Source organism: Oculina patagonica, chromosome 9 (genome assembly GCF_052425735.1).
Source record: "Oculina patagonica isolate OP01 chromosome 9, crgOcupat, whole genome shotgun sequence".
NCBI classification, from domain to species: domain Eukaryota; kingdom Metazoa; phylum Cnidaria; class Anthozoa; order Scleractinia; family Oculinidae; genus Oculina; species Oculina patagonica.
Genome location: NC_135766.1, coordinates 2,215,401 through 2,287,489, shown reverse-complemented (window position 1 = coordinate 2,287,489; position 72,089 = coordinate 2,215,401). Strand labels below are relative to the sequence as shown.

Below are 72,089 nucleotides of genomic sequence, written 5' to 3'. Positions count from 1 at the left end.
AATTTTATGAAATGGATATAGTCTGTTTGTATATAAGAATGAGAGATATCAATTAAAAAGCGCACTAATTACCTTAATTCGAGAAATTCTTTTATTTTTTTTTAAATTAAATTGTTATATATTAATATTTGCCTGATGAGTGTGGACCTATTAATTTAGGTCCATACGAAACAGACCTGTCGCAATAAAACGATGTATACTGAAGCTTGACCTCTTTTCAAGTTAATATTATATAATTTTAAAATTAAATTTTATTTAACAATTATTCGCCACAACCTTAGGTATTATCCCCTCGATTTCATTTAACAATAACCACTAAGCATGAGGCGAGTTATTGTTTCAGTATGATCTTCAAAGTTGATTATCAGGAATTGAATAAAAACAAAAAAAAGGAGAAAAGTTCACACGCGCGGTACACATTCTGTAATTTACTACACTATAAGTCCACATCACACGGGCTTCGTGCCCTACTCTTTGCCAATAGAGTGTGGTGTCTTTAACGTCCCCTGCTATACGATTGAATGAATGAATGAATGAATGAATGAATGAATGAATGAATGAATGAATGAATGAATGAATGAATGACTTATAACGGTCTAAAGTGTTTAGCTGAGGGGAAAAGTCCCCTCAACTAATGTGGACACCTGACTAGACAACACATCCAACATATTAGTAGTAAGGCTAAAATACGGGTAAAGTATCATTAAGAGACTAATATGCTAGCTATACATAAAAAAACGGATAAAGAAGATGGGGACTCAGGTTTATCGTCCTTTTCCGAGAAGACTAGAATGTCTAACTATGTTCAAATTTAATTACAAAGACACCATATTCCCCTCACTTATTTTAGGACCCTGAATGTTCGTGCGCTCTGGGTTCGAGCTCTCAACTTCCCGAATCCCAGTCCGCCCCTGTATTGTTCTTTCTTAACCAAATTTATAAAAGGAAATATAGTCTGTTTGTAGATTAATTTATTCCGCAAAAAAGCATTTTTTTTAAATTAAACTCATTCTCTTCCCCATAGCCCTTATGCCCTTGGCACGAGAAATAAAGGGCTCCGGGGACATAGGAATTTTGAATTAATTCGATTTTTTTTTTATAAGCTGTTTGAAACAAAGAATTCTTAAATGGAAGTGAGAAACCGCAAAGGCTCTCTCATACATTCTTTAATCCCTTCGATTTCATTCAACAATAACCACTGAGCGTGAGGCGAGTTATTGTTTTAGTATAATGTTCAAAGGTGATTATCAGGAATTGAAAAATACCAATAGTAAACGAGAAAACATCAAACACAATTGCTACCTTGTATACGGTCCAAACTAAAATTTACACTTAAGAGTTTAGCAATTAAACGGAACAAAACAAACACCACGAGAAAGATGGATTCCGATTCCTTTGTTTAATTGTTTGTGGCTTTTGAGCAGTTTGCGTTCCTTCTTTTCATTTTCTATTTTAAATCATGGCTGCATTAGATCCCCGACATCCACACTGAGCGTGGGCGGTGTGTAGTATAAGTCAAGGAGATTATCAGGAAGAAAAAAACAATAGTAAACGAGAAAACATCAAACACAATTGCTACCTTGTATACGGTCCAAACTTAAATTTACACTTAAGAGTTTAGCAATTAAACGGAACAAAACAAACACCACGAGAAAGATGGATTCCGATACCTTTTGTTTAATTGTTTGTGGCTTTTGTGCAATTGTGCGATTCCTCTCGAAATGATTAGCTCGTCTCAGAAATGTACTGAATAGTTTTTGCTGAATATACTTGACTAAGTTTCCAATGGCCGCGTGCGATCTCAAAAACCAACGTGTTTACGACCAATTCTTATTCCTCGAGAACCATCTCTCTGAACTTTTTACGGACCAAAAGCCTAAGTAGTCAACTTGAAAAATTCCCAATGTTTTAAAAAATTCATAACCCGGCGTCGTTTCTTTCAAACGAAAGAAAAAAATCCATTCAGCAAACGCGGCCATGTCAAAGTTGGCAAGGCTAAGTAACAAAGCTTTTATCATTAGCCGAGTTTCTCGACCATTCAAGATGCCCCAATTATAAGAACACCTATGAAAACATACTACTAAGATAAATTAGAAAAAAACTCATTGATATTTTGGATTGTTGCAGATGTAGACGAGTGTGCGTATGAGCATGTCTGTCACGAAAATGCACAGTGCAAGAATACCGAGGGCTCATACTCCTGCACGTGTAGGACTGGGTATGCAGGAGATGGAAAAAATTGCAAAGGTAGGGAAACCTAGCAGTTACAAAAACGCACAAAAAAAACCTTTTATGGCGGAGCTCCCGATCGCGTCTAAGGCGCGGCAATCCAGGTATCCATAAGTAGGCAAAATCCATCGAGCAAAGGAAGAGGGGGACGCCTTCGCCCGTACGCACGGATTAGGCTTGGGGGGTGAGGTTGCCGCCCGTGGCTAAAGAAAATTAAGGATGTTACAATCGGCAAACGATGCTCGCGGGTCAAGACAAATGTAGACAACTGGTGAAATTACACAGTGCAGTACACACTGCAATAGTAAGCGAAGTTTACTACTGCATTCGTCAAGTCCGCTGATGAACGAGACAGGGCCCTGATGTAAGATAAGAACCTGTACCGAGTCGCTGAGCCTGATTTTATGAGAGAGAATGATTTTATTTCTGAACGCAGCTTTGAGAGGTTTCGTGTCGACTAGGGTTAGAACTTCCCGTAAATAATTCGCCGCTTTCAGTCGTTTAACTATGTAACATATTTATGCTTATAGATCATCTCATTATTTTTGTTGTTGTTGTTGTTGTCCCCTGAGTTGGTTTTATTTTGCTATGGATTTACTGATTGTCTTTTGTCATAGGTTGATTTTCTTTGGCCGTATTAAGATAATTTTTGATCACTTGCTGTAATATTCTGTCGGATGAGAGTTTTCTATTTATTGCTCTGAGTTTATTTCGACTTTTTAAAATTCGTGAATTTTCTCGACAGAAGAAATTCATAAAAAGTGACGTTTTTCGAATTGCTGATCAACGACAAGGCAGAACGCTCGAGCAAAATTGCTTTTAGTAAACTAAACTTGCTATGCAAGTCATGGTTATCCCATCTAACTCGAGCACGAGCTGTGAATACAAACTGACTCATATTTTTTATTGTTGCAGACATAGACGAGTGTAAGCCTGGCCAAGAGGAGCATGTCTGTCACCATAAGGCAGAGTGCAAGAATACCGAGGGCTCATTCTCCTGCACCTGTAAAACTGGGTACGACGGAGATGGAAAAAAATGCAAAGGTAAGGAAGGATGGCGGGTAGAAAAACGTATAAATATTAAAAACCTTTTCTTAACCGGAGTACCCGCGAGCGCCGAAGGCACGTTCAAGCGGAGGATCCATTAGTAAGCAAAACAGGCTTCTTACGATGTATTAAAATTCATATTGTTAGACCAAGAGGACGAAAACAAAAAGAATTTTGCAAGCATGTTTATTCATTTCTTTTTGTGTTCTCTAGACCTCGCTACCATGTTGAATTCTAAAATATCGAAAGAAGCCTATTAGTAATCCACCGAGCCTAGAAACTTGGGGGTCGCCTACGCCCGTATGCACGGATAAGGCCTAGGGACGAGGTTCTCCACCAGTGGTTTTATTTTGATGTGGATTTACTGATTACATTTTGCCATAAGATGATTTTCTTTGGCCGTATAAAGACAATTTCCGATCACTTCCGTCACATGATAGTTTTTATACTTATTGCTGTGAGTTTAATTATCCCGACTTTAAGTCGTGAATTTCCTCGGAAGATCTAGAAGAAATTTATGAAAGTGACGTTTTTCGAATTGCTGAACGACGACAGAGCAGAAAGCTCGAGCAAAATTGTTTTTTGTAAACTTAACTTGTTTAGAAGTCATGTTTGTCCCATCTAACTCGAGCACGAGCTGTGAATACATTTTGACTAATATTTTTTTTTTAATTACGGAAAAATACGAACAAAAATATTTAGACCTGGGTCACGTGAACGTCGTACAGAGTCATGGAAAGCGGGAGTATAGTCTCGGCAGTCTCAGCTCGACGGGTTTACCAAAATATCTTAGTCATGGTGTTTCGTTTTGGAGCTCAATTAGAATATGTGTTTATGTTTGAAAAAAGGCTTGATGCCCAAATTTGGCCAGAAAGTGTTTGCTCTCTGCAAACTGATAAACAAATATCGTGTATATATGATTAAATGTGGCAAGGTTCGACTGAGGTTGTTGAAAACACTGCACGAAAATTGTATCGAATTTTCAGCTGTTAAATTATTTTTGATGACATTTTGAAGTCAAAATTTTACTTATTGCTGGTTTGCACTGTCACACTATGAGAAACGTAAATTGGATACCCTTCCATAAAAGGAGCCAAGAAAAATGAAATGTTATAGTCTCTCCGGTCTCCCCGGTTCGCCGTTGTAATTATTTGCCGAAACGTTTTACGCAATTCTAAGCAGCTATCATGTATGGAGACGTCATATTGGTGTACAGATTTGGTGTCGTAAGCAAAGAGGACACTTTGATTATATTTTTCTCTACTTTTTGACTTTTACAGACCTGAATGAGTGTCAGACTGGCACAAATAACTGTGATATCAACGCACATTGCGCGAATACTGACGGCTCGTACACCTGTGCGTGTAGAGCTGGATACAAAGGGGATGGTAAAAGCTGCAAAGGTAGGAAGAAGCGGGCGCATGGGAATAAAGGAGGTTACGAAAATTATAAATTGATCGATTTATGGAAAGTAAACAATGAACCTTCACGGACGAGTTATTTGGTTGTCGACAGCTATTTGTTGTCTTAAACTAAATTTTTTCGAGAACTGATTCTGTTCGATGCAAGCATTTCGCACATTGGAGCACGTTTTTGTTGTTGGCAACTAAGACAGGTCAACGAGAGCTTGGTAACTAACATTCACAACCCATGCCCAAACCACTGGCCATTGACAACGCAGGTGCGATAGTCGACAGCAAAGGCCAAACACTCCCACAGACGGAAAAAAGATCAAAAACCTAGTTCTTGACAACTATTAGTTGTCGAGAAGTAAGTACTTTCCCTATTCGAAAAGAGAAACTGCCTTACTCTCGACCAAAACAAAAAGTTGTCGACCACAGAATGTTTTGTCTGTCGAGGCGCTTAGCCTGAGTTTAGATTAAAACCAGCAATAATAGAGAAACAATACAACAGCCATCAAAATAACAAAAAGTTGTGTGGAATAATCAACCCTTGATGTCTGGTCCCGAGTGAGGTAGCCAATTTTTTCCCGAAAATCTCGATCAGTATATTGTTATGTTGTTTTGTATTCACGTTGTAACATATATTTTAAGATGTGTTATAACCCATCCGAAGCACAAATGTTCATCAAGGAAACATAAATCGCAACTTTTTAAGCCAAATTTTTTTGAACATAGCGAACAATTTAGCAGGGCTGATTTGACGACTTCATTAAGTGCACATCATTACTCGATAGAGCAGGGTTGCAATAGTGGACATTTTTTTTTTCAGCCTTACTGAAGCTCGTTAGCATGGTGTCTCAAGTTTTGATGAAACCAGCTCAGATAGCTGACTCAAATACATTGTGGAATTAACCTGTGCATATATCCACTCAAATCACGCGTTGCCCATGTGTTTTGGGGAGAAAAAAAAACAAAGTGAGAAGGTATTTGGTTAAATGAACAATGGACAAACAAACGGCCGTATAAGCAAGTGGACAAACGGATGGACAGATATATTAATGGGATATTAATTTTTTTTAAAGCGCTCATTCTTCTTTTGATTGTCACAGACGTGGACGAGTGTCAAGTCAGCCCCGACAAATGTGACGTCAATGCAGCTTGTACGAATATCGCAGGCTCGTACAAATGCACGTGTAAAAATGGGTTTGAAGGAGACGGGAAAAATTGCAAAGGTAGGAAAGAGAAGGTTGTAGAAAACAACAAAAAAGGAAAATAACATGTTATTAGCGAATATATTGTTGGCTTGTTATGAACAGAACTTAGCTTTTACATTGCGACTAAAAGTATCAGTTCCGGTCCATTCCTTTTTTGGCCATCACAATAGACAAGTGACGTTATAAACTACATCAAACAGCCCAATACCTAAAAAAAAAAAAAAGCATTTTGCATTGGGGGGTTTAAATTGCTGCATTCATTGATTTTGCTATCTTAAAATTAGAAAAAAAAAGTTACAATCGATGCCGTTGTTTCTGGTTATAGCTTTCTTTTGTGGAAAACTGTTAAAAGCTAATAGATTTATAGCTGTTTCAAATGCAACCATAAATATTTCCTCTGGTGGAATGGAGCCCACCATATAATTTGGTCATTTCCTAAGCTAGAAACAAATACAAAATGCTGTTCTTTCTGAATACAAACATATCGACAATCTCGGACCATGTTGGTTGTCGGTTTATATTTACCTGTCGCTAACCGGTATTTTAATCCGTTTTGACGGTAGTCAGTTATATTTTGCGCCCTTTGTCGCTAGTCTTATGAGAATACAAAGCCCGCAGCTTACGAATGCTTTCGCCATCATCTGCAGTTTGTGCAGCTTGCAGATCATTTCAGATATCGCTTTTTTCGCGAACCAAAGAAGGAATTTCCTGGTTGAAATGGTGCAGCTCTACCATAGAGTTAATGATAAGAACTCGAGTGGTGTTTGACGTGTTTTTATTCACAATGAATTCTGACGCTTAAAAAATGAATTTATAAAACAAAACACTTTGTCGAGGTAGTCGTGTGCGATTCCGCGCGCGCAACAACAACAACAACAACAACAACAAAGTTTATTTGAACTGTAAAATTACAAAGAAATGTTTAAACAATAAATAAATTAAAAATACATACAGTTGCTGGTCACCCAAAATAAAAAAAAAAAGGGGGGGGGCCTATATTATAATAAAAAAAAAAAAAAAAAAAAAAAATATTTTTAAAAAAAAAAAAAAAAAAAAAAAAAAAAAAAAAACCTTTTTTTTTTTTTTTAAAAAAAAAAAAAAAAAAAAAAAAGAAAAAAACCTGGTGCGTGGCTCCCCTCCCCCTTTATTTTTTTTTTTTTTTCTTTCCTTGCTTTTTTTATATAAGAAAAAACAAGAACTTTTTTTTTTTTTAAAAAAATATTTTGCGTCTTACACAACACGTGTTATTAAAAAAAAAACTGACGAAAGTGCCCATCTTAATTTTTTTGGCCTGATTCTTTATTTTCATAGATATCGACGAATGTGTCAGCGGTGTACACGACTGTCACAGTTATGCTTCATGTACAAACACTAAAGGATCCTATAGCTGTTCGTGTGACCAGCCTTTCACTGGAGATGGAAAAATTTGCACGCATTCCGCGGAAGGTGAATATTCCACGTTGATCATGTTTTGCTTTAAATTTAACTATCTTTATATCCTGTGATTAAAGCATAAAAAGCGAGATTAATAGTAACTGCAATTATACTACATCGACTGTTCATTTCAGTATTTATCGTTTTTAATATTTTATACATTGCAAAATGAAAGCACCAAGTACAACAGAATCGTTATTCTTCAAACAATAAACGGTGCATTACTCACTAATGCTTTGGAATCTAAGACAGGAAGACAATGTGTTCTCGCAAATTAAGGTTTTGTGGCAAGAATCAAGGTTGTGGGATGTACTTTTTCCTTTGTGTATTAGAAATGCAACCCTACTGCTTTTGTTTTGATGCTGTTACCACGGCAGCTCGTGCGTATACATAAATATAACAACCAGTAATAATACACCTTGCATAGTGTGCTTTCCCGAGGGTTATTCGTAAACTATCACTCTGCGAGCATTTTAGTTCCAGTTCCACTGGCATTTTTTCAAATAACTTAGCCGTATGACGCACTTTTACAAAATAACAATAAACGTAGTGTCAACTACTCTATAAAAATCTTATTTTTCTTTTTTGATAAAATGAGTGAAGCCCAATATTCCTCAATGAAACCATTATTGTTTTTATTTTTTTCTGTTCTTTTATTCTTGGTTTTCACGTGACGTCATCAAAATTCTAAAACCCAGAATCGCAAGACACCTGAGTTTCTATCCTTCAATGGCAATAAGACGTGCATAATATATATCTTGTTGAAGGTTTTTAGCTCGATAGCATTCGCCGTCTTTAAGTTAGAGCATTTTAAATTTCGAAGTTTTACGCCACATGAGATAAAAGATGGCCGCCTAAAGAGTCGTAAAATCGGTGAAGATCTCAAGATGCGTGAACCAAAACCACCCTTAATAAATCAACAATGCGTTGTGTACAATTACCAATGTGATCTGTGCGATGCAGATTATGTCGGCTATACCAGCCGGCATTTACACCAACATATTGATGAACATGACGTCACTGGTTACCATATCAACAGATTAACCTAATAAAAGCACTCTTCATTTTCCCTTTAAGCACTTATATCTCAAAAACGAGTCTGGTAACCCACATTTTACTTTATTGAATAATGATCAGCATGTTAAGATACAACTTTTTTTGCAAAAATTTGTATCCTGACATGCTTATCATTATTCAATAATGAAAAAGAGGATTATTGTTACTATGGTTACCATTGATGTCAAGAAAATAATCTTATTCACGTGTATTTTGAGGCGCTTTGAGGCCGTTTTTTTGGTCAAATTTTTAACACTATTCGTTGTAACCCTTTTATTTTTCCTATTTGCCTTTTATATGACAACAGAGATCATGAAATAGTTAGCCCGAGAACAATAATTTTCATGAAAAGAGCTCTAGCCTTGCTTCTTTTCAATGGCCTGATCAATAAGCACACATGTAACTGCTAAATGAACTGTTACGGAGGCAACTAATATATTTCTGCAGGACTGTTTCTGTTTTTCGCTTCTTATAACAATTTCTTGATTGACCAAAAGAACAAAAGAAATAACATCAATTTTTCTCGTTGTTTACTGATACACTTATCATTGGACCGCTATTTAAAATAACAAACGTCAGCGTTAATTTGCTTTGGTGAAAAACAAAGTGTTATGTTCGAAGGGTGTTGCGTTTGCTTAACACATTTTCATCAACAAAACAAGTACAATCATAGAATAAAAGTGGCCTATTGCAAGTTCATAAAACTTTGACTCTGGTGTTGACTAAAATTTGCATCGACATCTTAATCGTCTTATTTTATTCATGCATACTTTTTTTATTAAATTATAAGTCAAAAGATGAGCTAATTAAAAAACCCTAATTGATTATTCTAAGCCGCATTTTATAGTCATAAGATCCTCCTCAACTGTAAATGTGATCCACCGATTAACATTCACTGTCACTGTTTTACATCCCTCCGTACTTTGCAGGTTGACGTAGCTTCGAGCTAATCGGAAAATTGTACTTTTTTGGGTCATACATATACTGATAATATTTACGAATAAAATTAGTAATATCACCATGAAAATCGAACTTTTATTTTGAACTAAAATACAAAACAAAAACAAACACAGCAGGTCACCCGGATTAATGTTATCTTTTCCTATTTAATTTGTTGTCTCACTTGAATTTCTAGACTTTATTGCCTCTCCTATGTTCTCTGTTCCTCAGAATGTCAAAACTACCAAAGTCTGACCAGTGCTAGCAGAAAGGAAACCTACGGCTCTGGGAGCGCATGTGACAATCGACTTGGTCCCGGTTGGTTCCGATTCCAAGGAGCAGCGGGCACTAGAATGACCACTTCGTGTCCACCTACAAGCAGGTGTGGCACATACGGAACTGGATGGTTAAAAGGTGGGCATCCTACAGTAGCTGATGGCAGTGTAACCAAGAAGGTCTGCTTTCACCTTCTGAGGGACTGTTGTTTCAAGAGCATCAACATTAAAGTCACGAACTGCGGCTCCTTTCACGTTTATTTCTTAAATGGTACACCGAATGCCTGTCAGCTCCGCTACTGTGGCACTGACTAAATCAAACATAAAGGTGCAATGTGTACTCTATAAACCTCAAATTTGATCGAAAAGAAAAATAAAGATTCTCTCGTTGTATATTAGACACTCACTTCGTCAACAAGATGGCTGTCGTTAACGTTTTCAATAGACTAAACCCAACCTGATTTTAAAAACCCGTCAAAAAAAGAATATTAATTCAGTTACAAGAAACTGATCGAACGACAAAAAGTAAAGCAAGAAGGGAAAAATTACCCTAACAAGCCTATATCGGAACAAAGCAATACCAATAAGTCTTCAACAGAAGTATTACATTACCTTTCATCCATGACACAGTCTGACACCGCTCCCAATTTGAAGGAACTGGTCAATAGGTAGAGGGAGTGAACCGGGGCAGAAAAGGGGTGCGTTAGGTAGTTTCGATCTACATATAGGGGGAAAGTACGTTTATTTATACATTAACTTTCACCTGTTATAGTTATAAGAAATTCCTCCGTGGAATAAATTAGTATATTTTTTTTTTAATTTCTCGATGTAAGCAAATTTAGATGTATCAAGTGATTTCAGAACGCCCAAATATAAACATTTGCCGGCGTAGCATTCCCCGGACCCCTTAAACGGCTTGTAATCATAAAATCAGTTTTACCCGTCTCCCCAGCCTGCATAGATTCGCCCTTAGCCATGTAGGCTTTCACTAGTGAACTCTTTTGTAGTCGTTGTCGATTTCTGTCAATATGAATTCTGCAATAATTATTAATGATTAACTATTACGTACTGCAGGGGGGGGGGGGGGGGGGGGGAGTCGGCGCTTTTCTTTGAAGACATAGCAGTGCCTGGAAACGGTGCGAGTCTATGAAACAAACAATTTTGCAAAAAACCCTACCAATCAAGCCGTTTCTAAGAAAGACGTCGAACCAAAGTTTTGTTTTCTCAGAAATATTTGAATATCAATAACTGCGTGCGTGTGAAATGCGAATAGTGGCGGTGTCTGCGTTTGATGTTTACGCCGCTGAGATGTTCTCGCATTTTCAGCCATATTTCTCAACTTTTGTTTCACGTCACTGATAATGTTTTGGCGGCGTGGAATAACAAGCGAAGAATTCGTCACGGTTGACATTTAACAAACAAAACATAGTGAATAACTTTAGAATCATTGGAGATGTTTTTAATAAGTATAATTCGCAAGCCTTACTTTTGTCAAACTGGTTACCGCTATTACTGTTTGTTGTTTTGATGTCCGGTAAACTTCAAAGGAGCAATCAAAATGCAATAGCTATTACGTTGTGTGCACGGTCAAGACCAAAACATGTAAAACAAACAATGAACTTTCTCAAACTATTCACTACGCCCTTAGCAACCATTCGATAGCTACTGCGCAGTCTGGGTTGCCCGGCACCGCTATGACCACTTTTTGAGACGTTTAGCAAGACGTTTCTCCCCCCCCCCCCCCCTTCCCACCCAACTGACGTACTGTTTCAAGATTGCATTTGTTTGTGTCTAAATTCTCCCACGATCTTTGCACATAAATATGTGGAAAATTTCTAGTCTTGCATAAGAAGTGACACATTCATCCTTTTGTTGTGTGTAAAGAAACAGTAGAAGGTGTGCATGGAAACGCAGTGTCCATTAGGGGCAATTAGAGTTGTGTATGATTGGAATCGCATAATACGCTGAAATCAAATAAAAAACTTCAAACCCGTTTCAGACGATGAACAAATGACTGGTTCATCCAAAGGGATGGTTCGTGTAATTTTTAATCCTCGATCAGGGATGGGTCAGTCAGTTTTGAGCTATAATAAGGGTCCGGGTAACACATTTTCCCATTTTCCAATTGCTTTCCCCCGGTACTTATTGACCAGTCTCTGAGTGTAAGCGTTCAGTTGAGGTTTACTGATGTACATATTGTTTTGCATGACATTTAAAGTTTACGAATAGCTACATGGGTCTCTAAGCAGAAACTAGTAGAGAAAAAAAGTGGGGTATGTAATTGGCATTATGTTACAATGGTTTTGCATATTAATCCAAATACGCCCTTCTCTTATCCTTCTTGGCATGATTTTAAAGCACATATTACATTAAATAATAATAATAAACTCGTATATTTGAACTATGGAATGAATAAATGAATGTAGAGAATATCGTCCCAGTTATTTACGACGCAACGTATGCAGTTGTGTAAAGAAAGCCTGACCTATGCGATACCGGTGCAGCGCTGTAACCAACTAAGCTAACAGGCCAGCTGGAAGTTGGTCATTGAACCGGTTCGTATAAGTAATATACCCGTAAAAGATTAATATGAAGTAATAAATAATGGTAACTCATACCTTAAGGTTACTATTTTTAGCGGCTACTTATTTTTAGCGATTTTTTCAGAGCAAGATTTAGCGACTATTTAACCCTCGGTTGTACAAGCAAAGTCATACCCCCACCATCGTACAGGGAGGAAGGGGGGGGGATGGAACCTCTCCCACAGAGTTTTCGTTCTATTAAGGCGCAGCGAAAAAGTTTTGCACTGAGTAGAAAGCCCGTTGAGTACTCTACAAGATGACATAATTTTTGTCGGCTGTGACGCCACATGACGTCACGTGACGTTATTATAACCGCCATCTTGGGTCCGCCATCTGGGATTTAACCATTTTTATTAAAAAGTCAGAAAAAAACGGAAATTGATGTAAAATCAAGCCAGAATGCTTATGAAATGCAAAAATATCTAAATCGTGAATTTCGTTTCAAAAAAACTGGAAAAAATTAAAAAAAATTAAAAATAAATAATGCACTTTCTACGTGCCAAATAAAATTAACACAAATACATATAAATTTCCGAAGGGAGTGAAACCACTGAAAGGTTAAGCATTTTATAGTAATCCTGTTGGTGGTGGCATTCATCCACCAGTGTGTAAAGTGTTGACGGGCCTGCACGACTCCTGCGGTTCGTAAAGAGAATAGTGTCTCTTTATAGTTAGCTTTGATGGCGTGTCTTTTAGGGATTTTCCTTTGCGATAAGATATTAGGGAGGCTCCTTGAAGATATTTCTAAAAAAGTATGTGGTTGGTTCTGTATAAGGTGCCATTTCCCCATGAGTATATTCTTAAGGTTGGGCAACGCCGGGTGGTATTGCGTTACAAAGGGCAGTATTTTCTTTCGTGCTGTTATGTTTTTCTGTTCCAGTGATGCTTTTCTTTCGCAGATTTTACCTCTGAGAGGTGTTTTTCTACAACGGCTGTTGGGTAGCCCCTGTTCTTTAGGCGTGTTGCGAAGTTTGTTTTCCTCATTTTGTGGTGAGGAATTTGTTCTAGAAGCCTTAACGCTTCTCCTTTGACAAAGCCTTTCGATACGCCTGGTGGATGACACGAATGGAAATTCGTGTACTGGAACGTCTCGGTGGTCGCACGTCGAGGATCACTTTTGTGAATTTCACTTTGTACATTCGTTCAAAAGTATTCTTTTTTGAGTTTCACCGTTGAGGGTGAAGCTGTTTGCCTCTAGGTCTTCTATTTTTCTCTCTAGTGTCCCACTTCGTCGTCGATTTTTCCAAAATCGGTTCTCTTCCGTCTTTTTGCCATGGTTTGCGAGGCTCGGCCTCGTGCCCTGGCTGTTCCATGGGTTTGGAGATATCTTTTCCTTTTGGAACGCGTTTTCTTGAGGATCGACTAAGCATTTCTCTTAAAAACCTGGTCGGAACGGGAGGGTTTCCTTGGTGAAATTCTTCGTATGCTCGCATACAGTGTTGGTACCCTCTTCCTGCGGTATGTTAGTGTAAAGACTAGTGACGTCCAAGGAGACGAGGATGGCTTTTTTAGGCAGTTTAGTCTTTTCGATAAAGTTTATAAAGTCTGTTGTATCTTTAGATACGAAGCTTGCTTTTGTGCTATAGGCTGAAGCAGGTGGTCGACAAAGCTGAGATACGTTCTGTGGGCCATCACCCCCGATATTATATCTCCCACAGGTGTCGGTTTGTGAATTTTAGTGAGCGTATAGAAAACTGGTGTACGAGGAGGGTCTGGTGTTAGGGAGAGCCATTTTGCTGTCATATCGTCAATGTGGCCTTCAAGAAGCAGTGATTTAATTAATCGCTGGTCTTTTTTGGCCGTATTTTCTACTATAGGTTTTTCTAAGGGTCGGTAGTTGTTTATATCTTCGAGTGAACTTGACCCTCTTGAAGTTTCCTGCTCTTTCATATGACAGTTGTGGATCCCTTATCGGCTTTCCTTAGTATAATGTTTTTGTCACGCGATAACTCTCCTGTGGATAAGTTGTCTTTTGACGTGGAAAGGGTGAGGTTCGCTTTCCTCTCCGTTAAGATGTACTGTAGGCGCATTCGTCTTGCGAATTGATCAAAATCACAGAAACTGGCGCCTGATGTGATTTTATTTTGTGACCGTAACAGGAATGAACTTAAGACCACGGGATAGTATGAAATCTGCTCATCTTCAGTTGTGTATTTGACAGGTTTTTGATTTGTTGTTTGCGTGACTCAATGGCGTTGCGAAAGCGTTTTTTCTCTCTATTTCTTCTCCTCTCTTTTCTTTTTATGCTTGTAGCCGGTTTTTTATCTTTTTTGGCTTGTAGCCGGTTTTTTATCTTTTTTGTTTGTATCTTCCCCCCTTATTTCTAAAGGCTCAGAAAAACACTTGTTGGCTCATTTTTTTTCTCTTTTTTTGAGTCTTTCACATGGTCGACTTCACTTATCTTATTTCTCTCGGCTAGTTCGGTACTTCTCTTTTGCCATTTCTTTTCTAGCCGGCGGTTGCGTTCAGTGACTGCTAATTTTCTTTCTTTCGCTTATTTGAGCATTCTACTTATCGTTATCTTCACGCGCCTGGTGTGAAATCTCACCACGCTCCTACAGGCATTCTCGCTTTCTTTCTTATCGAGCCGATATCGTTCTTAAAATCCTCATCGGGCGTGATATTAGCCCGTGCATTATAACGTAATGTCTTAGGGCATGTGCCCTTCTCGAGGTGCGTCTTGAGCAATCCGATGGAGTGTTCGAGCTTGCCATCTTTTCTTTGATAGCGTATTTTCGTCGTGGAAAAATCGTGGTCATCAATCTAAGTTAGTCATAGTTTTTAATATTTTATTGTATTAGTTTTATTTAGTTTTTAAATTTTTAACATCATTTTATTTTTAACGGTTGGTGTGATATCTTAAGATTTTTACCGACCTAATTATATGTAGATGTAGATGTAGATGTCTTGTTCTTGGCGGGATTTCTTCGCATCGGAGTTGGAGGATTTAGGGTCAGCTTCACGGCGCCGTTTTCTATCTCCGCCGTACCTCTGGTTTCTCTGTGGCTCTGTTAGCTCGCTGGTTTTAGGCTGTTTGGTGGCGGCCTTTTTACTTCGCTCGGCTGGTCGTTGAGCGCATGGAATCTCATCGTCCAAGAGTCCGTCTTCCTCGGGGTTTTTTTGAAGGAGAGCTTTTTCCTCCACGGCACTAAGATCGCCTGTATCCATTAACTCCTCATCAGGGTTGTTTAGTTCTGCAAAACCGTCTGCTGAAAGCTTTTGATCTGCCATATTTTATCAAAGTGACTGAGGCAAGATTGCAGTTTCGATTCTAATTGAATCTCATCAGTTGCCACTGAAGGTCTGAGAGCAGTATGAGCAAATTGTGTTGTTTGGAGTTTATATATCCCTAATGAGCGTTATTCGGATCGATCGCGCCTGTTTTTCTATTGGTTGTTGAATGAGCCAATGGTTACGTACTAGAATAAGCCAATGACGGCTACGGATTTTCGATCCATATGTATGTCTTAGGTCAGTGTCTTAGTAGTTTACATTTTCACGGAACATTTCAGATCTTGTCCTTCCAGGGCGAACATTTTGAGAGCCTAAAGCATATCTTGCAAATATAATTAACAAAAAAACTAACTAGCACAATTGGCAGAGTACATGTGGCAGAGTACAGATTTAGAGGTGTCATCCAACTCTACAAACGGAAACCACGCAGCGCGGACTATGACCTCTAGACACTTAAAAATAAAACGGCAAAGGTACGCTACAAATGTACGAACGTAGGAGTCGTGTAGGCCCGTCACCTTTATTTACCACCCCCTCTTGTACGTCCGAGGGATAATTTAGCGGTTTTCCGAAAAATTTAAAAAGTTAGTGATAACGGGTAAACAGTTTTTAATGAACATGTGGGTCTCATATGGCTAAGATGGAAATAACTTACTTAGTGTCTAATAGTATCTAAAAGTGTAATGACTATTTCACGGGTTAAGTACAATCATTCTGACTTAACCTGCGAACAGACTTCCTGGAGAGCGCTGGGCCGGCGGGGTAAAAATGGAGGGGAAAGCCTGCATGCATCTCTGAGAATCGCAAGTGCCACCCACGAGCACCTCGCAGATTGCTTGGCTTGTCAATTATAAAAACAATATATAATTATAATAAAAACCTTCCCAAAAAATCGTCAATGCCAAATAACTTGATCAGTTTGAAGTCAGTAGCAGTAGTACTTCGTATAGAAATAACTCTTACCATAAACTACTTTTTGTAGAAGCCGTAGGTTGATGACGCCATTAGTCACGTGACTTTGCTCAGAAGTTCGTTTTTGCTCACTGTGACGGAAATAGTTTATTACTAAAAAAGCAGTCATTGCAGCTTGGTGTGAGGCACTTCGGACTGCCCAGGTACCGAAAAAAAATATCAAAATTAAGGGAGCTATGCACATTTTCAAAAATGGGAGTCTGGGTACAAGTGCGTATCTGGCGTTGCATTAAATGCGAGGTAACAAGAAATTACATGTTGGTAGATACTTACGTCATCGGTCACGTGACAAACGGATCACATTTAAAATTCTCTAGAAAACTTTATAGACCTCTCTCTTAGGATCTTTTTGAGCAAAGTTGTAGTTTTTTAAATAGTGTTTATAAAAATGGCCATTATTACTTTTTCGTGAAAAAGTACGGCAGTAAAAAATACAATTGAAAAGTTTGTTGGCTTCCTACTCAACGACCATTTGCATTTGAAATAAAAGAAAGTTTGCCAGCTTGAGTGTTGCTCTTTATGATAGCGTGTCAGCTTTTCATTTTAATTGCTTTTGGCGAGGTTGGATGTAATTTCTTTCAGACAAAGGAGTGGCGCTTGGGGAGAGTTTAAGCTGTGCCCCCCCCCCCTGCTTGCGGATTCTCCGCGGTCCGTATTGCAGGCGCATTTTCAAAATGGCGTCGATCGATCTAGTGGAGTGATTTTGCAATTTCGAGTTCTATAGGATAGTTTTGTCAATGTTCTTTCTTCTTGACGCGATCACGAGTCCCGAAGGGTATTCGCCTTTATTTGTATTCCCGATACTGGAGAAGAATATGGAATGAGGAGAAACGGTGGAAGCTTTTCGCAAAATTTCTAACAGAAACTTAATGACCTGAGGTCACTTGAGGTAAGCGTTCCTCGTTGTACTATATTCTTTTGAAGACTGGCTTAAGCTCTGTCTTTGGCGTTTATGTGAAGATTTATAAAGTGCTAAAAATACTAACTTACTCACTGGCGGCTCGGCGATAGATCTTGTAGATTTTGAGGCGTAGTGTCATAGTGCTATTCGCGGGATGTAATGTATTATATTTGTCATCTATGTAAGCTACTTCATTTAGAATCGCATCCTTTCATTATTTATGCGTGAGGAAATGTCACCGGCCGCTAATAATAGAATAGTTTAAATTATTCATGTGTGTTTTTTGCAGATATTTACCTTTCTTTTGCATTTTTTGTAAAGTATTTGTGGGATGGTCTTAAGGTTAATCAAACTGAGAACTTTCTACTACTGGTGAGTAAACTATGGATTATAAAAGTTCAGGTAGTTATTGATCTCGCAATACTCCATCCTCCTTCTACAATTCATATAATTTTTTAAAATCTACTTTTTACAGAATTTGCCTACTTTATAAAATTTTACATTTTTTTAAGGCATGTATTTTCATTGTTGGATGGCCTTCAGTAGCATTTTAAACTACAGCTAGCAATGTAAAAAATTCAATGAAGACTTACATAAATTTTTTCTGCAAAATTATGATTAATGAAAGGAAGGGTGCAAAGAAAATTGATTTCTTCCTGGCCTGACCCAGGTAGACTGTGCAAGGTGAAACCATTATATGCTTACCCAAAGTCCCATGTTTCTCTGGAAAGATCAAAAAAAAAATAAAAATCATAAATTCATTTGGCTATCTAGCAAGTGGAAAAAAATATTGAATCCATTAGCCCAACAGAAAAGCAGTCATTTTTTTTTTCACACACTGAAAAAGGCCATTTAATATACAGTCTGCATGCTGGAAAAATAGAATTTCATCAAAATAAACAATTTTTGTTTGTTTTGTTTCTATTTACAGGTGACTTGAAGAGTGCAATGACATTCCTCTTAGTCAAAATAACTTAAAAATACATATTGCGTTAATATAATAAAATTGTCATATATTGTTCCACTTTGCATTTAAACCTATAACTTTATGACACTTATACTATTTATTATATGAAATCCCAAACCAATAAGGCTATTGAATACTTCACTTTATTACATTTAAGTTTTAAACCATTCGGGGTTCATATCATGACAAAACTATTTTGTTTTGGCATGATTGTAGTACCCCGCACTTCTTTGCTTATCTGCCATCCGATCTAAATTTAAATTTCATGCTGAACTGATTTTATGTCACCGATAAAATAAATTATCATTAAGGTTAAAAAACTATCTAGCTTATACTTACTATTTACATTTATTTTTCTTAGGACATTCTTAAATCTCTAAATAATTTTTTTTGTTGGCAGCAGTTTATTCCAGTCAGCCAAACACTGTTAAAGGATCTAAGAAGTCCCCAGTTGGTAGCAGATTTTGTAGTTCGAATGATGTCCTTGGAGCGGGTGTTATAGCTATGATAGTCTTGTCCTCGTACAATGATGTTATTTCTAGTACTTTGCTTCTGACTTCTTTCTGAGGGTACTGTTTTTATTTGGAGGCACAATGTATTGAATAAAGCCGTGAGATTGTGGCCAAGGAAGTGTCTAGAGGTCATTAGTCCGCGCTGCATGGTTTTCGTTTGTAGAGTTGAATGGCACCTTTAAATCTGTACTCTGCCACATGTTGTGCTAGTTCAGTTTGTTTTGGCTCAATTCTATTTGCAAGATATGCTTTAAGCTCTCAAAATGTTTGCCCTGGAAAGATAAGATCTGAAATGTTCCGTGAAAATGTAAACTACTTGCATTTTATTGACGCCGGGCCCGGCATTTTAATTAATACTGTTGCAAGATGTATTTCCTTATCACGGATTATCTTGGTCCGGCTTCGCCAGAGACTGTTTCAGCTTTACTATGAAAAAAAGCTGAAAGTTGGTTTCAGAGAGACATTCTGTGTTGTTAAGTTTATAATTCTTGCATTATTTTGATCGAGCGCTCTGTCTTTAAAGCTCGATGTATAGGATTTTTTTACCTCCCTTGTTCGTTGCGTTGCATTGGCACCACATGTTTCAAATTTAGATTTGAAATGATTCAATTATAGATTTGAAATCTTTCACGCGTAAGTCTGTTGACTATTTTGCGTTTTGTATATGCCACTTTATAGTTTAGTTCAGGCAAGACCATGGTTTCGATCCTCCATGTGGATCTCTTCAGCTGTCGGTATTTGGTTTTTGTCTCGTGTCGTATGACGTTGTCATGACGACACGAGATAATTCTACAGGGGGAAAGGTGCATTCCATGCGTGTTTGCTTTCTGAGGCCGCCGAATTTTCCCGCCATGTCAACATTTGCTTTGTGAGGCCGCGGAATTTTCCCGCCATGTCAACATTTTTCCCGCCATGTCAACATTTCCTTATTGATCTGAGGCCGCCGGAATTTCATATCAAAGAACTAATGTTTCTTTACAAAGGTCGCAACTAACGCGCTGGTTTATCAAACAGTAGGTTAAGAGTATTTATTGTAAAGGGCTTATTATGTAAAAATACAAGCACGCTAAAAAGAAATGATGTTTTTTTCTGAACTTGCAGCAAACGAGCAAATTTTTAGTGGTCCAACAGGCAATAAAAATGGAAATAAGGCCCCTTTTAGCTGGCAACAGTGCCTATCCGCTAACGAACTGGCTAGTGAAACCCTACCCGGACAGAGGACGCCTGACTCAGGAGCAGAGAAAGTTTAAAACCTAAAGTTCGGTGCGCTACGATCTGTAGTGGAACGAGCATTTGGCATGTTGAAAGTTCGTTGGAGAATTGCGTTGAAAAAGGTTGAACAAAAAACGAGCATCCTAAAAAAAGACTATGATTGCTACGTGACTTTTGCACAACAATTTTGTATTGAAAGGGGTGACCTTTGTGGCACGAATAACAACAATTTGATAACAGAAGATAAACGATTAAGATATGACTTCCAGAATCCAGAGTAATCTGGGTCAACTACTCGTTTTAACCAGCTTAGCCTTAACTCTAATCATTTTTTCATAATCTAGCCTTCTGAGGCCACCTTGGTCATAAGTAGCATATGTTGAAGTTCTAATAACCTTGTCGTTACCGTTCCACAAAAATCGGAAAACTAAACTGTTGAATTCCTTTATGACTTCGAAAGGAGCACATAATACCGAACTAGGATAGATCATTATTGGGAATAAAAGTGTTTTAATAATATTTACTTTGCCGTGAATTGATAATCCTCTTGACTTCCATAAATTTATTGTATTCTTAATTTTTTTTTAACCTCTGCTTAAAATTTTTCTCTACTAATATTTGTACATCATATGTAATATATATTCCTAAAAATTTGACATATGTTTTCCACGTAACCCCTAGTGGTTCATTTTCACAATTATAAAGTGACCCAACCACATTGCCTCTGTTTTAGTTACATTTAGTTTAAGTCCAGAAGCTTTCTCAAAACGTGCAAGTAATCCAAACAGAGCTCGCGCTAAATCCAAATCCGATAGGACAGCAGTTGTGTCATCAGCAAATTTCTAGTAATTTAGTTTCTAAACCGTCTATAGTTATTCCTTTAATATCTTCTTGATTCCTTATAGTTAGCGCCAGCGTTTTAACTGCTTGCTCCTGGTGGTATCTCATTATTATCATGCCTGTCATGCCTTTCATCGTTAGGCCAGCGATTTTCATGCAATGAAATTGCAAATCAGAAAAACATAATTTGAAAAGTTAATCGAGCTCACTCTTTACCAATCCTCCCCCTCCCCCACGACGAGCGACCAAAAACTGCGTATGAGGCTACTTTTTTCAATAATGTGTTACATCTGTTATTGCCCTTATCGGACCCTCAGTTATTCATCTAATAACGAAACATTAATGTATTCTGATATGACTTGTCTCTATCCTGACTAGCTATGCTTGGGATATTTCCTTGTTGGCAGCTTGAAATCACTAGATAAAAAAATGCGCCTCATAAAGAAAATTGTCTACTCTATGACACTTAATTCCTTCCCAGTTCTTACCTGAAATTTGTTTTAATTTGCCTCAGTTGGAGGTATAGCTTGGATCTCTTTAAACTGAGCAGGGTGTGAAAAGTGGATATCACCATCAAAGAACCATTTTTCATAAAAACTGACAGCTCAGGTAAAAAGCAAACATGAAATATTTGGTTATACACCAAAAAGTCTTTTCAGGTGCCTTGCGTAATGCCGACAAGATAGATTCTTTAAAAACTGGGAAATATTTCCGATGATACAAAATTAGTTAGAACGCATGTTCACATGACGCGATTACTGAATTTAGAAGCCTGATGTTGTTTTTAATTTGACAAATGTCTATTAAAAAATTGTTAAGCCGTATAGCTGAATTGTAAAATTAGCAACTAGACACCAGTTTATATTTCCGTTAACATGGTGGAAGATGAGTGAAGATAAATTGGCACTTATCAACAGATAAACCAATGGGATAACAACTATAAAGGAAAAATATATAGCTTCGCAAAGAGATTTCTTGTGCGTCTTGATACGTTTCACACGTCATAAAAAAAAACATGATACGCCGGCTTCTGACTGGAAGTAACATTTTTTGACACGTGAAGAATTTAATGCGCGCCATACGATTTGCTTACACCGGTTTTCGAATGATTGCTTACTTCGCGGCTTTTCATTAAGGGCCTGATTACATGGTGAGTTTCAGCCCGAGCTGAAATTTCAGCCCAATTTGGCGGGTTGAGATTTCAGCCCGGCTTCCAAAACAATTCTTCTTAAAAGCACGTCTGCGATTACATGAAGAAAGTTTCATCCTGGGCCGAATTACAGCCCGGGCTGAAATTTCCAGCCCGGTTTTTGAAATCTCAGCCCAGGCAAATGGGCTGAAAAAAACTCATGTAATCGCGTTTTCAATTTCAGGCCGGGCTGAAACTGAGCTTGCGGATGCGCAGAAGTCGTTTTCAACAAAAGAAAATGGCGGCCACGATAATTATTTAATTTTAAAAGTGTTCAGCCCGGGCTGAAATTCTACATGTAATAGCAACAAAATTCCAGCCCGGGCCGAAATTTGCCTTATAATCGGGCCCTAAGTAAATCTCAGTATGTATGTAAATAGTTTATATATTTAACGTCAACTTTGTAGCTGAATTAAACGTACACTTTAAAGTGTAATTCCAGTTATAAATATGAATGTTAAAAAAGTTCCTAAGAGACACAAAAAATATAGAGATATGTGATTAATAGTACCATAAAGCTTGTATTCATTGTTACACTATGGTTTGTTATCTTAAAATGTGTCTTTATTATAATCCTGGTCACGTTTATTTTTACATATTTATATTACATTTATATAATATTTAAGTTAAAGCAAGAATTTATTTATTAAAAAAGCAATCCATCTCGATATTTCAACCCACAATAGTGTTTTCCAATGGAACATCAAACCTTACATTTTTGATATTATATAATATATAAAAAACTTTTATATGTTTATTTTTAGTTGTTAGCGTTAGCCACAATCCCGTGCAACACATTTCTGACTGAAATGTAATCTAGAACGATTTTCTATGTATCTCGCTTGTATCAGGCAACAGTGATGATGGCAAACAGCCGAAAACGTATGGTTTTAACATTTCGTTTTACAATTTTTATTTTTTTAGCCTTGTAAATAGTATATATTTTATCGAGCGATCGATATGACAATAGTTAACACTTAATTAGGATCCTTAACGATGACAAGAAATTCGTGCAACACCTTGATGAATTAGTTGCAATCAGATGTTTCATTTGATATGTATCTGTGAAGCCCCACAATATCTTATTTTAAAGTTTAATAATACACATCTGTGTAAGGTCCTCTTATTTAAAGTAGGATGTCGTCCGTTCAAGAGCACACGATGAACTTCATCCTGATGTTTTTGATAGTTTTCGTGGCTTCTTACGCCACTGAAGGTACGTAATATGCTTCGCATGTTTTTTTTAGATTTATTCTTACTTGGTGACAATTTTTGATGTCAATACAATTAGGAGTTTAGAAATTGGAGGGAGGGCATATAGCATAGAGAATTGCGTCTAACAATCATTTTTACATTCCTCTAACCTCTGCCCTGGTAGGCAGACAATAAAATAAATGGAGTTGTATCAGAAAACGAAATTGTGAGCGCAGTGAACGAACAAGTGTTCGAATACGTCTTAACGACTTAGAAAATCGTTAAAAAAAATTCTATGGATATTTTTAATTTTGTTGGTAATGACAACTTTCCATACAATACATGCAAAAGTGAAACAACAACCTAGAAACGAAAGTTATTGAAGTAGAAACGGTAGGTAAAAAATGTATCAAAATAAAAAATATATATAATTAATAAAAAAAAGGTCTAAAAATAAAATTACACCTAATTGCAGTAACGCTGTCAGAGAAAAAAGAAAATAGAAAAAAGGCAAACAGGAATTAATAGCGTAGTTTCATAACTGGTACCATTTACAGAAAACTCACGAGTTTTTATCCACTTTTTATACTATAACAATATAAATTGATTTATTCGTTTTTTGAGGCATTTTGAGGCCATTTGTACAAAATTACTTTCATGCTTGGCCTTATTAATTCCTATTTGACTTTTTTCTTTTTCCTTTTTTCTACGACAACCTTATTGCAATAGGTGTAAATGAAAAATCAACCCCATGTTTTCAGTCTCGTCCGCTAAAAATTCATTCATTGTTAGGAAAGGATTCATGTTTATCGTATCAAAAGTCCCTGCCTGAATCATTTTAGTTTTTTGAATGCGCAACACGTCATAAACTTGTTGATTGGGGCCGAGATGTTTAACACTCATCTCTCTTGTTGGGAGACTGAATACTCGTGAAAAAATTTGATAGTAGTGTAGATATAAACAGATGTGATGACCTTAATTAGTAACTTTTATCTCATGTTTTAGCCTATCGCTATCGTACTCAAAGCTCTGCTATGAAACATCATTTTCTAATTGTATATACGCTTAATTACAACAGGGTGTCATAGAAAAGCATACAAATAGCCTCAAAATACCAATAAATCGATTTTTAGGTAAATCAAAACTCGAGAAATTTATATAAATGCTACAAGTTATGAAACTACGATAATTAATTCATTTTTACCGTTTTTTCCTTTCTTTTCTTTAACAATGTCATTGTAATCAGGTGTATTCATATCGAGAACAAAATTCCCAGGAAACTACATTACACTTCCTTGCTTTTCTTAGTAATCTAAAGGAATTCTACCCCTTGTTGAATTTTTTTAATGAGCTATTTTTGCTTTCTAGACAGGAATAAAATCGGATAAATTTGTTTTAATAAAACACAAAACGCACGATTTGAATGCAATGACTGTAGGCAGAACGCTGTTCAATCATTTAATACTGGGGGAGATAATAATAGGCGCATAATGTTTTTCACTAGTACAATCGGGGGAGTAAGTGCCAGTAGCCGAAAAATTTCATCTTGTCAAAAACTAGCGCTCGTACCTCCGACCGAGTAAAATTTATTCGTTCGCATCTTTTTTTAATTTACCAAGATCCAAAGCAGTACGATTTTTTATTCGCTAGCAAAGTACCAATGAGATAGTTATTTCTATAGAATACTTTCCATATTTCGTAGTTAATGTTGTTGTGCGAGACATTGCAACTGGAATCATACCCTAAAGCTCTCAGAATTGTCTACCTATACAAATAAATCAAAGAAGGGATAATTTGGACATAAAAGTCCTTGCTTAACACTTTTTATGTTAATTTATTTCACAGTGGTTGGTTTAAAGGCTGGAAAAGACAACATAGCTACCACCACTCCAGGGCTGTTTGCTTGTAAGGAAATATCCTTCCAAACTCCATTCTACGGCAGGAAGCAAGTTAACGTTTTCGCCTCGGTGGGATATACTGCGAGGAGTCAAACGACTCGAAACGGAGCTGCAGTCTGGGTTGAAGATGTTACAACAACCGGGTTCACAGTTTGCATTCTCAAATTTGGTGACCGGTCGAATAGGACTGCACAGATTAACTGGATAGCCGTTCAGTCTGCAAAGCCCGGCTCTCAAATTGGTACAACCTCCTTAAGTTCATGGACAGGTGGAAGGAAATGCAGTTGGATCGATTTCGGACAGGTAAGATGTTCCATCTGACCTACTTATTATGCTTTTGTGTCCCACAGGGATGGTGAACTTTTGTTACACAAATCTGATTTCACAATCTGGTATCTAGATAAACAATGACTGGTTTTGGGGTAGACATTTAAGCTTGTACACAATGGGATTACTGGTTAGAGCTGTTGTTGTCAGAGATTTGCTACGCAAGAAATTAATGCCGTCATAAACAATGAAAACAATTTTAGCTCCTCTCAAAAAATTCGTTTAGTCAATACACGTGCAAAGAAATTGTAAAATTACTTGCTCGTGATGTCAACCTTCTTTTATCTGAATGATTTATTACCACCCGCTAGCAGAATGTCATGTCAAGTTAAACTTATTTCAATTTAGTATAACAAACGCAAAAAAAAATAATTGCCTTTCGTCTTCATGAGCCATAAGGTTCTCTGACCAATTTTAGTTTAGATTATTTGTCCCTGTTATCACATTTTAAATCCTTTTTTTATTCCTAGTCATATATTTGCTCTCGTCTCTTAACCTCTTCTCCCTTAGGTCTTGTCTTCCTTTCTACCATTTCCCCATTTTCGTACACCCATTCCCCTCCTTTCTCACCTTCTGCATTTCTTCTCCCACGGTGCTTTACTCTTCTTATCACATCAATTACTTCTCACTCGCTCGCTGATGCGGTTCACTTTATTTCTTCCCCTTCCCTTTCGGAGTCCTTCACACGTTTATCCTTCTTTCGTACTGTATAATTTTTTTCGAGAATCCAGCCTCCGTTGTTTTTTCCTGATTCTTTTTTTTTCTCTTTTTGTTGCTGTAGCGTTTCTCGATTCCACCTTCGATACTTGTCACAGCAAATCACCAAATTCTCAAAAGACCTCAAGATGCCATGGCCGTGTGGGTAGATGAGATTCATGAAGACAATTTCAAAGTTTGCCTCCGCGATGCCAGGATTTTTGCTGGACCGCATAAAAACATAAAGATAGTAAGAAAATTGTATTTATCTTTTGTATTGAATATACCTAATTAAAACACCTATATACCAAGTGGATAGAAAATAACAAATGAATGTAGCATCATAATAAATAATAGTCATTTTCAACTATAATGAGATTTTTTAAGTTGACAGTGTTTTATCATTTCTTCTGCAGAATTGGATGGCGTTTAATGATATGAAGGTCTCCAATTTTACCCTGACAGACAGTCTTGTGTTTACTAACATAAATTCACAATCTCATCAGCAAAATCACGATTTCTGTCAGGTAAGGATTGAAAGAACAAAAATATTTTCCTACAATATTTTTTTTTACTTTTTCAGTGTTTACTATTTAGGGAGAAAAGCTTTACTGACGTAGTTGGAAACCACATTTTCTCAGGTATCCTGTATCTGAGGATTTTAAAGAAATTATTAGGCCCAACGGACCCCTAAACCTTTCGAGGTGACAGGAAACGAATTGGTATATTTTGCATTTTTGCTCAAAAGATTGTCTCTTTCTCTTCAACAAAAGCTATTTTAAAATTGTGTTTGACCATTGCAGAAGATTAATTTCACACAGCCATTTTTTGCTCCTCCTGTTGTAACGGTGACGCCAAAGTACAGTGTCAGAAACAACGACTCTCCTCGTTCAGGGTCAAGTTGTAACACTGTCACTGCTTGGGTTGAGGTAAGAAATAATCAGGGTAAGAAGTTGATTTTTATGTATCAAAATTTCATCATGTCGCATATTTTTCTTAATATATTTCAACTGTTATCAAATTAACTCAAAGTTGTTGTAATAACATTAAAAGAGAGACGCATGTCTTTGTGTTTCTTCTCAGTACACATCTACAACAGATACAGAAGTCTGTGTGAAAACATACAATAGTGATGCCAACAATAAAGATATCACAGCTGTCGACTACCTGATCACAGGAGGTAGGCGAGAGATTCCCTACGCATGTAACTTGCATACATGCAGCAAAAAAGTCAAGATAGATTTGAGGGTGTTGTTCTCGTCCTCATCCTCATTACTGCACTGAAGAAATAGATTTTCTCGCACGTGGGAATCGATTGTTACAGGCAATAGTGGCTTCCTCATCATATTATCGAACGCTGGTTTAGACTACAACAAAGAAAACGCTTCAAAATGCAAACAGTGGACTTGCTCACCTGTCGCAGGAGTTTTTGTTTTAAATTTGCAATCGTTTCGATGTTATTTAAAACGCTGCGAATTGATGCACCGTTTTGCAGCTCGCGAACGCCCACAACTAGCTAAGGTGCCCTTCGGTTATATCACGAATATTTTTTTTATTATTATTTTAAAACGCCCTAGGATATATAGCAACCAACTCTTCCCACAAAAAAAATGTCAAGAAGATTCATTTTTGAATGTTTGTTTCTAGATTTAGATCCTTGCATCAATGTCAAATGTTATCATCAATGTGTGTGTAAAGCCTTCGGACCACATGATGCTCGCTGCGTTGCTGTGGACAGCTGCCCGTCCTACGAGGATCCAATTTGTTCATCCAATGGCACAACATACGACAATAAGTGTTGGTTTCAACGGGATATGTGTATTAATCAACTGAACTTTTCAGTGCAACACCCTGGTAGTTGTGAAGGTTACAAAATGCATATCTTATTTATTTATTTATTTATTTATTTATTTATTTTTATTTATTCACCATCTGTAACAATAGCTATTGCAAAGGCGATTAGTGATTGATATTATTAGGTCTTGCTAAAGGAGACGATGATGATGATGATGATGATGATGATGATGATGATGATGATGATGATGATGATAAAGACAATAATAAGGGTGACAATCTTGATGTTGATATTCAAAAGGAAGAAAATGAACTAATTATGGAAACAAATTTATTCTTACTTAATACTTTTGTTTTTAGGATTTCCTTTCCAGCGGGGACGCCGTCACATGCAACAAGTGCCTACACTTAATTATTATCACTGTGAAAATATTCGTTTCAAGTCTTATGTGTTCTATCCTGACAAACCAGTTGAAGTTCAGGTCACCGTCAATCATATTGATACCAGTGACAGGTCATATGTGCACGATGCAGCTGTTTCGTGGGTTGAAAATGTTAACTTTGATCAATTTACTGCGTGTGTGATGGCAACAGGCTATAACGAGCGACAGTCGCATAATTCCGTGGCTGTTGATTGGATGGCGTTTCAGGGAGCTCCGGTGGATGGTGTTGCTGGTGAAGTTCGAATACCGCGATGGTTGACTGGAACGACTTGTAAAGCTGTTCTTTTCCCATCGGTAAGGCATGTTTTACGAATTTAGTTATGTTTTTTTACAAAGAGCGTAAACATAACAAATCTTGAATTTATTACATATCTAGAGTGACGCTTACGCTAACTAAAGCAAAACACGTTTCTTGTACAAACACCAAAAACACTAATGAACAACGATGATGACGAAGAAAACAACAACCACAACAACATGCTAAAAAGCAGTGTAAACATTGCAACCTTAATTATTTCCTTCAGTCTGTATGTGCGTGTGTTTTCCATGCAGGGGAAGTTTTCATTGGTACCGTCAGTTTTTGTAACTGCTGTCCATTATCATGCCGGACTAAAGCGTGACGCAGCGAGCGTGTGGATTGAAGACGTCAAGCAATCTTCTTTTAAAGTTTGTTTGAGGGAACTGCAGAACTACGCAGGATTACATAAAGATGTTCACGTTGTAAGTGTAGCTTTCTTTATTTATCTAAATCTGCCTGAGGTCATGTAACTACATAGAGCCATTCAATACCAGTTTTCCAATTAACGTTGTCCGGTTGAAGCTAAAAACCAAGACCGATATGCCCTGGGTATTTAATAAAAGTACTTCGTTTGTAGATGTCTGAAGGAAAGAAACTTACAAATTTAGCCGAGTTTACCATGTGTATATCTCTGTAGTAATTAGCAAGTGCATTCGTTCTCTTTGTTTTTTCATATTACCTTTTGGTCTTGTCCTTAAGGTTTGAACTGGCAACGATATTTGACATACTTTTACCTTTTACCATAATTTAGAGTCCATTAGTTGCTCGAGTACCAACTAATATATGAACAAAACTCTTCTTGCGTTTAGAAAATTGTTTCTAGGTCATTAAATATAGCTCTTATCTGCATCTGAGTTTACTATTTTCTCTTTCTTTTTCTTTTTCTTTTTCTTGTAGAAATGGCTGGCGGTTTCGTCTGCACATAAGCCTATCTTCTCTGAACTAAATTCAGTATATTTTGCTAACTTACAGCCACCTACTGCAGAAAACAACTATGCCTATTGTAAGGTGTGTGCCCTTATTTGGAAGTAATACTCAGGTAGATCAAACACGAGAGACAGTACAGTGTTCCGTTTGGAAATTCAAATCCCGATAAAAAAGTCAAAAATACGATAACATTCAGAGGACTATATTAACAATTAAGGTTACAAAGCTGTTTAAATATTACTGAACGTTTACGATCTATTTGATTATCATTAAAGTAAAGATTGTTGACGATGATTAAATACCTTAAAAACATTTAGGAATATTTTTAAAAGCTTTTTAGCCTCAAAATATATTTTATCAGCGAAATGAACATGCGCAGCAGAGTATTTTCGATGAAATCCCATGTTTTTGGATTTCCGATTAATAAACACTATTACGACAATCAAAGCAAAAACTTTGAAGTAAATGGAGAAATAATATCACAATCATCTATGCTTATTAATATTGGGTGTTAAAATTTCCTCCACGGCTATGATTTCTTTTGATTTAAGTTGATAAATTATGAGTAACTTTGAGAAGCAAAAATAAAAGTAAATTGCATTTCTATTCACAGTTTCAATTTAATACCTGGGTTGTAATTGCACGATAATTAGCAATTATTGGATGAGGCTGAGTATGATATGAAGAATTATGCAGCCGGATCGAGGAGGGTGTTATCCGCCGAAGCCGAAGGCTGAGGCGGATAACATCCTCCGAGATCTGCATAATTCTTCATATCATACGAAAGCTGAATTCAATAATTGTTTTATTATTCATTCAAAATATTTCCAGAGTTCCAAATGCACAAAATGAATTCAATAGGGTTTTGACAGTAGGCGAAGAACACAAATACACAACAACGTTCGCTTTTAAATTTGATTTTAACTTCAAAAGCTCGGTTACCTTCATTAAATTTCTTGACCTTTATAATGTAGATATTTAGCACTTGCTTGGTGCCTATTGAAGCTAAATCTGATGACACAAAGCGATGTTTTCGAGTACAGGTTTCCATCGTTCTTACTTACTTTGACGTAGAATTTTCGTAAAACCACTCCAAGTCCCCCGCTGTGGCTGGATCTTGGATTTTTTCCTCCTGAAGATGCGCTTTCAAAATCGATTGACTGCCCTTCGTTGTTTTTTTCCGTGTTTTGACTTTCCTTGTCTTCTAATAACTTAAATATTTTACATCTTCGAAATGCTCAAATCTAGCGGCCATTTTCGCGCTTTCTACCTGCTCGGCAGCAAAGCCGTTCAGTTGCGTGAAGTCAGCATTCCTTGGGATCGAGGTTGCAATCGGATAATCATCCTTGGGAACGAGGTTGCGATCCAATAATTTTTTATATTGGACGATTGACGTCATTTTAATGACCTCAATCGTTCAATAATTGGAATTTCTTCCAAATTTGGTCGGCGCTAGCCGGTTAGCTGGAATTAGCCGGGGATCGAAAGCCAATCAGAAACAGAGAAATATTTTGAATGAATAATAATGTGATATGTATTACAATCAAATCATCCCTGGGCTAAAAAAGTTTCATCCGGTGATTAATAATGTCACAGATAAATAGGAACCTAAATGTTTTTTGTTGTTGTTGCTCAGGATATCCAATTTACCAAAACTTACAACAGCGCTCCGAGCGTGTTTGTTTCGGCGAACCATTCAACAAGTGGTAAAAATCAACAACCAGTACACAACGGAATAGCATCGTGGGTAGAGGTACGTTAAGCTTTGTATAAGCTGCTTACATCATATGGAAATGGTCACAAAGAAAGTACTTCACAAAAGTTATTTACTTGTTGTTACTTCTTCTGTTGCTTTTATCAAATATGGTTTATTCTTTTGCAGTACATCAATGGGACGAGCGCTCGAGTTTGTTTGAAGGAATTGTACGAAACAAAGTATGAACCTCTGTCTGTATCTTACACTGTCCTTTCAGGTACGTAAAATTATCATGATCGAACTGTATGTTTTTCTTGTGTGTTTGGATTTCAGTGATTGTCAGAAGTAAGATTCTAGGGGCATATTTATAAAAATGCTTAACGAGGTAATATTAACAAGAGGTTTTCTAGATGATATATTTACAATCAATCACGAATCGAAATAATTTTAAACAAACTCCCCTTCTTTTGGTTGGTTTCTATATGTATACAGACGTATGTGAGCCTGGCTGGAATTACTTTGGCGGTTACTGCTACTACTCGAGCCGCACATGCGCCTCTTGGCCAACCGCCGAGGCTAACTGCTCTTCAATGAACTCTGATATGGTGACAGTACACAACCAGGAGGAAAATTTATATATCCAGCACCTTCATGGCGGTGATAAATCCTGGCTTGGGTTAAATGATCGCAGTAAGGAGGGATCATTTGTGTGGGCAAACAAAGAAAACAGCAGTTTTAGGTTTTGGGCTCCCAAGCAACCTAATGATGAATACGATGAGGACTGCGTGCATACTCTCGGTGCGAAGCTTGGCTACACCTGGGATGTTGTGCCTTGCAATAGCTGCTTCAATTTTACTTGCTATTCAGGTGAGTGAAAGATACTTCTTGTGAATGCAGTGAAGAATTCTGTCACTTAAAAATATATGTCTGTGCAAACTACAACTATTTGACGAGGATACGCAGAACCTAAGTCTTAGTGGTTGATTAACTGATATATTAAAGGTTTCATTGATAATTTGATTTTTTGATGGAATGATTGATCAATAATAATTTCCTGTAGATATTTCAGTCAAAAGTGGTACATATTATCATCCAATAGACCAGTTCCGAATAACCATATGCCTCTGATTTGAAAACGAGTCTATTTCAGAAATCAATTAAAATGAGTTTGATTTGCATGAAAATGTACCTGTGAGAGAAATTTATTGTTCATATGAATGGGTTCGCATGTAGATTCATTTTAAAAGTGAAGCAAAGGGTAACCCGGAAATGGCCTTTATTTTGCCTTGAATATTGCTCTTATATCAATTAATAAATACACTGACAGACTTGATTAACTGTTCTAGACTTGGACGAGTGTAAAACTCGCACTGACAACTGTGACGTCAATGCTGATTGTGAGAATACCGTGGGCTCATACACATGTACGTGCAAGTCCGGTTATGAAGGAGATGGAAAAACTTGCAAAGGTAGGAACGAGAAGACAAAATAAAATCATATTTACGAAATGTATTGGTTCTTGATGGATTTCTGGCGAGCTTTACAGTCTATCCTCCAAAGGCTAAGTGAATCTTGGCGAATACTGCACTCCTCGAGACTGAGCCTAGGGCGAATAATTTTCAGATGTGAATACCAAGAACTACAAAATTGAGCAACAAATCGTTAAAAAAGTCATTTCGTGTTAGGTAGCCTTGTACATTCTCTTCAAATATTAGGAGTTTAAACATTAATCAGGAAAAACATTATGTTTATTGTCCGCTTAGGACACTACACTTTTCAAAAAGAATAATTGAAAATAATTGAACTAATTGAAATAAAGATGGTAAATTTTGAGCTCGGGGATAAATAATAAAGATGGGGAGCTGGCTATTTACTAGGTTAATATGTGACACGCGTCCTGTATACTGCTAGGATCAGTAATGTTGAATTCATCAAGTGTGTAGTGAATAAAAAAGGTAGTACATTTTGTGCTCGGTGATAAATAATACATGGCCCAGCTCACCACAAGTCTCTCGTAGCTCAGCTGGTTACAGCGCCCAACCGGTAACTGGGAGGCCATGGTTCAATTCCCGTCTAGGTCTCAGAAGGACTTCGCTCGTGCCATTGTTGAAAAATACATCTTTATGTATTGTGCTTCGTCGCTTCTCGACATTGCCCGATACGGAATATTTTTTCTCGCAACTAGTCGTCATTATAACACGGCATTGCCGTCTCAAAATCGCAATTTTTTTTATAGTATCAATGGGAGTTGCTAACCATTGGTTTTTATTGATACAGATTTAGACGAGTGTAAAACTGCCACAGAATATTGTGACGTCAATGCGCAATGTAACAATATCGTGGGCTCATACAGTTGTGCATGTAAGGCGGGGTTCAAAGGCGATGGGAAAAATTGCGAAGGTAAGAAAGATATGCTATAAAAGAAAAAAAATAAAAGAATACCCACAATTTAGGTAGTTAATTGAACTTTACATTCATATACCGCAACCATGAAACTTACCGTATTTATTCGAATAAACCCCGCAGCGTTTATTACATTTTTCGCGATTCCAGTGGGGCGTTTATTCGAGGGCGGCGTTTATACGAGGGCGGCGTTTATTTAAAATTCGATTTATTTCGTGCAAACAACAGCATGGTAACTGAACATTTGAACTTTGAAAACAGGAACATGTTGTAGTACTTGTCTAAAAAGTCATTTTCAATATCTTAAAACATTGTATACCACGCAATGAAAATAATTATTTTAGGCTTCCTCAAACTTGATAATTACTGCATTTGCTTTTTGAGTCTATAATACGAATAAACGCTGCATCATGATGCGGCGTTTATTAATATTTCTGCTCTAAAATGCGGTGTTAATTCGAGGGCGGCGTTTAATCGAATAAATACGGTAATACACATAAACTAAGTTTCGTACACAATACGTCATAACGCAGGACGGCATCTATTGGTTATAAGAATGAATGACATTATCTGCTATACGTAACCCTTTAAGTGTGTTATTTTTAGTGGTCTTACAAAGTTAAAACAAAAAAGGATATTTATTTCACGCAGGAAAAATAAATGTTTTTATGTAGCTTGCGACGCATTAGTTCCCAGCTATCGGTGAGGGATTACATCATTGCTCCTAACATGAAAGTGAGGTAACCTGGGTACTAGTTCGATCTTTGTTGAAGAATTGCCACAACATGGCGAACTTAGTCAATTTTTCCCTCCCTCCGCTCCCTGTCTTATATCTTACCGAACGTGAGGCGGGTTTTCCCCCACCTTTGCTGGGATATTTCCTTGTTTGTCTTTCTAATGTCATCTTTAACTGATTGTTTTTGAAATAAAACGGCCACACCTGTGGCCAAAATATCCCAAATGGGAATGTCTGTTTTTGTCCCAGCAAACACAGCTCAGCCTAAGCAGCACAAATACTTTACAAATAAGTATGTTTTCATTACCTTATTTACTCGAATAAGCGCCGCCCCCGAATAACCGCCGCCCTCGAATAAGCGCCGCATTTGGGACAAAAAAGTTAATAAGCGCCGCCCCCGAATAAGCGCCGCAATCCCAATGCGGCGCTTATTTGAAGAATATCGTTTAACTTAAAACGGCACTACAAAGCAACTCTAAAACAAGCTTGAACATTTCTTTGCATCAAAAGCGACGTTTTGCAGTTATGAGTGATTGTTTTATCTCTCTCCCATTAGTTTTTCTATTCAACACTCTTACAATACGTAGTTCTGTAGATGTTGTGAAGACCGCAAACTTTGCCACGACAGCTAGCGCCACTTCTGTCTCAGCAAGAGACAAATACTGACGATCAAGAGACGCTCTTTTCAATAATTGTAGCGTCCAAATTTTAAATAAGCGCCGCCCTCAAATAAGCGCCGCCCTCGAATAAGCGCCGCACTTGAGGCGCGAAAAATTAATAAGCGCCGCGGCGCTTATTCGAGTAAATACGGTAATTAAGAAGGAGCAAGATACATAAACATATTTTTTTGTAATAGCGATCAAAAAGGATGACAGTCCTTGAATATAACGGGAAATTAGGGAGGTGGGAGTTCCCTTGGCCCACACCCATACGAGGACTTTGTAGTTACATGCATCAATAAGACCGATGATGGCTTCGATTTATTGTTACAGACATGGAAGAGTGTGAAACTCACACTGATGAGTGTGACATCAATGCAGATTGTCAGAATACCGCAGGCTCATACATTTGTACGTGTAAAGCTGGGTACAAAGGAGATGGAAAAAATTGCTATGGTGAGAAAGAGACTACTTTCCAGGATCAAAATTTTCCTTAAGCAGTTTGCATTTAACTATTACTCAATTCGTTGAGCTAAACATAAACATGAAATTTTCAGTTTGCATATGACGTACAATACAATACAATGCAATAAAATCAAATGCAATTCAATCCAATACGAAAGAAAAAATTAATAAAATGTAAAAAAATGAGTTTATATGTATTTTTGTAGGCTGCAGGTGGGCAGGTATGTTCCTGGAAGATTTTTCTGGAAGACATGAGTGCTTTTCATAGTAGTTGTGAACCCCTCGCACCCCCCTCCCCCCCCCCCCCCAAAAAAAAAAAAAAAAGAAAAAAAGAAATAAGCGCTAGATGAAAACTATTGGGCTATTTTTAAACGAGCGAGTAAAATTTAAATTTGGTATTTTTGTTGTAAGGCAACATTAAACATGTACACACGATATTCGCAAAGATGATGTTTCACAGTTTTAATCGATTCGTTGATATCACAATACAACTGCAAAGAACCAAAAAAACGGGCCGACAAACAGGCAGATAAATCGATGAAACATTAATACTAACCACTGTTGTCATTTCTTTATGTTAAAGACGTGGACGAGTGTAAGACCAATCAGGACACCTGTGACGTCAATGCAGATTGTAAGAACACAGTGGGCTCATACACTTGTACGTGTAAAGAAGGTTACACAGGAGATGGAAAGTCTTGCAGAGGTAAGGAAGACTAAATATATAAAATACAAACGCCATGATTCTGAAAAGATCGGAGCAAGACAAGAACCAATAACGATTCTCTTCTATTAGATAGCAAATAGAGTAATTACATTTTAGAATTTTGTTTTAAATCGCTGAGAGCCGTTTTTGCTGTCATAGATTTGGACGAGTGTAAAGACCACACCGACAACTGTGAGGCAAATGCAGTTTGTAGCAATACCGTGGGCTCATACTTCTGTATGTGTAAACTTGGGTACGAAGACGATGGAGAAAATTGCAAAGGTAGGAAAGAGAAGGAAAGGGTTTTGAATGATAGTGATAACGCCATTTATATAGCCATTTTTATCATATGTATACACCTAATTAAAGAAATGTTGACCCTGTGAAAAGCATAAGGCCTGAACGAAAAAACCAAATGGCATTCTAGCTGATCCCGTTAATGATTAACCGCGATGTTTTCTTCTTTCGGAGCCTAAAGAGTGTGATTTAACACCTGTCGTATCGCACAGACGGGAATTATTTTTTTTCGATTTCTAAGCAAACATTTGGGTCGCATCGTTCATGGTTTATGTTTCTCACGGGTCAACGTTTCTCCTATCGGGTATTTGTTCAAATGCGCTGTACGCATGCTGTAATTTACTACTTACGAAGACATTACAATTTATGTCTTGTGAGGATTGTATGTACGGGAGGCGCGGTGGCCTAATGGTTAGTGTGCCGGACGGATCGAGCGGTCCGAATTCTTGCCCTGGCCGGGGTCACTGTGTTGTGTTCTTGGGCAAGACACTTTACTCCCATAGTGCCTCTCCCTACCCAGGTGTATAAATGGAGTACCCTGCGATGGACTAGCATCCCATTTAGGGGAAGTAGAAATATTCCTAGTCACTTAATGCTACCGAAACCGGATGGCTCGAGGCTTTCCCTTTAAGTATTGTATGTAGTATATTTTAAAGCCGATGCTTTAACCGTGTTAAAAAATATTACGTACCTACAATACCACAAAAACTTCTTGCAAATAACTTGTGGGTTCTTTTACGTCCCCTGTTATCAGACGGAGGATATAGTAGACGGAAACTAAGGACTATCGTCTTATTCAGAGTAGACTAGAATGTCTAACCATTTTAAGATGTAATCGCAACGGCAGCACATTCTCCTTAGTTATTTTAAGACCCTGAATGTTGGTCCAGTCTGGGTTTCAACATCCATTCAGCAAAACCGGCCATGTTTATATTGCCTGGATGTCAAAGGTGGCGTGACGTAGTAGCCAAGCCTTCACATGCCATAATAATCTCTCGCCGAGTGATTATAGCCACATAAGCCGAGTTTCTCGACCAATCAGGAGGCCCCAATTGTTACAATCACCTCTGAAATATACTAAGATAAAAGAAAAAACTCTTTAATATATTTTTTATCGTTGCAGACATAGATGAGTGTGATTTCGGGGGCGATCAGCTTCTCTGTCACTATAAAGCAGAGTGCAAGAATACCGAGGGCTCATACTCCTGCACGTGCAAGACTGGGTACGCAGGAGATGGAAAAAGTTGCAAAGGTAGGGAAAGATGGCACGTAGGAGAACGTATAAATATTTAAAACCTTTTTTTAGTTAGCGCAGCTTCCACGCGAAGCATCCAGAAGTAAGCAAAATTGGTAATCCATCAAGCCGAGAAATTTGGGGGTTGCCTACGCCCGTACGCACGGATAGGGCCTGGATACAAGGTGGTTCGCACGTTGCCAAACGAAAGTAAGGAAATTACAATCAGCAAATAAAGATCACAGGGCAAGACAAAATATAGACAATGGGTAAAATTTCTCGCAAGACACAACACCGGAAAACTATCAGATGTTTATTATCCAACTGCTCTATTTTGTTTGTCTTTTTTCATGTGTGAGTGCATCGAAATCTCGATGAGCTTTTATACAAAAAAGTGACTCTCGTTCGATCGCTACACGGTTAAAATTTAATTTTATTGGTCCTTGGTCGCATTTCTGTGACCGTAAAACGAGCAATTGACCTTACTCCAGCGCAAATAGTGGACGCAAATGCATTGCAGAACTAACCTGTGCATATATCAACCCACATAACGCATTGCCCATGTGTTTTGGGGAGAAAGAAGCAAAGTGTAAAATGAAATGGTTAAATGAACAATGGACAGGCAAACGAACGTATGCGCGTGTGGACAAATGGCAGATAGATTTATTAAATGAATATTACTATCAATAAAAACATTCATTCCTGTTTTGATCGTCGCAGATGTGAACGAGTGTGAAGTCAACCCGGACAATTGTGCCGTCAATGCAGATTGTACGAATACCGCAGGCTCATACAAATGTACGTGTAAAGCTGGGTACGAAGGAGACGGGAAAAACTGCAAAGGTAGGAAAGAGAAACAATAAATAATGTTTAAAAAAATGGATTTTACATTGTGAGCCGGAAAACATCAGTATCGTTCTTATTTTCGTAATCACAATAGACAAATGACGTTGTGAACTACTTCAAACCGTGCAGTGAACAACATTTTCCATTTTTGGGTTTTTACATTGCTGTCTCTATTGATTTTGTGATCTTAAATTTGGAAACACAATTTTTAATCGATGGCGTTGTTTCTGGTGATAGCTTCTTGTCGATGAAGTATTGTTAAAAAGCTTTTAGATTGATAGTTGTCTCAAATACAAGCATAGAAACTTCTTCATCTCAGCAAAGAAAATAGCTTATTCCCCTATTTTCAACAGTCGAAAAACAAACAAGGCATAGAAGGCTAAGAATAATCCAAAACATGTTTCTAAAAAGAGAATCGCCATAACCTCATAATACTGTGGTTAAATGAACACAGCACTTACAGCGCAACCTTTCTTACTACAATACATATAGATTACTTCATAGAAAGTGCGCCGTACGGATTTATATTCACGAGTTGCAAAATTTTGGGAAACGAACGAGTGAGCGTAGCGAACGAGTGAGTTTTCCAAAGTTTTGCAACGAGTGAATAAAAATCCGTACAAAGCACTTTCTATGCTGTAATTTGTTTATTATATATATAACGAGAATTCAACCATTGAGCACTTTACGCCGATTTTTCCAGTTTATAACCTTTAGCATACAACAGTTAAACGGCGCGAGAAAACAAAGCTGCAAATGCACATAGCTTTACAAGTGACTCTCGTTCGATCGCTACACGGTTAAAATTTAATTTTATTGGTCCTTGGTCGCATTTCTGTGACCGTAAAACGAGCAATTGACCTTACTCCAGCGCAAATAGTGGACGCAAATGCATTGCAGAACTAACCTGTGCATATATCAACCCACATAACGCATTGCCCATGTGTTTTGGGGAGAAAGAAGCAAAGTGTAAAATGAATTGGTTAAATGAACAATGGACAGGCAAACGAACGTATGCGCGTGTGGACAAATGGCAGATAGATTTATTAAATGAATATTACTATCAATAAAAACATTCATTCCTGTATTGTTCGTCACAGACGTGGACGAGTGTGAAGTCAACCCGGACAATTGTGCCGTCAATGCAGATTGTACGAATACCGCAGGCTCATACAAATGTACGTGTAAAGCTGGGTACGAAGGAGACGGGAAAAACTGCAAAGGTAGGAAAGAGAAACAATAAATAATGTTTTAAAAAAATGGATTTTACATTGTGAGCCGGAAAACATCAGTATCGTTCTTATTTTCGTCATCACAATAGACAAATGACGTTGTGAACTACTTCAAACCGTGCAGTGAACAACATTTTCCATTTTTGGGTTTTTACATTGCTGTCTCTATTGATTTTGTGATCTTAAATTTGGAAACACAATTTTTAATCGATGGCGTTGTTTCTGGTGATAGCTTCTTGTCGATGAAGTATTGTTAAAAAGCTTTTAGATTGATAGTTGTCTCAAATACAAGCATAGAAACTTCTTCATCTCAGCAAAGAAAATAGCTTATTCCCCTATTTTCAACAGTCGAAAAACAAACAAGGCATAGAAGGCTAAGAATAATCCAAAACATGTTTCTAAAAAGAGAATCGCCATCACCTCATAATACTGTGGTTAAATGAACACAGCACTTACAGCGCAACCTTTCTTACTACAATACAATACAATACGCATATATTTTCTACGCATATATTTTTTTATTTGCTAAATAAGTAATTGTGAAAAACGGATAGAGGTGATATTCAAATGATTTCTTTTTACAGAGGTTAACCCTTGTGATGGCGGCCCTTGTCTAAACGGAGCATCGTGCATACCTGATTCATCCAACGCATATTATTGCATCTGTCTACAACATTATACGGGAACAAACTGTGAAGGCAAGTATCAATAATTTTACAAGTACACGCAAATGTATGATTGGTTGATAAACTGTTTGATTAATTGACTGATCGATTAAATGATTGATTGACTGATTGATTGATTGATTAATTGATTAACTGATTGATTGATTGATTGATTGATTGATGATTGATTGATTGATTGGTTGATTGATTGATTGATTGATTGATTGATTGATTGATTGATTGATTGATTGATTGATTGATTGATTGATTGATTGATTGATTGATTGATTGATTGATTGATTGATTGATTGATTGATTGATTGATTGATTGATTGATTGATTGATTGATTGATTGATTGATTGATTGATTGATTGATTGATTGATTGATTGATTGATTGATTGATTGATTGATTGGTTGATTGATTGATTGACTTAAGGTTTACTATTTTTTCATGATCTGCTAAATTGACAAAGCGAGGATCAGTTTGTGACACGATGGAATAAAGCTCCTCTCTAACATCATCATACCCTTTGCAATACTTTAAAAAAAATGTTGTTCGTCCTCTTTGCGGTTCAAGACGTCTGGAAACAGATAAATAAACTTAGCAAAAACCTCTCATCTCTTCAGAAGACTGGATACGGCATTTTCAGAAGTTACTATAACTATGGTAACCATGAATCCCGCGCAAATAATTACCCAACCAATGATGAAAAATCTCGCGAAGATAATAATCTCACGAATAACATGGAAGAATCAGAAGTTTTTTCAGCTGATGACATTTCAGGGATACCTATCACATCGAAGGAAATCCATGAACATATTACCACTTAAAATAATTAAAAGCAAGCGACGTGGATTCTATCTGAAAAGAAATGATTAAACACTCCGCCTCCCCCCTCCCCCTCCCCTTTACGCCTGTTACGCAGGCTACAAAAAGAAGGGCGATAAACGCTCACCAGCCAACTACAGGGTATTTACTCTAATAAGTTGTCTAGGAAAGTTCTTCACATCACTTTTATAATCAAGATTGAAAAAAAAGATATCGAAGCTCATAACATTCATAACCCAGAACAATTTAGATGTAGACCATATGCGAAAACAGCAGATAGTCTTTTCATTTTGCAACCATTTTATTCATAAGTACACCAAACAACATAAGCAGCTTAATGTTGGTTTTATTGACTATGAGAAAGCTTTTGATAGCGAATGGCAGTCTGCGTTAATTTATAAGTTGCAACGATACGGTATCAAAGCCAAATTTGTTTTTAATAGGTTATAGTGGAAACCGCTAGAGGCGGTACCGTAAATGATCTAATAAACGCCTCCCCTGACGTGTACAGTTTGTATTAGACGCCCCTAATGTCTCATAGACGCCTCCTTAGAATCGTCTAGAAAGCCAAGGAAACGCCCCATAAAGTAAAATCACGCAATTTATTTACTTTTTGCTTGACTCGGATATCGAAGAGGTCAACGGTGCCCACATGGTTGACTCCTTTGACGGTGAAGACATCGATGTCGAACTATGAACGAGGTCTCTAGGTTTTGCATTAGCGCAGATTAGTTAAGTCTCCCATTCGCACTCTGTTTTATATCTTATGCCGCGAGAAAACTACGCATCCTTTTTATTTTGTTGTCGTCGTTACAGTAAAATTGTAATAAACGCCTCTGTCTAATAAACGCTTCATATCTATTTAACGTCCCCCCAGGACCCCTAAAAATAAATAGACGCCCTGGGCGTTTATTGCATCATTTAAGGTATTTAAATGATTTATATTTTACAGAGGCTAACCCTTGTGGCAGCGGCCCTTGCCAAAACGGAGCAACGTGCAAACGTGAATCGTCAATTGCATATCGGTGCGTCTGTCCTCAACATTATACGGGAAGACACTGTGAATGTAAGTGTAAATGATTTTTTACAAATACACGCAAATGTATGATTGGTTAATTAATGATTGGTTGATTCATTGATTGTTTAATATTTTTGTTGACTGATTGACTGACTGATTGACTGATTAATAGACTTTAACTCAATTAATATGGCTGATTGATTTATTAATTGATGGATGTATTAATTCATTGATTGCTTGATTTATTAATTGATGGGTACAATGATTGATTAATTTTTATGATTGATTGATTGATTGATTGATTGATTGATTGATTGATTGATTGATTGATTGATTGATTGATTGATTGATTGATTGATTGATTGATTGATTGATTGATTGATTGATTGATTGATTGATTGATTGATTGATTGATTGATTGATTGATTGATTGATTGATTGATTGATTGATTGATTGACTTACTGGCTGACTGACTGACTAACAGTACCTGTTACAGTTACAGTTACAGTAACAGTATATCTTTATTGTGCCTTACACTCCAAAGGAGGGTATTGGTGAAGGTACATTAAACGTTATATTGCAACTACAATGAAAACTTATACGATTAAAATTTCTATTTTTTTAACATGAGATAAATATATTTAGCTATGATTCTGGAGGCAACATTATTATTTAATTTTAAAAGATTCATTATTATTTAATGATCAGCTAAATTAACAAAGCGAGGATCTGTTTGTGACACGATGGAATGAAGCTCCTTTCTAACATCATCATACTTTGGCAATGCATTAAAAAAATGTCGTTCGTCCTCTATGTGGTTTTCCTTACATACCAAACACTTTCGTTCTTCAACTGGTATGGATGCCCCTGCGTTTTCATATTTTCCAGTTTGTATGCGTAGGGTATGTACTCATAATCGTAGTTTAGTAATAGTTATTCGATGCGCTGGATTTAACTGTAATGCGATATTCTTCTAACTGATAGTCCTTTTCTACTTGTTTGTGTGTGAATTTTTTCTCTAGAGCTGACTTCCAAATTCCAATTCGACCTGGACAGAGGACCCGCATGAAAACCAGCTAGCGCTGATGTGGCTTCCTCTCTAAATATAGTAATTTAAATTTAGACTGAAATTCAATTTCGGACCTTCAACCAATTAGCCTATGTTTAGTTTTAGAACGAGTATTCGTTAAATGTTGTTGAGCTGACACGTCATCTGGCCGGAGTAAATTCCTGATACTTCTTCACTATTAAATGAACTAAAAAATTTACTTTGTTTATTGGCGTAAAGAAATGCTTCATTTATATAGGATTGGTTATTCTATGTTCTAATCTTTGCCAATAGCAAAAAGAGACTTCCTTTATGTCTATTGCTTAACGGTATCGACCTAGGCCTAGTCCCGCTCTACATGCTATGTTTTCTGCATACCATGGTACATTTAATGTTTGTTTGCAAAACTGGATGTGAACTTGCTCTATTGTAGTACCTTCATCGAAATGTGTTTATGATAAAAGTTCGGATCCCCATATTTCACAACCATATTAAAGTATGGGTTTAACAAGGGCATCAAAAATTTATCCCGTATCACAATTGTTGATAAATCAATATAACTTTGGTAGCCTTTATGCTGATTATATTTCTCTTGCATAGGTGTAACGACCAGAACATGTCATTTCTATGCCTAGTTGGATGGTTGATTGATTGCTTGGCTGACTGACTTATTGATAAATTGATAAATTGATGAATCGATCGATCGATCGATCGATTGATTGATTGATTGATCAGTATACTAACTAATTGATCGATTGATTAATCAATTGATTGATTAATCAATTGATTGATTAATTTTTGACTATCCGTCTGAGTGACTGACAAATTGTCTTGTTTGCTTTTTAATTTATTGATTATTAGAATAATTGATTGGTCAGTCAACAAACTGCCATTCTTTAAGAACTAAATGTTTTAGTGATATCAATGACAATTTAGCCTTAATATAGGACAAAACAGAGAGCGCGCGCAAAACCCAGCACTTTTTTTATTGGACACCTTGTCATTGGAAACTTTGCTATCGGACACTGTTAACTGACACTTTAACTGCGCGCGTATAAATTTGGCGAACAATAGAGCATGCGCAGAACTAATATTTAGAAAAAATAGACAGACGGGTGTATGGACGAAAGAACAAGTTGGCGGGCTGATTGATTAATGGACGGATTGACGGTCAGAAAAACGACCATACGCTACACGGGACAAGACCCATGGATTAATGGGCGGAATTTGGACAAACAGACAGTAAGGCGGACACATCGACAGGAGAACTTAGTAATTGATGTGCCTTGCATACAATGTTGCGGTTCAAGTTGAAAACATATTAGTGATATTATTGATCAGTTTTTAGGCGTTCATTTTATAAGTCCATCAAAAGACTCATTGCAGTATTTTGTTTTTACAGTAACAGACGAGTGTCTCCATGAATTGGATAACTGTGACGTCAATGCTGTTTGTAAGAATACCTACAGCTCATACACCTGTACCTGTAAAGCTGGTTACACGGGAGATGGCACCAGATGCCAAAAAATAGGTAAGAAAAAGGTTAAAAACAAGTTGAAAGTAATAATGAACTCGCCGTTCCGAGGTTACGCAGGAGATTAGGTCTAGTTAGGTACCGAATACCTTGATGGGGCTGTTTTGGGGGACGCCATTTGCTTGAATTCTTCGCTGCCTAGTTGTGCTTTGGTAGATGTAAAATGGGTAGGCATGAATAGATTGTGCTAGTAAATTCAGGAAAATTTGCTTCACAATATAACCAAAAGTTGCTCTAAAGTTGCTCAAATATCAAAAAGTTGCCACCAAAATTTAGAAAAGTTGCTTGCTCTAGAGTCGTTTTGTTTTAGATAAATACTCAAAACGTGTTTGTTTGTTTGTTGCCATTTAATTAAACATTTTCATAAAATATTCTTACAATCATTAAAACAGGCCAAAAAGCCATTGTTATATGAGAAATATAAATACTTTGTTGTAATCAATATACTCTTTAAACTCAACATAACTTCAATAATAGATAAAAATAAATAAAAAATTAAAAATTAAAAATTAAAAAAAAGATAAAAATCCTTTGAAATGAAACGACCTTTTATGGTTTGGATCGGTTTTATATCAATTTGTTGCTCAAAAGTTGCCTAGGAAGGCAAAAGTTGCCCTAGGTTGCTGGTACCACAAAAAGTTGCTCAAAAGTTGCCGAGCACAATCTATTAATGCCTAAAAATGGGTAAATTTAGCTGTAGTGTGCCAGGATGCATAAATAACTGGAGGAACTCGTCAGGAAAAAAAAATTCACACTTTGCCGAGTGATGCTAAAGTCAGGCGTTTGTATGAAAAAACTCATACGGAACTAGAATTTGAAGGTAAATGCACAACACACGAGGATTTGTGGAGATCACTTTCCTGCTGGAGAAACTGAATGTGAAGAACTCAACTTCCTTCGATATTTCCTTGGACTGCGACACCTTAAAAGCGACGAGTTATCGAGAAGCATGAAGTAGCTTCTACGACCCTCTATAGAAGAAAATGAAGCAGAAAGGGTTAGAAGATGAAGCTTTCGACGGCAGTTTGAAGTGAGTTGACCTCAGTTACAAATGTCACAATAGTTTACATTGCAAGACTCGTAATCTAACCTTTTGATCAAATCCTTCCGATTTCTGGACAATTTTGAACCTCTGCAGGACAGCCATTGTTTCAATATAGCCACAGTACAGAATTCTGCTGGTTTAGGCAACTCAGCAACTGGAATATCGCTTTCCTGAACTTTTGTGTTTTCGTCCGCCATTTTTGAAACTGCGGCCCCCAAAATAGCCCCATGACAATTTGCGACACCTAACTGGACCCAATCTCCCGCGCAACCTCCAAACGGCCATTCTATTTATTTTAATTAATAAAGAACTCTAACTCTATCTACTCATAAAATAAATTAAAGCTTCTGTAATTCGAGTCATTCGCAAAAAAATGAATTTGGATTACGTTTATCTTTTACAGCTTCTTTTGATGTAGTGTTATCCACTGGCAGCAAAAGCGATTATATAAGGCATGATGGTCTCCAAATATCCAGCGCATTTACAATATGCTTTGGTTTGAGAACAAGCGACAACACAGCAACCTATAGAACGGTGTTAAGTTACAGCACCGCAGCATCTGACAACGAAATTATCATAATGAGGATGAAGAACATGCGCCTATATATCAACGGTGCTTATGCGTAAGAGGAATCATTCTGTGTGTTTTCGTGATAACAATGACTTTCGAAATGCTCTATTGATTTGATAAGAAGTTAGTCCTACATAGAAAGATGCGAAATACAGTCGAAGCTCTCTTAACGGACACTCTCGTAAGCGGACAGCTGTACTTACGGCCGCCTTGTTTGAAACCCCGTTTCAACTCCCATGCAAACTCTGTATTTTAACATTCTCGTAAGCGGACATTCCCGTAGGCGGCTGCGCACACTTTCAGAGATTACTACTTATACTTTTTCTTTGTTTTTAAGCTCCCGTAAGCGGACACCCCAAAGAAAATTTTATTGACAACCTCTATATCTTGTTTTTATCAATTAACTTCACATCGCCTTTCGTCACAATGATTTGACAGTAATTACAGATCCATATATCAGTGTTTGTTTTGTCGTCATCTACGTGCGATTCCTTTTCAAAACACCACTTACATGCATACTAGAATTATGTTAGCTGGACAAGCTCCCGTAAACGGCCATTTATTCCCGATACCTCTAGTGGCCGCTTACCAGAACCATTCTCGTAAGCGCCCAGCCCCAGTTGCGGACACTTTTTTCGCGTCCCGAGGGTGTCCGCCTACGAGAGCTTCGACTGTACTATAGATTCCCTGTCCATTCAAAGCAATGCTAAAGGTCAGCTTCGAGCCAAAGTGGCGCATACTGCCGGAGCTTATCCCGGTTTCCTTAGCATTAAGCAGCTAGGAGTATTTCTACTCCCCCCTGGATGGGATGCTAGTCCATCGCAGGGAACCCCCCAGCATTATTTCGCCGGTACCCATTTATACACCTAGGTGGAGAGAGGCACTATGAGAGTAAAGTGTTTTGCCCAAGAACACAACACAGTGACCCCGGCCAGGGATCGAACCCGGAACGCCCGCTCCGGAGTCCGGCGCGCGAACCATTAGGCCACTGCGCCTCCAGAAAAAAAGGGATGCTAAAGGGATGAGAAACCCGATGTCTTAAAATCATTAAAGGGACTATGTCACGAGGATTTCGCAGACTTTTGGTCTAAACTGTTCTGCAATAAGTGGTAGGCAACTTTACGCATGAAAAACATTAAACATTGAATTTATTGAATATATTACCTTCATTTGGGGATATAAATCAAACTTTGGCTATAAATATCGATTTTTCTTTGAAGGAGCGCGGAAACAACTTGAAGACGTTGGCTATCATTTTTAAATAATCTTTTTCACGATTTGACTGGCAGATGTATTATTGCCATTGTAACTCCACATCATCACACTAGCCTCGGGTCTATGCCGCGGCTTCATGTGGACTATTTTGACAAAAGTAGCAACGTGCATCATATTATGTTTCCCTGTACGTTTTACTTCCTTGTCATTGGCAAGGAGCCTACCACGTGATATGTAGATAGCTACCTACAAATAATGGTCTGCTCATGCGAATAATCGTCTGACGGTGATTTTGCTGCAAATATTGTTCTGCTTATGCGTAGTTGTGTCCACATCCGAGAAAAGAAGCGGCTTGTTTTCCATGAGTGAGCGGTTAAATTTATCTACTAGACCAGAGGGATCAAAAAATACGAAACAAGGAAAGAGCGGAAATACCAAAAAAGGCAACGGAAATTTCGCTTATAATATTTTTAATATCTAAGAGAAAGAAGTCAAGATTAGAGCTCAAATTTTCGCGGACAAAGTTGTGCTCACCACTAAACCTCGCTAAACCTCGTCCAATCAAATAATGAATAATTTTTTTTCAGCGCTTTAGCTGGGAAGATGAACCAATTCCTGCAATCTCATTGGTTCCGAGAATACGAGGAGTTCAACGATCTTGGCCGCTGTTGACGGTAGAAGACCTAAATGTAATAAACTCCTAAATGTAATAACATTTGACCTTAAATGTAATAAACACCTAACAGTAAGTGTGACAACATTGAGGCTTAAATATAAAACGTTATACTAGCGTCATCAATAAAGTAATCAGCACGTCTTTACCCTTTACCCTATTCAGACCGGGCATTTTTGCTTTTATGGACCTTCTCTGACCGGGGGGAGGGGGTATTTTTAAAAGCAATCACAATGAAACATTTAGAATTATAGTTTGTCCAAACATCTTTCTCTTGGTTTATGTCACGTGGGTTAATGACGTAACATCACGTGACAATTACATCATGATGTCAAAACAGCCGCCATTTTGTATCCGCCATCATGGGTTTCAAAATTTTTCCAAAATGCCAGAAAACCACCCAAAATTACTGCAAAGTACACAAAATGAATAGAACTGTGCTTTTAAAACCGTAAAAAGGTAAAAATTAATTGCATTTAAGTTAATTTTCATTAATATGAACACGAAAATTACAAATTTGGGAAAACAAGCTAAATACGGTTTAACATAGAAATGACTTCGTAACACAAAGTGGTTTGTTGAGCTATCTGTCACACCATCGGACAAGTTGCTATATTCATCATGAATCAAACGTAACTAATGAAAAACATCAATCAAGTGACTTTACATTGAGGGTCTCGATGGGGTGGTGGCCTTTACGGTTAACGATTAAAATGAAGGCTTTTTTCAGGTAACGGTTAATTTTATTTCCATTAGGGTTAACAGAAGTTAAAAATGAATTTTCATTGTATTTAAAAGTTGAAAATTAATTTTCGTTATTGAAAAACATAGTTTAGGTCTCAGAGGGTCTGAAAAGGGTTCAGTTTTTTAAGTGTTTTTGTGTATTTGGCGTTCGTTTACGCTAACCATAAAGCATTAAGCATTAAAATTGAGTATAAAACATTCAACATAAAAATGTTATTTACACATAATTTTTTGTGTTTGGTGTTGAATTGGCCAATTTTTTAATGTTTACTGTTTCCGGAGAATACCCATAGTGAAACATCTATAGTCTTAAAGATTTTAGCATTGAAAATACTTATCTGCACTTTAAAATAGATAAAAAAAATCACTCAGGAACATTCAGCCCGTGCTATGTGTTCTCGTCGGAAATCTTCGTTATTCTTGGGACATCTTAGTCAAACGGAATAAAACGGTGCAGAAACCCTTAAAGGTAAAATTAATTGCATTCAAAATAATCTTCATTAATAGGAACACAAAAACTACAAATTTGGGGTAACATATCTGTCAAAATGCCGTTGCCGTGGTAACGTCAAGTTCCTCGACACAGCAGCCTATCCTACGAAATTATTCCCAGATAAATTTAAGATAAACTCGCAAAGTTTGTCAGCGTTTAATTGAATCTTGAAAAAAGTTCAAAGTCAGCACGTGCACTGCCCCCCCCCCCCCGGTCTGGATAGAGTTTATGAGGTGATGGTTACCTCATTGATGACGTTATTATAACGTTTTAAGTCTGGATGTTGTCAAACTTAGGAGTTTATTACATTTAAGGTCAAATGTTATTACATTTAGGACATTTAGCAGTATATTACATTTAGGGTCAGTTATTACATTTAGGTCTTCTACGCCTGTAAGACGGTACGACCGAATGAAGTTTCGCACGACAACAGATTTGCAGCGAAACAAGTGATAATAATGAAAGTTTTGTTCTTCAAAATATTGTCACTGCGATCAGTCGCAGCGACAAAATTCTGTCGTAGCAACAAAGTTTGTCGCAAAAATGCTGCATGTCACAAGCGCAAACATGTTGCCGCAACTTGCCCCGGCGACATGTTGCATCGACTTGTCGCCTGGTGTTTCCCGACCTTTATTGTGTGTGTACTTTGATGAATTTTTGGATGACTCAAACTGAATAGGCCATTTTACAGTTGTCTGCTTAGTGACCTGGCCTTTGAACGGAAGTGAGGCTGAAGGTGACCTTGTTTTGATACAGACATCACTGCTTTTGTTGTGTTAATTATGTTGTTCTGATGATAACTAGTTTGCATTTACATAATAAAGCAGAAAGGTTTGTATCAATGCAAGGTAACCTCCAGCCTCACTACCATTCAAAGGCCTGGTCACTTGGCAGGCAACTGTAAAATGGACTATTCTTATTTACTGCCGCGATTTTTTTTTTTTTCTAGAGTGACGTCAGTCACCGTTAATGATGGTTTGTGGCACCACATATGTATTTATTGGTCTACCAAATATGGCGTGTGGGGAATTTACAAAGATGGCGTTCTGGAAGGCTCTGGAGCCGGCTTAAAACATAATTACAATCTGAAAAGCGATGGAGTCCTGATTATCGGGCAAGAGCAAGATTCCCTTGGCGGTCGTTTTGACGCGAAGCAGAGCTTTATTGGAGAGCTCACTGACCTGAACATTTGGGACAAAGTGCTCGATTCAGAGGAGATGCAATTGTTCTCCAACTCATGTCATGAGGGAGAGGGTAGTGTTAAAAAATGGTCTGATTTTAAAACTGGAATTATAGGCGATGTGAAAATAGTTTCCCCATCGAATTGCGGGGAAAGCTAAATCATCTTTGTTCTTATTGTCGTGACGTTTACGTGTCTTACTGACTGATGTTGGTTTGCAATTAAGGAATTGTCAGTAAATGTCACGCTGCTCTAAAACAAATGAATAAAACTTGAAAGTAGCTCAAATTAGATTGTGATGTTTTGTTTTACTGCTGCTGCTGCTGTTGTTTTCTGTTTGTTTGCTTGCTTGTTTGAGATACATGGTGATAATCTCAAGCATTAAAAGCGTTTTTATTGCTGAAGAGCCATACTCACCTCATGCTTAACAGGTCATTTTTGTGGTCATTATGTTGGATCAGTTTTTTTTAAATTCATTAAAAGTTTTTCAAAGGAAGTAAAGTAAGAGCAGTCAAGAGAAAATTATTTTCCAGATTTTAGACCTAACACGCGAAATAGTCGTCACGAAGTACGCCCAAAATATTAAGAGCCTCCTACTTTGTATGCTTGGAAGTCACAACTTCCGTAGTGTTTGCATGGGCTTCATGTAAAGTGCACGAGTATGATATATATGCACGTGTGGAGAAGTATTCGAAATCGGACGAGCATAGTGTGTAAAGGAGGATGGTTATAAAGCCCAGCGAACTTCAAAAGTAACTTTGAAGAGCTTTTATAACTTTGTTATGGTTTTGTATAGACGGCTTCATGTGAAGTGCACGACTATAATATCTATGCCCGTGTGGAGAAGGAGTGTTCTCAAAACCGTATACTGTGATATTGCAATCCGCGAGTATAACGTTCAAAAGCAGATAAAACGATTTTGTGTCCAAGTTTCAGCTAGAATATCACACCAAATTGAATGACTATTATAACGGAGTGACAAACCATAACCTCTTTTGTGTTATGAAAGAAACAAAATTTTCGTATTCATAAACTAAGAAAGTAAAAATGTAAAATCTAAACTTTGAACTGTGCTTTCTTCTTGTTACAGCCCGCTACACCCGCAGGGGTAGACTTTGTAGGAAACCCGAAAAAATTGACTTGTAATTGTACCCCCGTGGGTACCCTACAGCGAGCGTCACGTGACTCGCATCGTGTTCGCTGTGCTCGAAGTTGTAAGTCCATGTACAGAATCGAAGCTGTGAAACAAAGATTGTTTGTACACCAGAAGCCGTGAATAAAGACGTTGAGTTTAACAAAACACTTCTTTCTTAAAAGGAAATTTCAAAAAAAGCTTCTGTCATATGGCACAATAGAGTATCAACTCAAGAAATTCTATACCGGCGGAGAAAACTTGGACATAAAGTTGCAGGTTTTGAGGGTTTCGAAGACCTTCCGAGTCAATTTTTACAACAACGTGTGATACATTTTAAGCGGTAAATCTTAACATAATAATACGTTCCAGCACACGAAACACAAAGCTGAGTACAATTAAGAATTGGTTCATGCTCAGCGTGCGTATATCGAGCTATGGATGCACGCGGGAAGTTTGGAGAGCACGCCTGAGCTAAAGCGTAAGAGTTGCTATCGAGGCGATAGCCCAGAGTGCTCTTCAAAACTTCCCGCGTGCATCCATAACTCAATATACTCACGCTGAGCATAAACCAATTCTTAACTCGATATAAGCACAGCTAAACTCATAAGCCGATTCTTTTATAACATAGCGACCACAAAGTTGGTTGAAAACAGAAAATTTGTCGAGCTTTCAGTGAAACACAAGAAATACAGCAATCCGCCTTACCTAAACCCATAAAAATGTTAAAGTTAACTCAACTACGCAAAACAAAAGCATTGATACCAAAGGTCTAATTGAGGATAGTTGTAAATTTTCAAAAAGATCGACTACATAAAGAAGAAAAGCAGCAAATAATCTAAGCCTACGCGATGTTTGGAAAACTGACAGCTAAATTTCATTCAGTGTACGACATAAAATTAGGCTCGACTTGCACAAGGCGTATATTTTCCAGAAAATATATTGCTTCGGATCTTCCCGTAAAACTTGATCGTTTTCACAATTTTCCAGGACGTATAGACGACTTTGGAGGAGATTGTTTGAGGAAATCTTCGAAAGAAAACTCTCGTGTTTGCTCTCCTCGCGGGTTCTTTCAACTTAAGAGGTGAAAACCCAGCCACACAATTTCACCTCGTTGAGGTGATTCCACGGAATTGCATTGCGCATCCTTGCTGTGCATATGTTTTCGCGTCATTTAGCGCGCGCACGAGCGCTCGCGCACACAGAACACTACGAGATTCCCTTCAGCCTACGCTCGGTAGGAAAAGGGATGGTCGTTTTCTCTTAAACGAGCACGATGACCCCCATTTCTTAGTGCATTAATTTAAATTTCATACGGTTGTCTACAATAAAACGCGATTTAAAGTAAAGTTTAAAATTCTACATTGAGATATTTTAATTTTAATGCCGTAAAAAACAGGTTTTAGGTAGTGCCGTTAACGTGCGCACAAAGCAAAATCTTTAATTTATTTTGATATCTTAATTCCTGTACAATACGAATAGTTTTTAATATAAGATCAAAGCCTATCTTGAAGAAATAGACTAATACTTTAATGCAAAAATGATTTTTTTTTTCTAGAAACAATAGTTCCCCATTCGAATTACTAGGGTTCCTAATATCTACCTCGCGGGTCGTATATTTACTATAATGCCCATCCATTTTACACAAAAACTAGCGCGGTGACCCCCATTTTTTATTTCATTTTTTTAATGCTCATAACATAATTGTAACCTGGACCAAGTTTCAGAAAATTTTTAATACTCCTTCTATTTCAGTGGAATCACCTTAAGGTCAAAATGAAATTTCCAGAAAATTTTTCCAGTCGCCCTTATTGAACACGAGAGGTTAAAGCCAACTCGGTATAGACCATGGGAACTCGCAGCTAAAAAACTCAACTAAGCTAAAAATGCAAATGCACACGTCATCTTATATACGCACGGCCGTGCGTGGATAAAGAAATACACCACGATCGCTCAATAGCAATTAGATAGAGCTTGCGCCCGCTATGTTATAATAACCTATAATAACTTACGTGTATACTCTTTAAACTAGTGGTAACCACAGGTTAGAAAGTGCGGGCCTCGATGCAGTTAAGAGAAGGTACTGGGAGGGAAGTGTTTTTTAATCACTGGACAAAAGAAAATTATTCCGAGTAAGGTCGGAGTAGCCTGCGTCGCAGACGAACAAAGCCCCGGTTGGTTTTGTTCGTCTGCAACGCAGGCTAGGTCGGAGTAACGCGTCACGTTTAAGACACGAATGTTTTTTATCGTTTCCTATTGGCGCGAACCAATCAGAGTCGTTTTTTTGATTGACAGTTTTGCGAAGTGTAGTCGAGCACGCGGTGTGAATTGAGATGTAATTTTCCTCCGTCGGCAAACTCGCTTTGTTGTCAGTGTTATAAGGAATTTCTCGAGAATAACCGTTGTTGGAATCATTCGCTTTGCCGTAGTTTATCTGTGATACAATCACAGCAGATATTCTCAAAAGCTCAAAAGCAACACCTTTAAAACAACGTCTGCAAAACGTAATGTCTGCAAGACAGAAGCCTTGATCTAATGTGACAAACTGTTGATTTTTCGCATTCTTATTGCTCTTGGAGACAAGATTTTTCTCTTCCGGTTTTACGACAAATGTCGTGATTGACATTTTTTGCATTCCGATCGTTCTTAGTGGAAGAACAAAATTTTCAACTTCCGGTTTGTAGATAGCCTTTATAAACGTGGCGCGCACGCGTAATACGCAATCCGCTGGTCACTGTCAAGATTAGGGTTGCGGGCCTCTATTGGGCCCGCAATAAATACATAAAAATGATTTCGAGGGTTCTGCGCGACCAAAGCTGTCTTGTAAGTCTCACACGTTCACCATTGTTTTATCTTATCAATCGGTTTCTTAAAGCATATTCTATTCATATTCTAGCCACAAACGGCTGCATAAACCCGAGCCAAAATTCCTCTTTAATTTGACTCCACTGACTTCGACAGCTGACATCTATCAGCAAAAACGTGACAGTTGATATTTGCCAAACAGCTGTAATATTGCGTTAAATTTGGGGCATACGTTTCATGTTATACTTGGAAGCACTCTTCATTTTGAACATCATTTATTTAACAATAATTTATTTTTTTTATGATGTCTGCTGCGCGTCGAACTCAAATGGCGATGTACTTGCGTCCGTTATACCAGGGTGGTAAAGGAGTTATGCGTGACGCGTGACAGGCAAAAATAAGCGCGTGACGCGTGACAGGCAAAAATAAGCGCGTGACGCGTGAAAACAGATCAAATCTGGCCATGATCAGGGAATTTACTGTCTATTGTGACGCGTGATCTGCTCGTTTTAAGGAGAGTGATTCACGTTCGTGAAAACCGAGTACTGTACTTAAAATCAATTTACGGGATCGAAGCACTATTGAAAACCGAAGACCGATTTGTACAAGAAAGCGTCCTTTCGGCGCAATTTATTCATTTATGCATCTTGTCTTACAAAAACATATATATTACGTGACGCGTGATTTGTAAGAAAATAGGCTCGTGATTCATGATTGTGACACCCCCCCCCCCCCCCCGGGCCCTTTACCACCCTGTTATACATTACCAGCGCTGGGGTCAAACATTTTCATTCGTTCAGTCGGCGAGTTTTGGCGCGACCTTGTCAGTATTATTGGAGCCAAGACGTGATTGGGGATTGACTAAAACGTTAAAATAGTGATTCGCGTTTGGGATTGGGGGTGGAAGCATTGCGTGACTAGCCAAAACAAAAGGCTGCGACGGAAACTGTATCGATAACAGTCACGCATGGTTTTGTGTGCGCGTGTATTCGATTATTTGTTTTTCTTCTTTTACATGCAATAGGTTAAAGTTCCCTTTCACTAGGCTGTGGGCCAACGCACGCACAATTATGTTTCTAATTTTACTAACACGTAGACTTATGTTTCAATTTTCCTTTGTCTGCTTTGTGGTTTGCGTTTTTAATCCGATGTTCCCTTATGTATTTTTTTTATTCAATCGAACGATTGGTATTCGATTGGGTTCGAACGTTCGACTGGATACGTCGAGATCTAATTTACCGTCAGACTGCCAGTAGCATAGTGAGCAGTAAGTAAGTTAGTTACCACCAGACAGGAAGAAGATTAAATATTGAAAAACGGGCACAAAGACTTAGGAAATTGTGTTAATAATTAGCATAGCCTACGTTTTTCTAGTGTGTACTGTTAGGCTGTTCCTATCGCACCACACTTTAAAGTCGTTTAATATTAAATTTAGAGAATCCACGATTTCTTCAATTACCCTCGCTATGTAATAAATAGTAGTATCATCAGCGAACAAGTGTATGAATCCAACTGAAGAGCAATCAGGAAGATCATTTACATAAATTTCAAAAAGTCGAGGGCCTAAGAGGGACCCTTGGGGGGACGCCAATTTCAACAGTTCGTAGCCTCGATTTTACTCCGTTTATGGTAACATATTGAGTTCTGTTGGAAAGGTAGCTTGAAACCCACTCGTTTCCTCACGGTGTTTGTCTAAGGAGTCACAAACAATGCCTTCTAGGATTTTACAATGCGCATGAGGACATCGCGGCGATGAAAATGTGTAATTCAGCCGACCCGAGTCAGGTCGGGTATTTAATATTCATGAGCCCCCACGTCCAATCACGAATCGTCTTGGGAGTCTCAAAGCCGGCTGTGAAAATGCGGTTCGAGTCCGAGTTTCTATTGATGTTAAAACCGGTTTTGAAACCAAAACATATTATTCTGATAGTAAAATGTTTATCGGTTCATGTTCAAAGCGAGTGCTCGCTTATCTAAGGAAAACTGATCGAATTCTAGTGTTCAAAGCGTGTGGGGTACGTTCGCTTGTTTTAGGGAAACCTGCTGAAGTTCGAAGCGTGATCTCGCCTGGTTGAATAAAACTTTTTAGGATTATATTTCCAAACGAGCCCGCCCTTATGAAGGTACATGATATCGTAGCTAATAAACATTTTAGGGTCATAGTAACGTATTTTTGGAGGTTCGAGATAGGTCAACGCGATCGGCGGCCAAAGCAAGGAGAATATAAATGTAGAACAGTCTGTTTCAGCCTGATGTAACACCTTTAACTCTGGTAACATTTAAGCTGGAAGTTACTTTTCTTGTTGGCATTAGCCTGCGTAGCTGGCGGTATTGTTGGGTTTTAAAGCGCCCACCAGCAAGCGGCGAAGCCGCGACAACGAGCGGCGCAGCCGCGAGTGGCTTGGGGAGGAGAAGCTGAAATACCGCCTGCCCGGATGGGCTGCTTTTCTGAGAAGCCCGTACGCTGGCGTACGGAGCATTCTGATTGGATGGGAATGCTTAGCACGTCAATCAAATGTCTCGGTAATCTCCCAAGGGAGCGCTCCAAAGGCCAGCAGTTCTTTGCCGCGAACAAAACAAATCAAGCAAATCAAACATGGCACATTAAGCGTTATCGTTGGCCTTATCGAGATTGAATATTTTACGCGAAGATGAAGAAATTGTTTGAAGCATGAACATGAAGCGGCCGCAAACGACTTCCACGATTTGTTTCGTGGAAAAGATGCGATGGCCATTTTGCTAATTACCGCATTGCAGTTTATTCAATTTGGTACAACTCCTCGCTAGATTTTTGCCGAATGAAGTGTCTGATTTGTAGTGTTTCGTCGACTGCCGTTATGAAACGGAGTTTATCGTGGACGTGACTGTCAAAATAGATCGTCTGGATAATTCTAAGCCGCAGAATCTGTCAACAGTTTGTCAAAATGCAAATAAGGGGGCAGAAGCCAAAAAAGTAGCCCATCCGGGCAGGCGGTATTTCAACTCCTCCTCCCCAAGCCACTCGCGGCTGCGCCGCTCGTTGTCGCGACTTCGCCGCTTGCTAGTGAGCACTTAAAAACCAAACAATACCGCCAGCTACGCAGGCTAGTTGGCATTATATATGACGAAAGGGGCAGTTGGTATGAGTTGCTATTTAACTCATAATGGCCTGGCCTTGCTAAAACGTACTTTACAAGTCCTGAAAATTGCAAAACGTTGTTTGGGTACAGACTAGTATGGAAGAAATGGCTTATAACTTAAAAACGTTGAACCGACGTTTTCAAGTTTGCAGTTTCACTTGGACGAAAATTTCTTAAAAACAATTTATTACATGTACGTATACGGTTTATTCGCCTCTTGGAGAATGATTTCATGACTTTCTTTTGTTAATCAAAGCTTATTTTGCTTAACAGTGAGTGTATCCTCGTCATTTTACAAGATTTCACAGGAAAAATTGGACGATTTCTTGTGTCACTGTCCCTTTACATCTTGTGCAGAGCAAAACCAACGTCTCTATACAAGCCTTAATTATGAAATCTCTGCGAAAATGACCGAGTCCATTAAAAGTGTTGCCTACCCTCTCCCCCGCCGCCATGAGATCAGGTCTACCCCCCAAGCTACCGCCCTGGGCTGATAATCTAAATAACCTATGGATAGTGACTCGAGTTTGCAACTAAAGCAAGTGATAAGAAGAAATTTTGCTCTACGCTGCAGAAGTGTCTTTATATAATATATAAGTTATGGGACGATACCGGCGACTGCCAGGGCAATTGCAACAACTTTAGTTTTTGGAAATACGTTAAAATATATTTTTTAGAGCTCTCAACAGTGAAGGCTGCAAAAGGCCTAATTTTGAGCTTGGCCAGAACGAGAAATTTCATAAGTTGACAAGCTCGCCGCTCAAAAACAACCAAACGCACCAAATTATTATTATTATTCCTAAGTTAAGTGGTTCTCTAAAGGTTGAAAACGCATGTTAATTTTGATATATTTTGATTTACGGGTCCGTGAAAATTTAAATATCAGCAACCCTTAGATCGCTTTTTGTAAACATGCAAAAGTATGGTGTCTTCGCCGGCCTTTATTTCACGAGTCCAGACCAAACCATTCTAAATTCCAACTGAATCCTACAAAACAGATGTTAGGAAGCATAGAAATATAAAAATACCTTGCACTTTTTATCTTCCTTTGCCACAGCGAAATTTCTCGTTCTGGTCAAGCTCAAAATTAGACCTTTTGCAGTCTTCACTGTTGAGTGCTCTAAAAAATATATTTTAACGTCTTTCCAAAAACTAATGTCGTTGCATTTACTTACAACCTAAGTTAGTTCACTGGGCAAAGTTTGAGGGAAAACTTTTTTTCCGACCCGAAATGCGATGGACCGCTTTAAGAGAAACTGCCACTTATGTGCGCTTGAAGAAAAAACTTAAACTGACAGACGTTAATTTGTATCGAAATGATTCTCACACAGCGTGCGTCAATTGTTTGCCCATAACAAGTCACGAAATAAAGACAATCAATGACCCAATATCACAACTGGCTTTTGTCAGCTACGGAAACCTGTTTGGTTTCTTGCGGGTTTCCGTTTACAGAGACTTGAACTGTATTTGTTTGAAATCAGCGAACGAAAATTATTTTTCAAACAGCCAATTTATTGTTATTAGTTAGATAGAACTCGGTTTGGTTGGATAAGCAATGTCGCTCGCCTAAGGTTGTTTCGTGACTTGTTATGGGCACAAAAATTGCGCGTGGCATAGGAGAATCATGTCGATACAAACTTACATCGCCGTTAGGTAAAGTAATTAAAAGAAAAATAGTAAACATACATATACAATTGGTGCCACATAAAAGCCATTTCGTTAAAAAGTTTTGCCTGTTAGTAACTTTTTGAAACGTCTTTTTTAGTTTGGCACTAACTTTTTTGTCATCAGTTTACGAAATGCTTTGAAATGGTCACGTTTTTTATTCTTGAAACTCAAATGTCAAAAAAACACATTCTTACTTTACCAGTTACATTCCCAGGAAACAATTGACAAGCCTCCTTCGTCATCACTATTTCGCAGTCTTTTGTTTTAAAAGTGCAAACTTTGAGCTTTAATGTCTTATACAGCATAGGCCTTAAACTTGAGCCCTGACTTGAGCTCAAAAAGGGAAGATTGCTTGTTGGTATTCACATTCTCTCTGGTTGAAGTTTACATGACGTGTAACAATTTGCCTTTGCCATTCACAATGACAATAATTTTAAGGAGTCCACCAAAGATGAATGTTACTGCGCATGCTCAGTTTGCAGTTCTGCAAACGAGTTGGAGTTAGCTCAGTCCCGCCGAATCACAAACATAACCTGCGATCAGGCGATCTTCGGACAAAACATGATGCACGTGTGTAATGTCACGCGTACGACTTGTTTGTGTTATGACGCTTTAGGACGCAAATATTAAACCTTAAAGTTCAATCTGTCATTTAGTTTTCTTTAGAAAAACACAGTTAGATGTGTATGAAAGAATCTAAATCGGATATTTGCGTGCGGCGTTGTGTTACATTTACATTTACGATGGAGTTTATTCGAAAGGTTTCAAATTACTTTTGACATATCCAAATTTTGCCAACTTTTAGACTCTTTTGGCTGCGCCGCTTTAAAAAAGCAAAATTTGTATAACTCCTCTAAAGCTGTAATTATAATTGACGCCATTATCTGTGTTATAAATGAAGACAAGTTTCATTCAAGAAAAATTTAGGTTTTAAGAATTTTATGCCAAATTCACAAAAAAAAATAAAACAAGTTCATTTCAAGATAGACGCGATGGCGCGACATAAGTCTGTCTTTCAATTTAATATTCACGGAAGGCTTTACGGCTCCGATGTTTTTCATGTGGAATGTTTCGTTTGCCGACTACAGAATTTTCACAAGTCAAAGTTAAGAACCGGTTTTATTTACGGAAACTCTTGTCTGAATTCCCGACGTTTCGGCAACGCTGCCTTCTTCATGGGGACAAAATTATTTCTTGTTTGCTTGCTTGCCTTCGTGTTCGCATTTCTCCTAAACACAAGTCGAAGACACTGATTCGTTTGAGGTGCGTTTATAAAACAATTGGACTAACATAACGATTCAAACGATAACAGAGCGATAATCTAACAAGTATTACTTCCTTTAGCGTTCAAAACTACTTGGAAGGTATTTCTAAATGATTTTTCCAAAGTTTCAAACGACTTGAACGGAGATTCTAACGATTTTTACTAACGATATGAACGACTTTTCTTGATACATCTAACGACGTGCATGATCTTTTTTAACGATTTTTCTAACGCTTCTAACGGCAAAGAAAATTTTTCTAACGACCATTCTAACACTTCTAACGATTTTCTTAGTCGCTCTAACGGTAATCTAACGACTAACAAACGATTTAAGTCGTTTAACGAAAAATCGTTAAAGTACGTTTTCCCGTGCAAGGTCACAATTTTCTACTTGGCAGATGTCAATTTTACATCTTGTCGTTGTTAATTATAGCTTCGTAAAGCACGGAAAGCCACCGATCTCTTTCAGTTCTCCACAGAAAGCTAACAAGTAACGAAGGCTTAAAAGAACCAGAAAAACAAAAAAACTATAAAATATTAAGAAGGAACGAACGTTTTTGACAAATTGTCATTGTCGTTTCGTGACTTGGCGCACGCAATGAGAATCTGTCCCTTCGATACAAATTTACGTCTGTTTGGAATTTTCTTCAAAATCACGCTAGTTTTAATTTAATCTTTATACTTATTATACTTAGTCATTCTAAATGACCACGTTTTGTCTTCTTGGAATTCAAACATGTTTCAGTAAAAGCTGTTTTAGGCCCTGTCCATATTAAGCCGGAGAAATTTGAAAACGCCGTGTAAAATTTTTCCGTCCACCCGGGTAAATTTGAAAACGATACGCTTTATCGCACTTTGAGTTAAAACTCATGCACAGAGCCATTGTTAAGCTAATAAAACCTTGTTTGACAGAGAACACAAGACTATTTGACGTCAGCGTTTTCAAAAAGTCCCGGTTTCGCCCGTTTTCGCCGTCCACTCCGCACCACCTAGCCGGCGTTTTCAAATTTACATTCTTTTTTGTTGCTTTCACATGAGAGATCGATTTTAACTCGGAGGAATTCATATCTACGTTAATATTAAGAGGTCTACGAAAAACTGGACATGCTACGTCTACAAGATCTAGTGGCAACAGCTATCATGTCTTGAAATATGTAAGCAGCACTAAAACTCATTTTTACAAACTTGACACATGCCAATTTTACATCTTATTGTTGCTAATTACAGCCTCGTAAAGCACGGAAAGCCACAGACCGCATTCAGTTCTTCACAGAGAGCTAACGAGTAAAGGAGGCTTAGTAGAACGAAAACGAAGCAAGAAACCCACATTGCGCTGAGTCACTTTTGAATACAGTCTGCATTATTCTACTTATAAATATATAGTTGAATGCTTTTTATTGGATAATGCCAAACGCGCACACGAAGAATGTTTTTACTAAAAACAATCCCTGTTCGTTTTTTTAAAAAAAATAGGCTGCGAAACGATTTTACTCATAAAATCCGAGCAGAGCCGCAGAGAAACTAAATTTGAGAGTCATTGCTTATCTTCAAACTGAATGGAAAATGTTTCAAACTAGAATTGTTTTTAAATTGGATTCTGTTAGTAAGGAAACCAGAGCATTTTCCGCTTGCCCCTCGGACATGTAATAAAGAAAAGAGCTGCCACATACTACGAACTGTTTGGAGCAATTAATAATCAGGCAACAACACCCTAAATGATTATCACCAAAGTGCGCAGCAATGAAGACGAGTAAAATTACAATGATAAATCGAGCATTTTTTGAAGTGAATTCAAAGGGCTTTTCCTGCCCAATCAGGAGGCAGTATTCAGAGAGCAGTTTGGAACTGGGCACATTTTCATCGATCCTGATTTTCTTCGCCGACTTTTTTCCGCCGTTTCGACATTAATTCACTCGCCACCACTAACTTCCCCTTGGTCTCCAAGGATGCTGAATCATTGCTTGTTTGTTATAAAATAATTGCTAATGTTTATGTGTATGAGCTTTGAATCAATAAACAAGAAATTTATTGCAGAGAAAATGTAAGCATTGATATTTTGTTTTTAAAAATACAAAGAAAAGAGAAAAATTAAAAGAATTACAAGTTTCTAGCTACAGTATATTTTAGCAGAATAATAGCTGCATCTAAGCCGAATGTCAAGTATGATGGCTACATCTGAGCATAATTTCTAACAAAAATGATATGAATAGAATTGAGTGTGCAGAATCGATATTATCGACAAGGATTAAGAGCAGAATTAATAACTCTGAGCAGAATTCTAAGAATAAAACATCTATCTGAGCAGAAATGAGAGCAGTAAAATGTCCAACAATAAAGGCGATTATTACGACCACTGACGAGGGACCAAATTAGCCAACACATTTTAGAAGAAACATTAAAACAAGACTGTGGCAAGATATTGATCTGAACATAGCGCATCTTTAGTTGGAACAATTGTGTCAGTATTGTCGGAATTGTCAGAAATGCTAGGTAACTTCCTCGTGCAAATTCTCTGCTCGCAATAAAAAAATATCAAATCAAACAATACAAGCGATCGCGTTCTATTTCTTCTTTAAATTTTTTTGCATTTTTAATAATGTTTTCTTATTTAGTAATGATCGTCGTTAATTTTTTCATATAACAAACAAAATGAATTTTTGCACTAGTTTTAGCTTATGTGGACATGGTCTAGTAAAAAAATCAGGAGAAGAAAAATATTGGGCATGCTCTGTCTAAAAGTTCAACTGGCAACAGCAAGTCACGAAAGATGTAAACAGCACTGAAACGCAATTTAACAAACTTGACAGATGTCAATTTTATATCTTATTGTTGCTAATTACAGCCTCGTAAAGCACGGAAAGCCACCGATCACATTCAGTTCTCCACAAAGAGCTACTGAGTAAAGAAGGTTTAGAACTACGAGAAAACCTAAACAAGAGACCCACATTGCGGTGAGTAATTTTTTAATCCAGTCTGCATTACTTACAGCTTAGAAATATAGTTGAACGCTTTTCCTTGGATAGTGCTAAACGCGCAAACGGGGAATGTTCTTACTGAAAACAATTTCTGTTCGTTTTAAAAAATAGGCTGCGAAATTAATATTTTTCGTAGAAAGCCGAGCCGCAGATAAACTAAATTTGAGAGTAATTGCTTATTTCCAAACCGAATGGAAAATGTTTCAAACTATAATTTTTTCATAGTGGATTCTGTTTATAAGAAAAGCGGGGCTTTTCCGCTTCATTATTTATTAGGCAACTTATTCCTTAAATAAAGGAGCGGAGAAAAACTTAATTTGAGAGTAAATGCTCATCTTCAAACCGAATGGAAAATGTTTCAAACTATAATTTTTTCATAGTGGATTCTGTTTATAAGAAAAGCGGGGCTTAAATTCCGCTTCATTATTTATTAGGCAACTGATTCCTTGAATAAAGGAGCGGAGAGAAACTTAATTTGAGAGCAAATGCTCATCTTCAAACCGAATGGAAAATGTTTCAAACTACAATTGTTTTTTCATATTGGATTCTGTTAATAAGAAAACCGGGGCATTTGATTTCGTCCATCGCGTACAACAACCGCTCGTCAGACATGTAATAAAGAAAAGAGCTGCCACATTCTTCGAAATGTTTGGAGCAGTTAATAATCAGACAACAACACCCTAAATGATTATCACCAAAGTGCGCAGCAATAAAGACTAGTAAAATTACAATGATAAATCGAGCATTTTTTGAAGTGAATTCAAAGGGCTTTTCCTGCCCAATCAGGAGGCAGTATTCAGAGAGCAGTTTGGAACTGGGCACATTTCCATCGATCCTGATTTTCTTCGCCGACTTTTTCCCGCCGTTTCGACATTCACTCGCCACCTCTAACTGCCCCTTGGTCTCCAAGGATGCTGAATCATTGCTTGTTTGTTAAAATAATTGCCAATGTTTATGTGTATGAGCTTTGAATCAATAAACAAGAAATTTATTGCAGAGAAAATGTAAGCATTTCATTTTTTGTTTTTAAAAAAACAAGGAAAAGAAAATATTAAGAGAATTACAAGCTTTTAGCTACAGTATATTTTAGCAGAATAATAGCTGCATCTAAGCCGAATGTCAAGTATGATGGCTACATCTGAGCATAATTTCTAACAAAAATGATATGAATAGAATTGAGTGTGCAGAATCGATATCATCGACAAGGATTAAGAGCAGAATTAATAACTCTGAGCAGAATTCTAAGAAAAAACGTCTTTCTGAGCAGAAATGAGAGCAGTATAATGTCCAACAGTAAAAGCGATTATTACGACCACTGACGAGGGACCAAATTAGCCAACACATTTTAGAAGAAACATTAAAACAAGACTGTGGCAAGATATTGATCTGAACATAGCGCATCTTTAGTTAGAACAATTGTGTCAGTATTGTCGGAATTGTCAGAAATGCTAGGTAACTTCCTCGTGCAAATTCTCTGCTCGCAATAAAAAAATATCAAATCAAACAATACAAGCGATCGCATTCTATTTCTTCTTTAAATTTTTTTGCATTTTTAATAATGTTTTCTTATTTAGTAATGATCGTCGTTAATTTTTTGATATAACAAACAAAATGAATTTTTGCACTAGTTTTAGCTTATGTGGACATGGTCTAGTAAAAAAGCAGGAGAAGAAAAATATTGGGCATGCTCTGTCTAAAAGTTCAACTGGCAACAGCAAGTAACGAAAGATGTAAACAGCACTAAAACTCAATTTAACAAACTTGACAGATGTCAATTTTATATCTTATTGTTGCTAATTACAGCCTCGTAAAGCACGGAAAGCCACCGATCACATTCAGTTCTCCACAAAGAGCTACTGAGTAAGGAAGGTTTAGAACTACGAGAAAACCTAAACAAGAAACCCACATTGCGGTGAGTAATTTTTTAATCCAGTCTGCATTACTTGCAGCTTAGAAATATAGTTGAACGCTTTTTCTTGGATAGTGCTACACGCGCAAACGGGGAATGTTCTTACTGAAAACAATTTATGTTCGTTTTAAAAAATAGGCTGCGAAACTAATATTTTTCGTAGAAAGCCGAGCCGCAGAGAAACTAAATTTGAGAGTAATTGCTTATTTCCAAACCGAATGGAAAATGTTTCAAACTATAATTTTTTCATAGTGGATTCTGTTTATAAGAAAAGCGGGGCTTTTCCGCTTCATTATTTATTAGGCAACTTATTCCTTGAATAAAGGAGCGGAGAGAAACTTAATTTGAGAGTAAATGCTCATCTTCTAACCGAATGGAAAATGTTTCAAACTACAATTGTTTTTTCATATTGGATTCTGTTAATAAGAAAACCGGGGCATTTGATTTCGTCCATCGCGTACAACAACTGCTCGTCAGACATGTAATAAAGAAAAGAGCTGCCACATTCTATGAACTGTTTGGAGCAATTAATAATCAGACAACAACACCCAAAATGATTATCACCAAAGTGCGCAACAATAAAGACGAGTAAAATTACAATGATAAATCGAGCATTTTTTGAAGTAAATTCAAAGGGCTTTTTCTGCCCTATCAGGAGGCAGTATTCAGAAAGCAGTATGGAACTAGGCACCTTTCCATTGATCCTGATTTTCTTCGCCGATTTTTTCCCGCCTTTTCGACATTCACTCGCCACCTCTAACTGCCCCTTGGTCTCCAAGGATGCTGAATCATTGCTTGTTTGTTAAAATAATTGCCAATGTTGATGTGTATGAGCTTTGAATCAATAAACAAGAAGTTTATTGCAGAGAAAATGTAAGCATTTCATTTTTTGTTTTTAAAAAAACAAGGAAAAGAAAATATTAAGAGAATTACAAGCTTTTAGCTACAGTATATTTTAGCAGAATAATAGCTGTATCTAAGCTGAATGTCAAGTATGATGGCTACATCTGAGCATAATTTCTAACAAAAATGATATGAATAGAATTGAGTGTGCAGAATCGATATCATCGACAACGATTAAGAGCAGAATTAATAACTCTGAGCAGAATTCTAAGAAAAAACGTCTTTCTGAGCAGAAATGAGAGCAGTATAATGTCCAACAGTAAAGGCGATTATTACGACCACTGACGAGGGACCAAATTAGCCAACACATTTTAGAAGAAACATTAAAACAAGACTGTGGCAAGATATTGATCTGAACATAGTGCATCTTTAGTTAGAACAATTGTGTCAGTATTGTCGGAATTGTCAGAAATGCTAGGTAACTTCCTCGTGCAAATTCTCTGCTCGCAATAAAAAAATATCAAATCAAACAATACAAGCGATCGCATTCTATTTCTTCTTTAAATTTTTTTGCATTTTTAATAATGTTTTCTTATTTAGTAATGATCGTCGTTAATTTTTTGATATAACAAACAAAATGAATTTTTGCACTAGTTTTAGCTTATGTGGACATGGTCTAGTAAAAAAATCAGGAGAAGAAAAATATTGGGCATGCTCTGTCTAAAAGTTCAACTGGCAACAGCAAGTCACGAAAGATGTAAACAGCACTAAAACTCAATTTAACAAACTTGACAGATGTCAATTTTATATCTTATTGTTGCTAATTACAGCCTCGTAAAGCACGGAAAGCCACCGATCACATTCAGTTCTCCACAAAGAGCTACTGAGTAAGGAAGGTTTAGAACTACGAGAAAACCTAAACAAGAAACCCACATTGCGGTGAGTAATTTTTTAATCCAGTCTGCATTACTTACAGCTTAGAAATATAGTTGAACGCTTTTTCTTGGATAGTGCTACACGCGCAAACGGGGAATGTTCTTACTGAAAACAATTTATGTTCGTTTTAAAAAATAGGCTGCGAAATTAATATTTTTCGTAGAAAGCCGAGCTGCAGATAAACTAAATTTGAGAGTAATTGCTTATTTCCAAACCGAATGGAAAATGTTTCAAACTATAATTTTTCATAGTGGATTCTGTTTATTAGAAAAGCGGGGCTTTTCCGCTTCATTATTTATTAGGCAACTTATTCCTTGAATAAAGGAGCGGAGAGAAACTTAATTTGAGAGTAAATGCTCATCTTCAAACCGAATGGAAAATGTTTCAAACTACAATTGTTTTTTCATATTGGATTCTGTTAATAAGAAAACCGGGGCATTTGCCGCTTCATGATTTCGTCCATCGCGTACAACAACCGCTCGTCAGACATGTAACTAAGAAAAGAGTTGCCACATTCTTCAAAATGTTTGGAGCAATTAATAATCAGACAACAACACCCTAAATGATTATCACCAAAGTGCGCAACAATAAAGACGAGTAAAATACAATGATAAATCGAGCATTTTTTGAAGTGAATTCAAAGGGCTTTTTCTGCCCTATCAGGAGACAGTATTCAGAAAGCAGTTTGGAACTGGGCACCTTTCCATCTATCCCGATTCTCTTCGCCAACTTTTTCCCGCCTTTTCGACATTCACTCGCCACCTCTAACTGCCCCTTTAAATAATTGTTAATGTTTATGTGTATGGGCTTTGAATCAATAATTTTAAGGAAAAGAAGAGACAAAATTACAAGTACACTTGATACATTTTGGTAGAATAATAGCTGCATCTAAGTCGAATTTTATGTATGTTGACAACATCTGAGCAGAATTTCCAACAGTAAGGATATAAACAGATTTGAGTGGACAGAATCGTTATAACCAACGAGATTGAGAGCAGAATAATTAAATTTGAGCAGAATTCCTACCAGAAAACATCTATCTGGGCAGAATCGAGAGCAGTATAATATCCAACAGAAAAAGCGATTCTAACGACCACGAGTGGAGGACAAAATAAGACATTGTTTTTTGAAGAAACATTAAACCAAGACTGTGCAAACAGGATATTTATTTTGCAAAAATAAATGGTTTTATGTAGGTTGTTACATAAGTCTTTAACAGCTTCCGCTGAAATTCCCTCAACTATCACCGGTTACATATTCGCGGGCTTTTAGGTCACGAAGGCGCGGTTACATCGACTTTTCGCTCATGGCTGTCAACGAATGAAGAAAATTTTCATGCGAGCTTGGTCGAGCAATCAACTTTAATCGCTTGTATTCTACAATCAGAGATCCAACCATTGCAGCCTGTCGAAGTAACGAATGGCAAGGATGCTCAATTTACAAGTTAAATATCTGATTTTTGGTTGGATTGCTAGCAAGATGGCATATGATCTTTGACAGTTTTTCGACGCCAGCTATCGAGGGCGACTGTCAGCTTTCATGTTTTTTTTGAAAATAGCGCAACTTTTGGAGCAACTGTATCAGAATATTCGGCGTTTAACATAGAAATGCTAGGTAACCACCTCGTGCAAATTCTCTGCTCGCAATAACAAAAATTTAAATCAAACAAAATTTAAAATGTATTGCATTTTAATGAAGTTTTCTTATTTAGCAATTTTCGCCGTTTTTTTTAAATAGTTTACAATTGAAATTTTTGCATTAATTTTAGTCTATGTGGACATGGTCTTAAGATTCATCAATCAACAGAAAAAATGTTTCTGTGCTGATATAAAATCCCTAAGGATCTTAAAATCTTGATAAAAATTGTACCATACATTAGACATTCGCAGATCATGGACGTGATACAATTGCTTTTGTTAAAATAAACAACTTAATTGGGTCAAAACATCAACTTTCGGGCAAATGAAGTGCTCTATTAAATCCTCCTTATCCAAAGTCTTTATGTTTAAACTTATTTCTTCAATAATCAAAAAAATGCAAATTAATTCTCAAGTTCTGGTCTTTGCAGCAGCTATACTTTTCATTGTGGATAAGTTGTTCTAATTTATGCAGTAGGGGTGCAAGCCCATTCGCATGTTTGCCTTGTCGTAAATTTTCAACAATTTTACAACAGCCGGAACAAAAAATTACCTACTCTTTTAAGGAGTGTAAAAAGACATTTTTATGTCAACAATGCTGTGGAATGGCCTAATTGGAATTTTATTTTGATGGTCTGACATGACCGTGGGCAGTAGGCTGCAAATGATCTTTTCGAATAAAGACTGTCCTTCTAAGATCTCAAATAAACAAACAAAAGCTCAAGCTTATCAATACTTTCATTAAAATTTCTTCAAAAGATGTCGTTCGACGTTTTTTTAACTTAGCTAGTCGAGAAGGACCGCAATCTTGAAAGACCTTCATTTACCAGCAATATGCGAACATATCAAGAGCAAAGAAACGCACCATAGTTATATTTTTAACATAATCACAGTAGAAAAGGGTGACATTTAAGGAAGGTGAAGAAGCCCTTCAAAGCCATTGGCACGGCCCCACCCTAAAAACGAGACACTGGAAAGTGCTCCCAGCTATCTAGCTGGTCATTTTGTAAAGTGATTTTCACCATTTTGAGTCACGTGGCAAAACTTCGTGTGGCACCACCTGAAGAATATTACTTTAAAGAACCACAATATCTACCATTTTTCTGTAAATCTAAGATCCTTTTAGTCAAGTTGTTGCTAAACTAAAGGTTTAAAAACGGTGATTCATTTGCAGGGTATAACTTACAACGCATTTTCATTCCACAGAAATGGCGACTCACATGAAGATTGTCCTTTTGACATTTTTGTTGTTGCTCGTGGTTGTAATGGATGTGAAACCCGTCCTAGCTAAGGGAGGAGGGCTTAAAAAAAGGGTAAAAATATTGGAAAAAAGCATGACAGAACTGAAACAAAGGATGGAAGAGCAGGAAGAAACGGATAAAAAGCAGGATGAAACGATAAAAGCACTGGAAGAATGCAAAGGTAAATATAAACATAATGCAATATTTATTTACATATAATATTTATCGTTACTAATTATTAAAAGAATATGAGCACTAGACGAATGCTAGGGTAAGTGCACACACCATTGGTCTAATATCCTGGCCGGCAGAATTGAAAAGGCATATATATTCAACACATACGCTTCAGGTAAGTCTTCTTCACAATAACGCTGTCAAAGTATTCTTCTTTGCCTGTATAATGAACGATGATGATGATGATGATGATGATGATGATGATGATGATGATGAAGTTTTTGCAACAAATTTTCTATTTTACCATGGTTGCTTATTTCACAGTTAACATAATAACTAAAATATGATAACTATTTATGTAAAGCGCATTAGATCATATATGCATGGATTTTGCGCTATAGAAATAAATAATAAAGTTAAGTTAAAGCTAAAGTAATTTCACAATGTTTTTTCTTTCAGCCTGCTCAAAGATAAAAGAACTTAATGAAACGCTCAGTGGGTTGCAGGAAAAGATCAAACCCAAACCAGGTAAGTGGAATATAGCCTCTTTCATTGTGCCACATTTTTTTTCTTTGCTAGAAAACAGCTTTCTTTTTTACAACTCCTCCAGCGTAAGTTCTCGCCATTTATGTTTGATCCGTTCTCGTCAGGGACAAACCGTGTAACGATTTCAATTTGCGTAAAGCAGCATCTGACTAATATTCAACTTTCGTTAATCACCTAATTAGAGCATTTTCTTTTGATAAGGCTTTGTCTGTCCTGAGATGATAGATACCGTAATTTTTTTGTTACATAGCTGGCAATACGAACTGTGCTGAGCTGTACAAATCTGGAAAACAAAACAGTGGTGTTTACAAAATCAGCCCTGACGGATTAGATGCCTTTGATGTGTTTTGCGATCAAACAACAGACGGTGGTGGGTGGTCAGTTTTCCAGAAGAGACAGGACGGCTCGGTCGATTTTTACCGCGGTTGGGATGACTACAAACGAGGCTTCGGCAATCTAAATGGTGAATTCTGGCTCGGCCTAGAAAAGATACACCGTCTGACCAGCAGTGGACAATACAAGCTACGTGTTGACCTGGAAAGCTTTGATGGAAAAACTGCCTATGCCGAGTACGACACCTTTGAGGTGGCAAGTGAGGAAGATAAGTACCAGCTTACCGTGGGTAAATACTCAGGTAAATGTTCGTTTTATAATCCTCGCCGTTTTATTTATTAATATTATATTTTTGACTGTTTACCACTTTACTGTTTATCACTTGACGTTTACCACTTAACTGTTTATCACTTGACGTTTACCACTTAATTGTTTATCACTTGACGTTTACCACTTAACTGTGGTAAACTTGACTCTTTGTAACCGCCGACCGGTTAGCTCAGTAGGTAGAGCGCCAGAAAAGCGAGCCCGAGCGGTCTCGAGCTCGGGTTCGAGTCTCAGACCGGACTGGGCTTAGGGTCTTACAGTAACTGAGGAGAATATGCTGGCTTTGCAATGACATCTGCAAATGA

General features: G+C 37.5%; 3 protein-coding genes across 3 annotated transcripts in view; all 3 read left to right on the top strand.

Annotated features, from left to right (window-relative positions):
- Positions 1-9,912, top strand: part of LOC144666718 (uncharacterized) — a 37,786-nt gene extending 27,874 nt beyond the window's left edge. The window contains exons 16-17 of the mRNA XM_078528099.1: positions 7,205-7,339; positions 9,554-9,912. Of these exons, the coding sequence (XP_078384225.1) occupies positions 7,205-7,339; positions 9,554-9,912 (494 nt within the window). The remainder of the gene's footprint in view (positions 1-7,204; positions 7,340-9,553) is intronic.
- A 13,231-nt stretch (positions 9,913-23,143) lies between these two features.
- Positions 23,144-51,035, top strand: LOC144666717 (uncharacterized). The gene is made up of 22 exons (XM_078528098.1): positions 23,144-23,222; positions 25,046-25,401; positions 26,207-26,371; positions 26,538-26,648; positions 26,925-27,050; positions 27,205-27,301; positions 27,769-27,987; positions 28,276-28,652; positions 28,911-29,078; positions 29,554-29,664; positions 31,220-31,336; positions 31,466-31,556; positions 31,772-32,146; positions 32,626-32,748; positions 33,557-33,679; positions 35,411-35,533; positions 36,126-36,248; positions 39,726-39,848; positions 42,306-42,419; positions 44,823-44,951; positions 46,403-46,622; positions 50,645-51,035. Exons 1-22 carry the CDS (start codon positions 23,144-23,146, stop codon positions 51,033-51,035), a joined length of 3,861 nt encoding a protein of 1,286 aa, XP_078384224.1.
- Positions 51,036-63,748: 12,713 nt separating this feature from the next.
- The window catches only part of LOC144665328 (microfibril-associated glycoprotein 4-like), an 8,884-nt gene continuing 543 nt past the window's right edge, over positions 63,749-72,089 (top strand). Inside the window, exons 1-6 of the mRNA XM_078526560.1 lie at positions 63,749-63,814; positions 65,642-65,750; positions 67,421-67,529; positions 70,370-70,585; positions 71,038-71,106; positions 71,375-71,758. Of these exons, the coding sequence (XP_078382686.1) occupies positions 70,372-70,585; positions 71,038-71,106; positions 71,375-71,758 (667 nt within the window). The 5' untranslated portion in view covers positions 63,749-63,814; positions 65,642-65,750; positions 67,421-67,529; positions 70,370-70,371. The remainder of the gene's footprint in view (positions 63,815-65,641; positions 65,751-67,420; positions 67,530-70,369; positions 70,586-71,037; positions 71,107-71,374; positions 71,759-72,089) is intronic.

What these genes read in the sequence shown, in the direction of transcription:
- LOC144666717 (XM_078528098.1), top strand. Translation starts at nt 23,144, where the DNA reads ATGTCGTCCGTTCAAGAGCACACGATGAACTTCATCCTGATGTTTTTG. An exon ending in ATCTTACACTGTCCTTTCAG is followed by an intron (nt 31,557 to 31,771) that starts GTACGTAAAATT and finishes ATATGTATACAG; the next exon opens with ACGTATGTGAGCCTGGCTGG. An exon ending in AGACGGGAAAAACTGCAAAG is followed by an intron (nt 39,849 to 42,305) that starts GTAGGAAAGAGA and finishes TATATTTTACAG; the next exon opens with AGGCTAACCCTTGTGGCAGC.